We start from the raw sequence: 71,878 nt of genomic DNA on the forward strand, positions 1-71,878 counted from the left end.
CAGTCCGAATTGTATGTTTCAATAAGATCCCCTTTTCCTCTTCTAGTGAATACAGGCCTTATCGACCCAATCTCTCGTCCTACGACAATCCTTCCGTCCCAGGAATCAGTCTGGTGAGCCTTTGCTGTGCTCTCTCTTGGTTAAGGAGACCCGAAACTGCACACAATACTCCAGCTGTGGTTTCACCAAGGCCCTGTATAACTGTAATAAGACATCCTTGCTCCTGTACTAGGGGAAAAATTGGAAATATTACATTTTGGTTTCCTCCTCCAAATCTATTTATAGAGGTGATTAGCTGGGGCCTAAGCATTGATCCCTGTGGTATCTCACTAGTCACTGCCCACCACCCAGGAAAAGACCTGTTTATTCCTACTGTTTCCTATCAATTAACCAATTTTCAATCCATGCAAGTATATTACCCCCAATTCTATGTGCTTTAATTTTGCACACTAAAGTCTGTGGGACTTTATTAAAGGCCTTCTGAAAATCCAAATAGTTTACATCCACTAGTTCTCCCTTATCTAATATCAGTTATAGCCTTAAAAAAAAAAAAAAATACTCCAATGCATCCACTATTTCATGGCTGCCACTTTTAGTACCCTGGGATGCAGATTATCAGGCCTTGGATTTATCAGCTTTCAGTCCCAATAGTTTCTGCAGCACTATTTTCTTACTAATTTCCTTTAATTCCTCTTGCTCATTAGACCCTTGATTCCCTAGCATTTGTGGGATGTTATTTGTGTTCTCTTAGACAAAATTGAAGTATTCAATTGTTATGCCATCTCTTTGTTCTCCATTATAAATTATCCCAATTCTAACTGTAAAGGACCTACATTTGTCTTCACTAATCTTTTTCTTTTTACGTACTTGGAGAAACTTTTACAATCGTTTTTATGTTCCTTGCAAGTTTAGTCTCATACTCTATTTTCCCCCTCTGAATCAATCTCTTGGTCCTTTTTTTGCTGAATTCTAAACTGCTCCCAATCCTCAGGCTTGCTACTTTTTCTGGCAACATTGTATGACTGTTACACTCATTATAAATGGGGAGACTGAGTACTGTGTGTAAAGAGCGAGTGTGATCTTAGCTCCTTTAAGATTCCAGAGTGCAGATACCTCATGGGTGGCCTGCTTATATACTGTGCTCCCAAGGGATGCTGGGATGCCTTGGGACTCCAACAGGTGGGTCCTCTGGTGGTCAGGTGCAATGCAGGTTACAAAGGGTTAAATACATAACGGACAGCTCTTTGGATCTAATACTATCCTTAATTTCTTTTGTAAACCATGGTTGGGTCACTCTTCCTTTTGTATTTTTGAGTCAGAAAGGAATGTATAATTATTGCTATTCATACATTCGTTCCTTAAATGTTAGCCATTGACTGTCCACCGTCATGCCTTTTAATCACACTTCCCAATCTATTATAGCCATTCCTCATATCTTTGTCGTTTCCTTTGTTTAGATTTAGGACCCTAGATTATGATTGGACTACTTCACTTTCCATCTTCATGAAAATTCATTCATGTTATCGCCACTCTTCCCTAAAGGACCCCACCCAACAAGACTGTTAATTAACCCCTTCTCATTGCACAGTACCCAATCTACGATAGCTATTCAGACATGTTGAAGACCTAATTTCAATTCTACATATACATAATGACTCAAAAGTCTGGTTACTGTAAACGCACTCAGGTGCAACCTGATCCATCTTTATTCCAACCCAAGAGTGCCAGCGTGAAAAAGACATCCAGCTTATATTCAGTTGACCAAACACACATGCATACAGCCCGATGGCATCCGACCGTGGTGTGCTCTGGTGTCTGGTGACCCCCAAGCATTAATACATAAGAGTATATCTTGCAAATTCTATTCATGCATTTCAATCAAGCATTGCAATACTGTAATACAACAGCTGAAAATGTTCACGTTTGTTCAGTCACAGAAGGCAGTGGGATGACAGGTAAATTTTAGTGTCTTAAAGGAGGCAGAGAGGTTTACATAATAACATGCATAGGCAATCCATAAGATCATGGCTGGTCTGATCTTGGTATCAACACTTTCCTGCATGTTCCCCATAGCCCTTGACTCCCCTATTGTTCAAAAATCTATCTATCTATCTATCTTAAATGTATTCAATGACCCTGCCTCCACACACACACACACATTACTGACAGGGTTCTGCACTGTCTGAGGGGCAATACTGAGGGATTGCTGCACTGTCTGAGGGGCAGTACTGAGGGATTGCTGCACTGTCTGAGGGCAGTACTGAGGGATTGCTGCAATGTCGGAGCTGCCGTCTTTCAGATGAGATGCTAGACCATCTGTCTCAAGATGCTATTTCGAAGAAGCGCAGGGGGCGTTCTCTTCGGTATCCTTAACAATATTTATCCCTCAACCAAAACAGATTATCTGGTCATTAACACATTGCTGAACTTGATTGGCTGTAAAAAGCTTTGAGACATCCTGAGGCCATGAAAGGGCTATATAAATGGAATTATTTCTTCTTTCTAAGAGGATAAGCATTCCCAAGGCTGCCACAATGAAGTCCAGATGCAAGTCTTTCTTTCTCTTTGGACTGCAGTCCATTTCATTGCTTGTAAAATGTCATGGTAACATAACAAGAACTCAAAATCCCACGGTCCTCGCCACATTCTAGCTCCTGTGTGTACAGGTGCTCACTAAACTTGGAAGTGATGGAGTATCTGAGCACTTGAGCTTGTCACATTCCTCACATGCACTGTCCATTCACCTGACCCGCTGTCGGTTGCTTTGCAGACTCACTGGTCTGTCTTTGGATGCTGCATCCACAGATACCTGAAAATGACCAACCCACTGAACCGCGCAGAATATTAAAAAGACACTGACTCGCAAACAACGGAAGATTCAATTAACCTGGACAAGGTGGCCGTCAGCAGGGCAGCGGGCGTTCGAGGTGGTCGTTCGGCCCGACTGTCCACCTCTCGTCCACGGCTACATTCGTGCCCGGGCGTCCCTGGAGACGGAGCATGTGGTGTCCATCGACATGCTCGCGATCTTCCGTGAGAGGAGGGACTGGAGTGCATCATCACCCCTGGCAAACAAATTTTAATTTGATTACTATTGTTTAAAGTTTAATTTGTTTACTGTGATGGTTTTAGTGCCTCTCCCCCCTTTTAGCCAGGGATCACTTGTATAACTTGTGTTTCAATGCCTTAAAAAAAAAGGGGGCACTTGAAAAGTTTTTGGAGTGTGCCCCCACTCCCCCCCTTTAATCAGGAGGCATTTGATTATTAGTTTACAACAAAAATAGTTGTGTGCCTTTAAACAGGGGAGCCATGTTTGACTTTAAATTGTCAATTGCCGGCAAAAAGAAGGGTCAAACAATGATGTTCATTCTTCAAAGTTCATGACTGGCTCTGGGAGTCATGGCCCCGCCTCCCTTTATTTGATTGGTGCTCTGACAAAGGCTGCAACTTGTGATTGGGTATGATGAATGACACTCACAGCTAGGTTGTCCCACCCTGGATTATCCAGCAGTATAAAGACAGGAGTTTGAAATTAGTTAACTCTTAGCTTCTTGCTTCAACAAGGCTTAGATTTTTGGAAAAGCAAATTAGGATGGAATCTCAAGTGCATCAGAACTACCCCAAGGACTGTGAAGCTGCTGTCAACCAGCAGGTCAACATGGAGCTCTGTTCCTCCTATGTTTATCTCTCCATGGTGAGTCTTATATTTCTGAGCACTTCACAATGGAACCTGTGCAATGTGAATTTACTACATTCTGTGCTGTATCTGGCTCACCCCTCACTTGATGCAGTGAATTCATTTGTTAAAGCTATACTATAGAAATTATCACCTTGTGTATTCTTTAACAAACTACCTCTGTTCCATGCAGTACCTGAGCCATATTCGGTGAATCTTAATGATTCTTTTTCCTGGGCTCTTGTGAGCTTGTAGTTGAAGTTTGTTTGTAATACACTCTGCTTTCAATGCATGGAATTCAGAATTTATATCCTCATTTCCAAATCACTCCATGGCCTTTCCCTACCTTGCTGTTTGCAATGAGGGGATTCAGTCTTCAAATTAGAACCAGACAATTTAGGAGGGAAATCAAGAAGCAATGGTGGAAGTTTGGACCGTATTCTCTCCCTGCTTCCCATATTCCACCCACCCAAATCTGTGGGTGCCTGGGCAAGGTTTTTGTTGGGTAAGGGTATCAAGGGATTAGAACATAAGCAATAGGAGTAGGCCATTTGGTTCATCTCTTCCCTCAATTCCACCTTCCCGCACTATCCCCTTGGTCCATAATTTCTTCAGTTTCCCAAAAATAAATTGACCTCCTGTCTTGAATATACTCAATAACTGAGCATCCACAGCCCTCTGGGGTAGAGAATTCCATAAATCATCACCCTCTGAGTATTGAAATTTTAACCTTTCTCAGACTTTAATGGCCAACCCCTTATTCTCCAACTATGACCCCCTGGTTCTAGATATATCCAGTTAGGATAAGCTTTAACCCTGTCAAGCCCCTTAAGAATTTTGTTCAATTAGATTTGCACCTCATTCTACTAAACTCTAGAACATTGGCCTAGTCTACTCAATCTCCACATAAGGTAATCTCCTCATTCCAGGAACCAGTCTCGTGAACTTTTGTTCCATCTCTAAGGCAGGTATGTCCTTTGTTTGGTAAGGCGACCAGAATTATACAAAATACTCCAGATGTGTCCATACCAATGCCCTATATTATTGTAGAAAGAGTTCTTTACTCTTGAAATCTAATCCCTTTGTAACAAATGCTAACACCATTTGCTGTCCTAATTACTTGCTGGATAAATGGTGGTAAGCTGCAGATCTGACCATTGAATGGTCGAACAGGTTTGAGGGGCTGAATGGCCTACTCCTGTTCCTTACGTTCTTGACGACCTCGATTTTAGCTACCAGTTTTTGCCTTTGTCTTTTCTCTAACTCCCTTTTTGATTTATTGGTGGTAAAGCCTTCAGCCATTTCCCCCCCTACTCGGTGGAACTCTCCCTTAATCCCTCTGCTTTCCTACCTTGACCTCAAACTCTGAGGGGTGGTATCTGGTTGTCTGTTGGAATACCTTGATGTTTAGTGCTGAAGGTGTGAAATGAATGCTGCTTAGTTTTGGTTCCACGGGATGAATGTAGCCAGTAACAATTGGGCCTGATGTACTGTATGAATTGTGCACTGTGACTAGATCTCTACTTTTCCAGTAGTGCCCCATGTATAGCCTGAACAAAATAGATTGGGGTCAGTAAGCCATCATTGGTGTGGTACTGTGTATTATTAATAAATAATAAATAATAAATAATAAATAATAAATAAATAAAAAATCTCACTTCTAAAGCTACACATGAGCATTAGGTGCCAAGATTAAGGTTTAGATTGGAGCATGTTCTATCAAAGCTGAATTGGTAACCATGGGATGATACTGCACTGAAGGAGGTCATTTGGCCCATCATGCCTGTGCTGACTTGAGTGGAGCTATCCAACTAGTCTCTCTCCCCTGCTTGATCTCAGCCTTACAGATTTGTCTGTATTAAGTCTTTTTTTTTAATGTTGCCATTTAATTTACTTCCACCATCCTTTCAAATTGCCCATGCAGTTAAAAATAACCAAGTTTCCTCTAGTCCTTGTCCTTTTGCCAATCACTTGATTTTTCCATTAGCCAGTTTCCCTATTGCTAGGGGATTATCCACTCTCTCTACCACATTAGTGAAGTCAATGGGCTGGTGCTCGCCTGTGTAACATTGTACATGGAAATTCAGGGAGACTTTAAATCCTTTTGCCGGAAGCAAAATTGAGTTTGGCTTTATGTACAATACCCACAATAATAGGTCTGCCATGTGATGCCCAAAAATTCTGATCTCTCCATAGTCCTTCTACTTTGACCGGGATGATGTTGCCCTGCGTCACTTTGCTGAGTTCTTCAAGGAGCAGTCACATGAGCAATGTGAGCATGCTGAGAAACTGATGGAATTCCAGAATCAGCGTGGAGGCCGAATCATCTTGGCGGACATCAAGGTTTGGTTCAATCAAGGAGTGGCCTCCTATCTGGATCCCCTAAGATTGCTTGTTTCAAATACCTCCTAAAGGAATTGGCTCCATGGTTGTGGTATTGGAATGCAGTAATTCTATATTCCTGTGACATTGTTTATGGTAACATTGATGTCTGGTTGCTTTTTCACCCCTATTTTCCTTGTACTGTCTCTTGTTTAGTTTGTTCCATTGTAAGTGAACTGCCTGTGACTTTCTGCTTCAGAAACCAGAGCAGGATGAGTGGAGCAATGGTCTGGAGGCGATGCAGAGAGCTCTGCAGATGGAGAAGAATGTCAACCAGAGTCTGCTGGATCTGCACAAACTCTCCACTGGGAGCACCGACCCTCATGTAAGTTCCTCATGGGGTTCTAGTTAAGTTGGAGGTGGTGGATTGTTGCTGTCCTTGAGCTGTTTCAAAAGTGCTCCATGCCCAATAGCTTTGTTTTTGGCGGTCTCTCCTGGGTTTGTCAGTGGAGAGGACTGGGAAGTTGGCCTACTGTGGACATTGAGAAGTAACTATGTCCCAGTGTTTCCAGGATCTAAGCTCTCATTGTGCATGAGTTACTGGATCTTAGAGCAAATTTACATCAATCTCAATTGCCCTACTTTATTATTCTCCAGTCCAAGATGATTAAAATTCCAACTCCAGGGGATGCTCTGATGATCCTTTATATCTGCTACTAGCCATAACTTGTTTCCCTCTTCTCCTTCAGTTGTGTGACTTCCTGAAGACCCACTACTTGGATGAACAAGTGAAGATGATCAAGAAGCTTGGAGATCACATCACCAACCTGAAGAGATTGGGAGCCCCTGAGAATGGCCTGGGGGAGTACATGTTTGATAAGCACACGTTAGGGGAGAGTGATTGAAGCTTATGTTCAGTACGTGAGACTCTGTCCTGAAGCGAATGATGGCTTGTGGCTTTGTACAGGCTGAGACCTGGTCTTGTGATGTGAAATGTAATTGACTGTAAATAAACTGTCCAATATGGAACTGGGTTGTCTTTTTGTAAATTTGAGTGTTTGCTTATCTTCAGATTAACAGCATTTGGTTTCCATCAGACAAGAATTATACTGGGCTGTGTAACAGCTTTATTTTCCTCTCTCCTTCAGGTCTAAGTCTAATTTATTGAGCTACAAATTTAAGCTTGTATGTTGAGCTAATTTTAATTCTGTTTATACCTTGGGAGCAATTTGTCTTCATGTATTTCAATTATTGTGTTCCAGCATTTCTCTTCACCTCGGATTGTAACACAACTTGCTGCTGATATAACCTTTAACATAGTAAAATGTACCCAGGCATTTGGCAGGAGTGTCACCAAACAAAAATGAGTGACAGGAAAGATGACTAAACTCTTGCTCAAACAGGAAGGTCTAAAGGGAGTAAGAAAGAATTTTCAGGGTATGAACTCTAGAGCTTGGGCCAAAGTAACTGCTTCCACTGGTGGTAAATATTCTTTCTGCTCTGTGTCAATGGCAGCTCTTTTAATCCCTCAATACAACAAACTCTCAGCTGCTGTAATTTTGATAAAAATGCATTTAATTTAAAGTAAGCTTTTACCAATCCCACTGAGTAGTTCCTGTGGCATACACTGGAGGTCCCTCACGGAACCCAACTTGGTGCTGCTGCTGACTTTCTGGTCAGTTTTGTGGGCAAAGTAACACAACTGTGGAGACCAGCAATGTCTGAGCTCATGGTGGGAGTACCCTGAACTCATGGTACTGTAAGTGGTTTGAGTTAGTTATTTTACATTTCTGTACACCCCCCCCCCCCCCCACCCAAAAGCCATTTTAGTTCTAGACCTGGGAATTATAGTAGTGAACAGAATATTCAGTTTCAGATAGATCTCTCTGTCATAATGCTTTCATGTTAAAGCACCTGCTTGCTTCCAGTAAAACACACCCCGGTGGCGTAAAACAAACACAATCCAACACACAAGACGGGCCCATCCGAATGCAAAGTATCCACGACTAAAACACCCCTGCTTGGATCAATAGTGCACCATTGAATATGTACCAAAGACTGTGCGTACACCTATGATCCGTGCAGAACCTCCCCACTAAACCCCTAAGGCTTGGTTGGTATGCACAACACCGCTCCACATGATGTGCTGGTCTAAAGGATATGTGGGCTGGGATACTGCTCACCAGTTACCCCCTCTGGCTTATTCGCTGCTTCTCCCGATAAGGCCTATCTTCTGGTTTCGTATCAGTCGTTTACAAGTTCCAGTCTCAAGGTCAGCTTCGCAGTCAAAGTCACGAGGCTGTCTTTTCTTGTTGATGGTTTCTTCTCTCTGTCCCAGATGGAGTGCTCGATCCTTGAAGGTGTTGAATAAAGCAAGCAACTGTAGAAGATAGAGAGAAAGATGGCAGTAAACTGCTTTTCTTATACCTGAAAAATGCTTGCTGAATCCTTGCCCCATAAACCAGTCCTTTGCCTGAGGCAGTCCAACTAAAGAGCATGATTCACATCTCCGGCCTGTGCCTTTGTTACCAGGCTCCTCCTGGGGATAAAGGCTCCAACGAGTCTGGGTGGCCAATAGCTTCCTTTGTCCTGAGGTTCCTGTGCTCCAGGGCTATCTCATTCCAGTTTGATGGCTTGAGCACTGACCAGTTTATCTGATCTCTCACTGATGGAGGACCCTTTTGTCATGCAATGGGAACCCATCAGCCATCTACCTGTGATGAGGTTCCTGCATTCAGCCATTGACCCATCCCAGACTATCCCCACCCACCTGATGTGTATTCCTGTGGAAAATGCCTGGGTCTGTCCCAGTCATGCTGTCAGCTCTGTAAATGAAATATGGAAAAGCAATGTCCAAACTTAAAGTCCAAAATCCTGAAGTTTGTGTCGATGTTTACGCCGATGCTTACAGTACAAAAGGCAACTACAATTGGGTGATTGGGAAATGCATCTCAAATGTTGGCCTCTTGGGGCAGAAAGTGTGAATTCTTTTTGGGGATAGGATGAACTTGGTTCCTAATATTTTTTCTGTTTTGTCTTTCGGATGTTGATTGAATAAACTGTCTACCTCGGCTCCCACGTGAATAAGAAGTTGTATAAGGCATTAAAGAGAGAGATAATCATGAACTGTACTCAAATAAAATGTATTCCTTCTGCAAGGAGTAAAAGAATTTCATTAAACGCAAAAAGCAATAAATTAAACCACCAAGGAAGAACAATAAATATTTCTCCTGCCCCCACACCCTTCAACACTTCAATTGTATTTATCCAACGTTTATAAATTAATTAGTTGAGAACTGCAATGAGTGAAATGGAATTGCCATCTTCAATCATTCCTCGTTAATGTCTTTGCATCTCTCAAAGTTTCCAGTCACCTTATTCAATCTTTGCTATTGTATGAAAATTCATCAATGGCAAAGGAAGCTTCTCACCACCTTGTGCTTTCTTTGCCTACCGCCATCCCGATTCCCCACAGGGAGTGACACTGAATGAAAGAGATCCTGTGGAAGGATCAAAGCTTCCCTCAGTCCCAGTAACCACAGGCCTGAATCGAAGTCTCTGCTGCCCACTGGGCTGGCATTGAGTGTGACCATGTGATGTCCATCAGTTTGCTCAAAGCCCTTTGTGACTGCATCTTGGATCCTTCGACCAATACAGGTGTAAATACCCAGATAGATGTTCGGTTCAGGTGGGTCAACATTCTCTCTCTATCCACTCTATCAAACTTTTCATAATTATAAGGACCTGTGTGTGATTGGTGGCTCTGGATCTGAATCACTGCCACCCTCTCTGACCTATCTAAAACAGAGTTTTAATCCAAGGGAACACCTCTCATCAGCTAATCCATGACTGAACCACTTCTGCACTGAAACCAGACGTCACGGCGTTGGATCTCAGAGAAACACCAACATGAAAGGCAAAGGACCAGAGAGGAGAGATGAGAATTGTTTTTGCGCAGAGAGTTGTTGTGATCTGGAACACGCTGCCTGAAAGGGCGGTGGAAGCAGATTCAACAGTAACTTTGAAAAGGTGAATTGGATATATAGGAGGAAAGAAAAACATTGCAGGGCTATGGGGAAGGAGCTGAGGAGTGGGATTAATTCGATCACTCCTTCAAAGAGCCTGCACAGGCACAATGGGCTGAATGGCCTCTTTCTGTGCTGCATTAATCTATGATGAGACACAGTTACAGAACAACTGAAGAGGGTGTAAAAAAAGATTTACAAGGATGATACCAGAAATGTGAGGGTATACCTATCTTGAAAGAACAGGCTCTTTACTCTTGAAAAGAGAATGCTGAGGGTGACCTAATAAAGGTCCTTACAATTATGAAAGCTTTGATAGAGTGGATACAGAGAGAATGTTTCCACTTGTGGAGAAGAGCAAAACTAGAGGCCATCAATATAAGATAGTCACCAAGAAATCCAATAGGGAATTCAGGAGAAACATCTTTATGCAGATAGTTGCTACCACAGGAAGTGCTTTAATTGAATAGTATAGAAGCATTTAAGGGGAGGATAGACAAGCATATGAGGGAGAAGGAAATAGAGAGTTTTGCTGATAAATTTAGAGGAGGAAAGACGGGAGGCTCGAGTGGAACATAAACGCCGGCATGGACTGATTGGGCCGAATGCCATGTTTTCCAAAGCTCTGATTGGCTCTGGGCCACAAACCACCCCAAAAGAGCTAGAATATGGTGTTGAGATAGAGGATCAGCCAAGATCATATTGAATGGCGATGCAGATTCGAAGGGCTGCATGGCCTACTACTGCTACTAATTTTCTATGTCTCTTTTGTGAATTGGAGCCTGGATTCAAGGAAGATTCCTGATTGACAAATCCTGAGAGCCAATCATCATTGGTGATAGAAACATAGAAAATAGGTGCAGGAGTAGGCCATTCGGCCCTTCTAGCCTGCACCGCCATTCAATGAGTTCATGGCTGAATATTCAACTTCAGTACCCCATTCCTGCTTTCTCGCCATACCCCTTGATCCCCCTAGTAGTAAGGACCTCATCTAACTCCTTTTTGAATATATTTAGTGAATTGGCCTCAACAACTTTCTGTGGTAGAGAATTCCACAGGTTCACCACTCTCTGGGTGAAGAAGTTCCTCCGCATCTCGGTCCTAAATGGCTTACCCCTTATCCTTAGAATGTGACCTCTGGTTCTGGACTTCCCCAACATTGGGAACATTCTTCCTGCATCTAACCTGTCTAAACCCGTCAGAATTTTAAATGTTTCTATGAGGTCCCCTCTCATTCTTCTGAACTCCAGTGAATACAAGCCCAGTTGATCCAGTCTTTCTTGATAGGTCAGTCCCGCCATCCCGGGAATCAGTCTGGATGTTATTCCTTCTTTGAATGCAGCTGGCCCAGTAGTATAAATAAAGGTGCTTCTGTAAGAAAAGGTTAATACTAGAACTGTGCAGGTGATAGTGTAATATAGGTCGTGAGGATGGCCTTCAAGTGTGTCAGAACTATAAAAAAGACTGTGAGGCTGCTGTCAACAAGCAGATCAACATGGAGCTCTGTTCCTTCTATGTTTACCTCTCCATGGTGAGTCTTGTATTCCTTGTTGCTACATTCTGAAAAGTTGGAAATTCTCCAGTTCCATGAACTGGCTTTAAGCTGTATTTCTCTGGATTCCTTCCCTGGGGGAGAAGAGTCTTTGGGCAGTGAGGGCTTCAGGTGTGTAATACAGGGGGATCTTGTTGAGTTAATGGACTGCTCCCTGTAGCAGCTGCCCTCTGTTCAAGTTTAAAATCTGAAACCAGCTCAGCTGCTGCCTGAGTGTGTTACGGAAGAGCACAAACCTGGTCAGGGCCTTGTTGACCTGAGACAATGTTCAGTTTCAGTGGGGGATCTGTAGTGAGTGAAATGTGGGCAGGTCCTAACTAGTGATCTCATTAATTGGAGGTGAAATATTGAGAATCCTGGCTTTGGAGCCCTGCTCACTGCTGAGATCTCTTGTAGGCATTAGGCACCTGCTGAATATATCTAAACACTAAGCATTAGGCACCTGCTGAATACACGAATATGTTTAAAGTGGCCAAATATAAAATGGCTGCCTGGAGGGCTCCTCCAAGCATGATGGGAAATCAGGTAGTCAAGCTGTGAACTATTGACTGAGACTGACCGAGCAATAACCCTGTGAGGCCCACTGCCAGGAATGCCTTGGATACAAGATAACTATAACAAACCATTATAACTCCACACAGCAGAGCCCCGAGAAATAGAGATAAGGGGGGCCTACATCACATAACGAGGGCATGAATCAGCCCGAGATGACAAGAACCGAATATGTAATTCTAATAAGGAGGCTACCCAAAGACAGCACCCAAGGATAGTAAGATAAAGGGGGCCTGGACCATGTTACAAGATGCATGAGTAATTCCTAGCAACACACACCTTAGCAACACATCTCTTGGCAACACATGAGCCACTTCACATTTAGAGACTAACTCTATCTATTGGTCTAATTGAATCTATAATCAGTATGATTGGATAGTATCCAACCGAAATGGGCTGATGTAACTGTCGTAAACTGTTGTAAAACATATAAAAATCCATGAAACTATTTGTTCGGTGGAGAGTGGAATACCTGGAGTTAACCAGAGGCTCTCTCCCCACCGGTGAAATAAAGACCGCTTTGGTGTTGGAACCGATTCTGAGTGTCGAGTGATTCTTCCGAGAAAACACTAACACTAACACACTATTGCTGCGAAAACTACTGGAGTGGAGGATTTTTTTCACTCCGTGCCCAATCTTGGATTAGAAAGGAAGAATAATCATTTCTATAGTGCCTTTCACTACCTTGGAATGTCCCAAAGTGCTTTGTAGCCAATGAAGGAGTTAAGTGTAGTTACCTATTGTAAAGTGGGAAATGCAGCCAGCCAAATAGTGCACAGTAAGCTCCCACAAACTGCAATGAGATAATGATCAGATCATCTGTTTTAGTGGTGAGGGTTGAGGGATAAATATTGGCTGGCACACTGCAGCGATCTCCCCTGTTCTCTGAAGTATTAACTAGAACAAAGGAGTAGGCCATTGGTCCCTCAGCCTGATCCATCATTCAACAAAATCACTGCTGATCTTCTACCTCAACTCTAGTTTCCTGCACTGTCCCCATATCCCTTTGTTCCCTAAATATCCAATCTATTGATCTGTCTTGAATATACGCTTCTGGGGTAGTGAATTCCAAAGATTCACCACCCTCTGAGGGAAGAAATTTCTCCTCCCCTGACTCCTAAATGGCTGACCCCTTATTCTGAGACTGACCCCTGGTTCCTGACTCCCCAGCCAGGGGAAACCTCCTCCCTGCATCTACCCTGTCCAGCACTGTAAGAATTCTGTATGTTTCGATGACATCACCTCTGATTCTTCCAAACTCTAGAGAATATAGGCTAGTGTAAATGTCTCTTCCTTGAGATCTTTCACATCCACCTGAGGACAGACAGGGTTTCTGTTTAACGTCTTGTGTGAATGACCAGAAGTATTACTTATCCAGGAGTAGAATTGAGTTTGACTAGACCTCTTTCTTCCTGTTACAGGGAGGAGTGGCTATCCAACTCAGGTTAGTGAAGCAAATTGCACTTTAGCTAGTTAACAAATGGTATTTATTTTTGAAAGACTCAGAATTAGCTAACTAGGGGGAAAAATAATATTCTTGCATTGTAGATGAAGATCTATGTCTGAAGAAGCTGTTTAAAATTCTCTCCGCAGTCCTTCTACTTTGACCGGGATGATGTTGCCCTGCGTCACTTTGCTGAGTTCTTCAAGGAGCAGTCACATGAGGAACGTGAGCATGCTGAGAAACTGATGGAATTCTAGAATCAGCGTGCGGGCTGAATCATCTTGGCGGACATCAAGGTTTGGTTCAATAAATGAGTGGCCTTCTTTCAGAATCCCCTTGGCATAATTTGTTTTAAATACTTTCCAAAGCAATTTGTTCCAATTTGATTCCATGGTTCTGGTGGTGGAATGCAATAATTGCATATTCCTGTGATGCATTGTTTATGGTAACCTGGACGTCTGGTTGCTTTTTCACCTGTCTTCCTTCTACTTTCTCATGTATGTTGTTTAATTGATTGTAAGTGAACTGCCTGTGACTTTCCTCTTCAGAAACCAGAGCAGGATGAGTGGAGCAATGGTCTGGAGGCGATGTGGAGAGCTCTGCAGATGGAGAAGAATGTCAACCAGAGTCTGCTGGATCTGCACAAACACTCCACTGGGAGCACCGGCACTTATGTAAGTTCCTTCATGTGGGTTTTTGGGTACATTCGGGACATTGGAACATTGCTGTCCTGGAGCCTATTCCAAAGATCTCTGCCCAATAGTGTTGTGTTGGGGTATCTCTCCTGGGTTCTTCAGTTACTTGGGGAGAGGACTGGGAGGTTGGCCTGCTGTAGACATAAATGTGTTTCCAGCATCTGAGCACCCATTGTATAGGAGTTACTGAGTGAGTGGAGAAAATTTACATCAGTCTTAATAACCCCACTTGTCTATGCTCCAGTCCAAGAGGATTAAAATACCCAACTTTCGAGGGATAAGTTTGGATGTTGCTTGATCTGTTCCGGCCATAACTAGATTCCCTCTTTCAGTCGTGTGAGTTCCTGGAGACCCACTACTTGGATGAACAAGTGAAGATGATCAAGAAACTTGGAGATCAAATCACCAACCTGAAGAGATGGGGAACCCCTGAGAATGGAGTACCTGTTTGACAAGCACATTCTGGGGGAGTGTGACTGAACTGACTGATGGGATCAAACTATTTGTGTTTTGTACTTGTATTTACATAATCAGACCCCTGTCTTGTAGGGAATGATGGATTGTGACTTTGCATAAAGGGCTGAGACCCATCACACTAAATATACTGTTCAACATTGGATTGGGTTTTGTCTCCTTGTAAATTTGAGTGGTTGCTTATTTTTCATTTAACATGACTTGGTTTACATCAAACAAGAATTCCACTGAGCTGTGCAACAGTGTGATGGGATGCAGTCCTATGAAATGTGTTCTTCTAGTGTAATGTTGATGTATTGACTGGGATAATCAAGCACCTGTTGTAAGATCTAAAATGTTCAACTGTGCGTTCGGACAATTGACAGCCCCATGGGATATTGGCCCAGTGACCAAAAGCCTGGTCAGATGTATGTATCAAGGAGATATTTTGGGAGGGATCTCCAGAGCTTGGAACTTAAAAGCTGTATAAAATTAACTGTTCCATCTATCTGCCATTATATTTTGTTGGAGTGAATTGTCATCAATGCAACATCTGTTAAAGACAGGGCCAACTTGCAAGTAAATCAGTGTTGCACCATTTCAGTCCAGTGAAGAAAAAGTCCTGGATTAGCTTCCTATTTAGTGTACCAGCCCTGTGAAGGGCAGTTTGTATTCAGTAGCTTATATAGATCTTGTTCAGTTATCCAGGCAATTCAGTAATGAGATTCACTACTGCTGCTATAGTCTTTCTGTTAAGCTTTATAGGCAGACAAGCACTGTCTCAGTACACTGAACTCTGGGCACTACAATTGGGTGAGGCAGAAAAGCAACCGGTGGCATCAGCTTGCTGTCATGGCTTCATTGGTTAGTGTGGGATACCCTAGTGGGTGTGGTTCTGGCACAGCTTCTCTTCTGCCTCCTCCCATCATGGTTGAATAACTTGCCAACATAACCTCGATTCACCTGAATAAGGTATTGAATGACTCACTATACTCCGACAAAATATAATCCTTCGTGAAGGAGTAAATGTATTTAATTAATTCCACGAAGCAAGAGGCACAAGATGTTAAACCCATTTCTCCCCTGCCCTGGCAGCAATGCCTAAACCCTCAATTTATAAGCCCACTTATACAATTATGTATTTAGTACCATTGCAAATTTCATAACTATCACCCTGGATTAGATCTCCATTTCTCTCCTTCGCTGCCTTGAATGGATTCAAATGTTACTGGAATTTATTGGGTCGAATTAAATTGCCATGAACACGCATTCCTGTTTAATGTCTTAGCAACTCTCAAGCACCTTTGGGGTATCAATGTTACAATATTTCATATATTGATGAGCCCCAGTTCCACGAGTCAGCCGTTTGCGTGCTGATGGGTTTGATGGCTTCATGTATTCAACAAAGTTTCCAGCTCACTCGATGTGAAACTTTACAGGGGTGCTCGTGTTTTAAGAATTACTTACAATTTACAGCACAGAAAAAGACCATTCGGGCCAACTGGGCCATGCTGTGGTTTATGCTCCATGTGAACCTTCTCCCACCCCACTTCATCTAGACCTATTAGCATAGCCTTCTATTCCTTTCTCCCTTGTGTTGATCTAGCTTTCCCTTAAATACATCTATATTCTTTGCATTCAGAGTTATTACTGCGGGTAGCTCAGTAAACGTACCGCTGCTGCTGTGGATTTTCTGTTAAGCTGTGTGGGCAAAGAAGCAAGTAACAGCTATAGAGACCCGCAATGTCTGGGCTCAAGGCCAGTATTTATTGCCCGTCCTTAATTGCCCTTGATAAGGTGCTGGTCAGCCATCTTCTTGAACTGCTGCAGTCTTGTGTTGAAGGTACTCCCACAGTGCTGTTAGGAGGGAGTTCCTGGATTTTGCCGCAGTGCCGAAAAAGGAATGGTGATATATTTCCATGTCAGGTTGGTGTGTAACTTGGAGGGGAACTTGCAGGTGATAGTGTTCCCAAACTTCTGCTGCTCTTATCCTTCTAATTGCTAGAGCTCATGAGTTGGCAAGTGCTGCTGAAAAAGCCTTGGCGAGTTGCTGCAGTGCATCTTGTCGATGGTACACACTGCAGCCATGGTGCACCGATGGTGGAAGCAGTGAATGTGGAAGGTGGTGGATGGGGAGCCAATCAAGCGGGCTGCTTTGTCCGAGATGGTGTCGAGCTTCTTGATGAGAGTTGAAGCTGCACTCATCTGGGCAAGTGGAGAGTATGCCACCATACTCCTGACTTGCACCTTGTAGATGGTGGAAAGGCTTTAGGGTGTCAGGAGGTGAGACACTCAGCGCAGAATACTCAGACTCTGGCCCACTCTTATTACCACAGTATTTTATGCGGCTGAGCTAGTTAAGTTTCTGATCAGCGTTGAGCCCCAGGGGTTAATGCTGGGGAATTCAACGACAGTGATTGTTAAGGACAGGTGTTAGACTTTCACTTGTTGCAGATAGCCATTGCCTGTCACTTGTGTGGTGCCATTGTTACTTGCCCATTATCAGCCCCACACTGAATGTCATCCAGGTCTTGCTGCATGTGGGCATGGACTGCTTCATTTTCTGATGTGTTGCAAATGGAACTGACCACTGTGTAATCATCAGCAAACATCCCCACTTCTGGCCTTTATGATGGAGGGAAGGTCATTCATGAAGCAGCTTAAGATAGTTGGGCCAAGGACACTGCCTTGAGGAATTCTTGCAGCGATGTCTTGGGGTTGAGATTATTGACCTCCAACAACCATCTTCCTTTCTGCTAGATATGAGTCCAGCTAGTGGAGAGTTTTCTATACTCGCATTGACTTCAATTTTACTAGGGCTACTTGATGCCGCACTCAGTCAGATGCTGCCTTGCTGTCAAAGGCAGTCACTCTCACCTCACCTGGAATTCAGATCCTTTGTACATGTTTTGACCAAGGCTGCAATGAGATCAGGAGCCGAGTGGTCCTGGCGCAACCCAAACTGGACATCAGTGAGCAGATTATTGTCGACAACATCTTCCATTACTTTGCTGATGATTGAGAGTAGACTGATGGGGTGGTAATTGGCCGGAATGGATTTGTCCTGCTTTTCCTGGCAGGACATACCTGGGCAGTTTTTCACATTGTCGGGTAGATGCCAGTGTCTCTGTACTGGAACAGCTGGGCTAGAGACGCAGCTAGTTCTGGAGCATAAGACAGCTAGGATGATGTTGGGGCCAATTGCCTTTACAGTATCCAGTGCACTCAGCTGTTTCTTGATATCATGTGAAGTGAATTGAATTGGATGAAGACTGGCTTATGTGGTGGTGGGCACTTCAGGAGGAGGCCAAGAATTTCATCCATGAGACACTACTGGTTGAAGATGGTTGTAAATACTTCGGCCTTGTCTTTTCCACTCGCGTGCTGGGCTCCGCCATCATTGAGGATGGGGTTATTCAAGGAGCCTCCACCTTCTATTTGTTTTTTAATTGTCCACCACCATTCATGACTGGATGTGGCCGGACTGCAGAGATTTGATCTGATCCGTTGATTGTGGAATTGCTTAGATCTGATTGTAGCACGTTAGCTCCACTGTTTAGCTTACATGTAGTCCTGAGTTGCAGCTTCCCCAATTGACAGCTCATTTTTAGTTGTGCCTGGTATTGTGCCAGACATTCTCTTTGCACTCTTCATTGAACCAGGTTTGGTCCCTTGGCTTGATGGTAATGAGTGAACGATACGCCGGACCATGAGGTTACAGATTGTGGTTCAATACAATTCTGCGGCTGCTGATGGCCCACAGTGTCTCATGGATGCCCAGTTTTGAGCTGCTAGATCTGTTTTGAATCTATTGCATTTAACACTCTGCTCGACCTACTCACCACAAAGGAGGGTGTCCTCAGTGTGAAGACAGGACTTCGCCTCAAAAGGATTGTATGGTGGTCACTGCTATCAATGCTGTTATGGACAGATGAATCTATGGCTCGTAGATTGGTAAGGATGTGGTCAAGCAGGATTTTCCCTTATGTTGGTTCTCTCACCATCAGTCACAAGCCCAATCTGGTAGCTATTTTCTTCAGGACTCAGCCCGCTTGGTCAGTGCTACCGAACCACCCTTGGTCATTGACATTGAAGTCCATTGCTACTATGAGTGCTTCTTCCAAGTGGCCTTCGACATGGAGGAGTACTGATTCATCAGCTGAGGGAGGGCGGTAAGTGGTTATCAGCAGGAGGTTTCCATGCCCAAGCTTGACCTGAACCCATGGGACTTGATCGGGTCCATAATTAATGTTGAGGACACCAACCTCTACTCCCTCCCGACTGTATACCACTGTGTCACCACCTCTGGTGGGTCTGCCATTCCGGTGGGACAGGACATACGCAGGGATGGTGATGGAGGAGTCTGGGATATTGGCTGGAAGGTATGATTCTGTGATTATGACTATGTCGGGTTTTGCTTGACTAACCTGTGGGGCAGCTCTCCCCAGTTTGCCACAAGATTCCAGATGTTAGTGAGGAGGACTTTGCATTATTGACTGGGCTGGGTGTACCATTGTCATGTCAGAGGTCGGTGCCGAGGTCGATGCCGGGTGGTCCTCCTGTTTTGTTCTTAATGTTTCTCGTAGCGGTTTGTTATAACTGACTGACTTGCTAGGCCATTTCGGAGGGCAGTTAAGACTCAACCACATTGCTGTGGGTTTGAAGTCGCATACAGGCCAGACCAGGTAAGGACGGCATATTTCCTTCCCTCAGGACATTAGTGAAGCAGATGGTTTTTTACGACAATCCGATAGCTCCCTGGGCAACATTACTGATACTAGCTTTTTATTCCAGATTTTAATTTAATTTACTGAAATTAAATTCCCCAGCTGCCGTGGTGGGACTTTGGATCATTCGTCCAGGTCTATGAATTACTCATCCAGTAACATAACCACTATGTTACCGTACTCTTTGCATCTCTCAATGGCACTTTTGGAGTATCGATGTCACCACAATTCATACGTTGATGACTCACAATTCTGCAAGTCAGGTTCGGTTTGCGTGCTGATGAATTTGACGGCTTCATGTTTCAGACAAAACAAATTCTTCAGGTCAATCGACGTGAAAAACTTTACAGGTGCCCATGTTTTAAGAACTACATAGAATTTACAGCACAGAAAAAGGCCATTCAGCCTGGCAAATTGCAGTGGTGAGCGGTCCTTCTCGAACGTAAAACGAATCAAGGATGGGACAAGATCGACTTAATATTCTTTCAATTGAGAGCGAAGTACAGAGAGGACTTGACTTCACACACTGAGCCTCTTCCCAACTTCATTTAATCGTATCAGCATATCCTTCCAATCCGTGCTCCCTCACGTGTTTATCCAGTTTCCCCTTAAACGCATCTGTGCGTTTGGCCTCATCTATTCCTTTCGATGACGAGTTAAACATTCTAAACACTGAGTAAGGAAATTTCATTTGAAGTCTCTTAGATTATTAATTCTATGGAGATCAGAACTGTGCACAATACTCCAAGTGTTGTCTAGCCAAGGTACTATATAAATTTAACATGCTGCCCAGGGATGTGTTTCAGCTGCAGGCATTCCTCGCTCTGAGCTCAGAACTGAGCTAATAGTTGACCCTCATCTGTGCCTTTTTATCTCTAGAATTGACTACTTCAATGCTCTCCTACGAGCCTTACTTGCTCCATAAATTTAAGCTTGTCCAAAACTCTGCTGCCCGTATCCTAACACACACCTAGCCCCATTCACCCATAACCCCTGTGCTTGTGGACCACCATTGGCTCCCGGTCTGACAGCGCCTCAAATTCAAGATTCTTATCCTTGTATTAAAATTCCACCATGGCCCGTCCCTCACCTCTTTTCCCAGCACATGAATAACATCGGTGCTGTTTCCTGCTCTAACAACAAACTGGAAAATTTAATTCACTATGTTTACAATTTCTACCGTTCACTCACCTTCACATGGTCCATCTCTGTCACTTCACTTCCCTTCCTCGACTTCTCTGTCTCTATTTCTAAACATAGTCTATCGACAAATATCCAATGAGTTGTTTGGATGTTGCTTCAAATCCGCAGATACCTGCAAATGACCAAACCACTGAACAATCCAGAACTATTAAAAAGACACTCACTCGCAAACAACAGAGGATTCAATGAATGTTTCAAGGTGGCCATTAACTGGTCCAGGCAGAGCACGGTCGATGGGGTTTTCTCTCCGTCTGCCTGCCTCTCTTCTGCGGCTATATCCGTATCAGTGTGTCCCTGGAGAGGGAGCACGCGGTGTCTGCCGGTATGCTTGAGGCTTTCCGTGACCGGTGGGCACCAGAGGGACTGGAGTGCAGCGTGGATACAAGGAAATAATGTAACATTGAAAAGTTTTTATGTTAGTTTTGACATAATGTGGATCTTACAGTTTATTCCCCCTTATAAAGGGGCACTTATGGTTTAAGTGTTTCCGATAGCTGATTTAATAATTCCAATTAATTAGCTCAAAGAGTAGAGAATCCAATTAAACCTGTGACTCTGGATATTTGAACTGTGTTTGTGGAAAGTTCGGACAATTGAGATACTCATTAAGTTGTCAGCCAATGGTGCTCATTCTTCCAAGATGTGACTGGCCCTGGGAGTCCATCTTACCTCCTTCTTTACTTGATTGGTGCTCTGAGAGGCTGCAACTTCTGATTGGGTATTGATGACTGTCACACATCAGCATGACTGCCACACCCTGGATTATCCCTCAGTATTAATACAGGAGTTTGAGATTGAATAAATGTTATCTTCTTACATCTACAAAGTTTCTACTTCAGAAAATAAAATAGTCAGATGGCTTCTCAACTGCGTCAGAACTACCATCAGGACTGTGAGGATGCTGTTAACAAGCAGATCAACATGGAGCTCTATTCCTCCTATGTTTATCTCTCTATGGTGAGTTTTGTGTTTTTTGCTACTTCACAATGGTGACTATGTAATGTGAATTTATGAAATCCTGTGCTGTACACAGCCCACCTATTTCTTTCTGCTGCCCCTCCTCCTCCACTCCTCCTCCCCCCCCCCTCCCCCCTTGTTGCAATCTATGCAGTGAATTAATTTTTAAAGCTACAATATGATATAATTTATCTTCCTGTGTACTCATTAACAAATTGTTTGTTTCTTGCAGCAGCTGTACCATATTCTGATATTGAATCTTAATGACTCTCTTTCCTGCGCTCTTGAGCTTGAAGTTTATTTGTAATGCATTCTACACTCAATGTGAGGAATTCAGAATTCAGAATTTGTCTCCTCATTCTAAATCACTGCATGGACTTTTCTTACATTGCTGGTTCAATGGGTGATGTCATAAAAATACAGCTCCTCTATTTAGGAGGGAAGTCAGGAAGTTTTTTTTTCCCACCAGTGTGATGGAAATCTGAAACACTTTCTTTCCAGCCATCCCTCACCTCCACAGGGGGAGGTTGGGAAGCAAGTGTTACAAATGTTTCTGCTTCCCAAGTGTTTTGAACCTCTTAATTTTAAATACAAGTTTGTATCTTTCTGTCTTTCCTCTAACTTTCTTTGCTTTATTGGTGGTAAAGACTTCATAAATTGTCTGTACTCTGTGGCCTCTCCCTTAACCCCTCTGCTTTCCTACCCTGTGAACTTCACCAAGCTCCTCAAATTCTGAGGGGTTCTCATAGCTTTTATTCTGTGCCATCTGATTCTCAAATGTTTTGATGGTGCTAAATTCATGCTGCTTGTGGTAGTTTTAATTCTTTGGCATAACTGTAGCTAGTAAAACTCAGCTAGTTTTTTCTCTTTTGTATGACATGAATTCTGCACTGTGACTAGATCTTTACTTTTAAGGGGGTTGTTTGGAGTTCCAATACTGCCCCTCAACTAGCCTGCACACACTAGATCTGTGTCAATAAACAATGATTATTAGTGTGCTACTGGTAACCAGGGTATAAATCTTGATAGAATTCCTTCACTAATTTTGAGTGCTACAAAGAATATTGGGTGTTAAGATTAAGATTCTAATTTATCAAAGCTGAATTGGTGACCATGGAATGATGCAGCACAGGAGGTCATTCAGTCCATCGTTGGTGGACTGACATGTTTGGTGGAGCGATACAACTCATCCACTCTCTGTTCCCATAGCCCTGCAAATCTTTGCAAATCACTCAGTTTCCATTTGCCAGTTTCCCTTTTGCTGGAGGTAAGATTATCCACTATCTTTACCAGGTTAGTTGTATAGGGGCTAGTTTCCATAACTATATAAAAGTTCAATGAAACTGAGCCCTTAAAAGCAAGAGCAATGGGCTTGGCTTTATGTAAAATGCTCATGATGGTTCTGCTATGCAATAAACAACTACTCCTCTGATCGCTCTGCAGTCCTTCTACTTTGACCGGGATGATGTCGCCCTGCGTCACTTTGCTGAGTTCTTCAAGAAGCAGTCACATGAGGAACGTGAGCATGCTGAGAAACTGATGGAATTCCAGAATCGACGTGGAGGCCGGATTATCTTGGCAGACATCAAGGTTTGGCTCCATAAACGAGTGGCTTTCTGTCTGGCTCCCCTTAGACTGATTGTTCCCAATACATTCTAAAGCAGTTGGTTCCAATTTACAGCACAGAAACCAGCCATTTGGACAAACTAGTCTATGCTGGTGATCAGGCTCCAGACATCGTCCTCCCACCTTGCTTTATCCAGAAACATAACCACCTATTCCTTTTTCCCTCATGTACTTATTTAGCTTCCCCTTAAATACATCTGTTCTTCAACTGATCAATTTGACTCCAGTGGTTAATTGCTTAATGCAGTAATTCTATATTCAAACACATTGGGTCACAGTATCTTGGATTTCAGATTGCATTTTTTCATCCCTAACTCCTTCACTACTGTCATTTATCCAAACCTGTTTACTGCTTGTACTATTGCATATGTGCCACCAGATGGCACTACTATGGGAAATGTGTGCACCAGCTGTATGGTCACGAAGGTGTGCCACCAGATTGCACTGCAGTGGGAGATATGTACAGGTGTTCCAGGCCCAGTATAAAAGGCAGGCCACCATGTGTGATCCTCACTCTGGAGTTTCATTAAATGGACGAAGGTCACTACATTTGAAGTACAATATGTTGCCTTGTAGTCGTTATCAGAGCATCTAAACTGTAATAAATACTTGTTCACTTACAAAATGGATTAAATAAACACATCAGAATTTCCTCTTCAGAAACCAGAGCAGGATGAGTGGAGCAATGGTCTGGAGGCAATGCAGAGAGCTCTGCAGATGGAGAAGAATGTGAACCAGAGTCTGCTGGATCTACACAAGCTTGCCACTGAGTGTACTGACCCTCATGTAAGCTCCTAATGCTTTTAATGTGGGCCTTTGGCAAGTTACTGTCCTTGGACATAATTTAAGATCTCCATGCCCAATAACTTTGTTGGGTCTATTTTTATGGGGGTAGATATTTTAAATGTGTCTGATCCTGCACCTTTTTGTACAGCAAGTTTTCATCTAAATAATGCAGTAATTCCATTGATTTCAATTGCATCACTTAACTATCTTCCAGTCCAAGAGGATTAAAATCCAAACTTGAGGATAAGCTGTAATGCTCCTTGATATCTGCTACTGTACATAACTAGTTTCCCTCTTTCAGTTGTGTGACTTCCTGGAGACCCACTACTTGGATGAACAAGTGAAGATGATCAAGAAGCTTGGAGATCACATCACCAACCTGAAGAGACTGGGAGCCCCTGAGAATGGCCTGGGAGAGTACTTGTTTGACAAGCACACCCTGGTGGATAGTGATTAAAGTTTGCGTTTATATAATTGTCTGTGTGTGTGAGACTCATTCCTACAGAGAATGATGGCTTGTGACTTTGTACAGGCTGAGACCTGGGCTCTGTGAAATGTAATGAACTGTAAATAAACTGTTCAATACTGGACTGGGTTTTGTCTCCTTGCAAGTTTGTGGTTGCTGCTTTTTCAGTTACCATAACTTGGTTACAGCAAGTATTGCACTAAGATTTGGTCATAGAATGATTGGCCTCCTGGGCAGTTGAGCACCTGACTGCTCTCCAAGAGCACTTCAGCCTGCTCCCCTAGCCCTGCAAAATATTTTCCCTCGGGTACTTATCCAATTCCCTTTTTGAAAGCCATGATTGAACCTGCCTCCACCCCCCGCCCCCCCTTCTCAGGCAGTGCAGTCCAGATTATAACCACTCACTGCATAAAAGTGTTTCCTCAAGTCAGCTGTGGTTCTTCTGTCAGTAGGAGCAGTCCTATAATTTTTTTTTTGCTGGGATAATTTCAATATTGTGACATGTGTATTCATGGGTGCAGTAGCAGGCCATTTGGCTTTTTTGAGCCTGCACTCATTCAATATCACAGCTGATCTATTTCAACACTGTATTCTTGCTTTCTCCCCCTACCTCTCGATGTCTTTTATCCCAAGAAATCTATCTATCTCCTTTTTTTAAAATATATTCAGTGACTTGGGTTCCACTGCTGTCTGTGGTCACACATTCAACAGCTTCACCACCCTCTGAACAACTTTCTCATCAGTCCTAAATTTCCTACACTGTATCCTAAGCCTGTGCCTACTTGTTCTAAAATTTCCAGCCAAGGGAAACATGCTTTCCCCACATCCAGGCTATCCAGCCCAGTCAGAATTTTGTACATTTCAATTAGATCCGATCTCCTCTCTTCTTCTTAAACGCTAGTGAATACAGGTCTAATCGACCCAATCTTTCTTCATACGACAGTCCTGCCAGCCCAGGAAGCAGTCTGGTGAACACTTGCTGCATGTCTGCTAATTCAAGTGTACCCTTTTCTAATTAAGTAGACCAACTGCATGCAATACTCTCAGGTCTGGTCTCCCCAAGGCCCTGCATAACTGTAGTAAGACTTCCTTGCTCCTGAACTTGGAAATATTACACTGTTTCCTCAACCAAGCCATCTATTTATATAGAATAGCTGGGGCCCAAGCACTGATCCTTGTTCTATCACACGAGTCACTGCCAGCCTCCCAGAAAAAGACCTGTTTATTCTTGCTCTGTTTCCTATCAATTAACCAATTTTCAATCCATGCCAGTATATTGGCCACAATTCTGTGTGCTTCAATTATGCACACTAACCTCTTATGTGGGACTTTATCAAAGGCCTTCTGAAAATCCAAATACACTCCCTCCACTGGTTCTCCCTTATCTATTCTATCAGTTACATCCTCAAAAAACTGCAGTAGCATTGTCAAACACTATTTTCCTTTCATAAATCCATGCTGACTTTGTCTAAGTCCGTTGATATTTTCTGTGTCCCGTTATAACATCCTTTATAATAGATTCTAGCATTTTCCCTACTACTGATATTAGGTTAACCAGTCTGTAGTTCCCTGTTTTCTCTCTTCCTTTTTTAAATAGTGGGGTTACAATTGCTTTCCTCCAATCTGCAGGAACTGTTCCATAATCTATATATTTGGAAGATGATAACCAATGCATCCACTATTTCCATGGCTACTGCTTTTATACTATGGGATGCAGATTATCAGGCCTTGGGGATTTATTGGCTTTCAGTCCCATTAGTTTCACCAGCACTTTTTTAAAAAATTAATAATTTCCTTTAGTTTCTCTTGCTTACTAGACCCTTGGTTCGCGAGCATTTCTTGGACGTTATTTGTGTCCTCTTCCGTGAATTGAAAACAGAACCAAAGTCTTTATTTAATTGTTATGCCATTTCCTTGTTCCCCTTTATAAATTCTCACATTTGTGACTGTAAAGGACCTATATTTGTCTTCACTAATCTTTTTCTTTTTACGTACTTGTCGAAACTTTTGCCGTCGGATTTTATGTCCCTTGCAAGTTTACTCTCGTACTCTATTTTCTTCCTCTTAATCAATCTCTTGGTCCTTTTTTGCTGAATTATAAACTGCTCCGAATCCTTAGGCTTGCGACTTTTTCTGGCAACTTTGTATGACTCGTCTTTCAATCTAATACTATCCTTAATTTCTTTTGTAAGCCATAGTTGGGCCACTTTTCCTTTTGTGTATTTGCGCCAGAAAGGAATGTATAACTGTTGCAATTCATGCATTCGTTCCTTAACTGTTAACCATTGACTATCCACCATCATGACTTCTAATTAATCTTACTAATCTATCATCACCAATTCATTCCTCATACCTTCAGAGTTTCCTTTGTTTAGATATAGGACCCTCATTTTGTATTGGACTACTTCACTTTCCATCTTCATGAAGATTTCAATCATGTTATGGTCACTCTTCCCTAAAGGACCCCGCACAACCTCTTCTCATTGCACAATATCAATCTAGATAAAAATTCAGACATGTTGAAGATTTAATTTCAATTTAAAGTTTATCTTGAAAATTCTATTCATGCATTTCAAACTTGCATTGCAATGCGGAAATGTTGAAAATGTTCATGTGTGTTCAGCCAAATGAGGCAGTGGGACTACAGGTACATTTTAGTGTCTTAAAGGAGGCAGAGAGGTTTACATAATAACATGAGTAGGCCATTTGGCCCTTTTGAGCCTGCTCCACCATTCAATAAGATCTTAGCTGATCTGATCTTGGCCTCAACTCCACTTTCCTGCCTGTTCCCCATAACCCTTGCCTCCACTGTCGTTCAAAAATCTGTCTATCTCCACCTTAAATGTATTCAATGGCCCAGCATTCAACGCTCTCTGGGGTAGAGAATTCCAAAGATTCACCACCCTCTGAGTGAAAAAGTTTCTCCTTATCTCAGTTCTAAATGGCTGACTGCTTATTCTGAAACTGTGACCCGTTGTTCTGGACTCCCAGCCAGGGGAAACATCCTCCCTGTGTCTATCCTCTCAAGCCCTGTAAGAATGTACTGCACAATTACCGTAGTACATGTAAAGTAGACAGAATACACTCATGCAAAAGGTGTCTCCTCAGATATTTAAAACATTAAAAAAAACACATACACAGTTACCCATCATTCAAAGCTTGCATGGATCTAATAATAGGGGAGAGGAAGACCTACAAAAACAAAGGTATCGAGATACATGGGCTGCTGGGTGGGAAAATTCCATTTAATTTGGGAAATGCAAGAGAATGAGACAAGGGAAGTGAATTCGACAGTGGGAATAGAAACTAAATGGCTCTAGGCCACAAGGCATCAACATGGGGGTTGAGTCTGGGGATCATGGAGGAAGATAACGTGGAGAATTTACAAATGATTGAGATAGATATTGATGGACAAGGTGACTGAGAGCTTTTAGTTTTATCGATCAGTCAGATTGACTCGGTGGGTCGCACTCTCTCGTTTCGGAGTCCGAAGGTCGTGGGTTCAATTCCCACTCCAGAGATTTGAGCACAACTCCAGGCTGACACTCCCAGTGCAGTACTGAGGGAGTGCTCCATTGTCGGAGAGACAGTACTGAGGTAGTGCTGAGGGAGCGCCACACTGTCGGAGGGACAGTACTGAGGGAGCGCCGCGCTATCGGAGGGGCAGTACTGAGAGAGTGCTACACTGTCGGTGGGGCAGTAATGGGGGATAAACTGCACTGTCGGAGAGGGAGTACTGAGGGTGGGCTGCACTGTCGGTGGGCAGCACTGAGGGAGTGCTGCTCTGTCGGCGGGGCTGTACTGAGGGTGGGCTGCACTGTCGGAGGGCAGTACTGAGGGTGTCAGGTTGGTGGAGGATCTTTGTCTTACATGTGTTTAGTATAAGGCCCATGCTTTCAAACGCCTCGGTGAAGATGTTGACGATGACTTGGAGTTCATCCTCTGAATTTGCGCGGACGCAAGCGTCATCCGCGTACTGTCGTTCGACGACAGAGGATGGGATGGTCTTGGATCTGGTCTGGAGGCGATGAAGGTTGAACAGCTTTCCAATGGTTCGATAGTTTAGTTCCACTCCTGCAGGGAGCTTATTGAATGTGAGGTGCAGCATTGCAGCGAGGAAGATCGAGAAGAGGGTTGGCGCAATGACGCAGCCCTGATTGACCCCGGTCTGGAAGTGGATTGGGTCTAAGATGGATCCATTGGTCAGGATCACGGCTTGCATGTTGTCGTGGAGCAGGCGGAGTATGGCAACAAACTTTTGGGGGCAGCCGAAACGGAGGAGGATGCTCCAAAGTCCCTCAAGGTTAACAGTGTCAAAGGACTTTCTAAGGTCTCCATGTACAAGGGTTGGTGCTGTTCCCTGTATTTCTCTTGCAGTTGTCGCGCCATAAAGATCATGTCCATTGTACCCCATAGTGGATGGAATCTGCACTGTGAATCTGGGAGGAACTCCTCAGCCACAGCGAGAAGATGGTTGAGGAGGATTCTAGCGCTGACTTTCCCGGTGGTTGATAACAGGGAGATTCCTCTGTAGTTGCCGCAGTCGGACTTGTCCCCTTTTTTAAAGATGGTCATGATTACTGCGTGTCTGAGATCTCCCAGCATGCTTTCCTCCTTCCAGATGAGAGAGATGAGAAAGGTCCTCCACCAACCTGACCCCACCAGACAGCACTGCCCCCCAGGCATCAAGATCCACGGTGTGGCCCTGGACAACGTGGACCAATTTCCATACCTCGGGAACCTATTATCGGCAAGGGCAAAAATTGATGATGAGGTTCAACACCGCCAGTGCAGCCTTCAGCGGCCTGAGGAAGAGAGTGTTCGAAGATCATGCCCTCAAATCCGGCATCAAGCTTATAGTCTACAGGACTGTAGTGATACCCGCCCTCCTGTATGGCTCAGAGACGTGGACCATATACAGTAGACAACTCAAATCGCTGGAGAAATACCACCAACGATGTCTGTGCAAGATCTTGCAAATTCCCTGGGAGGACAGTTCGCGATCAGGCCAACATACTCAGCATTGAAGCACTGACCACAGTCAACCAGCTCTGTTCTGCGGGCCACATTGTTCGCATGCCCGACACAAGACTTCCAAAGGAAGCGCTCTACTTGGAACTCCTACATGGCAAGCGAGCCGAAGGTGGGCAGAGGAAATGTTTCAAGGACACCCTCAAAGCCACTTTGATAAAGTGCAACATTCCCACCGACACCTGGGAGTCCCTGGGCAAAGACTGCCCTAAGTGGAAGATGAGCATCCAGGGTGGGTGCTGAGCACCTCGAGTGTCATCGCCCAGAGCATGCAGAAAACAAGCGCAGGCAGCGGAAGGAGTGTGCGGCAAACCAGTCCCACCCACCCTTTCCTCCAACGACTGTCTGTCCTACCTGTGACAGAGACTGTAATTCCTGTATTGGACAGTTCAGTCATCTGAGAACTCACTTTTAGATTGGAAGCAAGTCTTCCTTGATTTTGAGGGACTGCCTATGATGATGATGACTGAGGGAGTGTTGCACTGTCAGAGGAGCAGTACTGAGGGAGTGCTGTACTGTTGGAGGTGCCGTCATGCCGATGAAACAGCAAACTGTCTGCTCGCTTCGGTAGAAGTAAAAGATCTCAGGTTTCTATTTCTCAAGATCTCAAGGTAATTCACTCCGCTGTCCTTGACAATATTTATCCCTCAACTAAAACAGCTTACCTGGTCATTATCACATTGCTGTTTGCGGGAGTTTGCTGTGCACAAATTGTCTGCCGCACAGAGTGTTGTAATTTCCTACATTACAACACTGACTACACTTCAAAAAGTACTTCATTAGCTGTAAATAGCTTTGGGGCATCCTGAGGCTGTGAAAAGAGCTGTACAAATGTAATTCTTTCTTCTTCCTGAGAGGATAAGCGTTCCCAAGGCTGCCACAATGAAGTCCAGGTGCAAGGAGATATTTGGATAGAAGCCTTTCTTTCTTTTTGGACTGCAGTCCATTCCATTGCTTGTAAAATGTCATGGTAACATAACAAGAACTCAAAATCCCACAGTCCGCACCACATTCTAGCTCCTGTGTGTACAGGTGCTCACTAAACTTGGAAGTGATGGAGTATCTGAGCACTTGCACTTGTCACATTCCTCACACTCACTGTCCAGTCACCTGATCCGCTGTCGGTTGCTTTGCAGACTCACTGGTCTGCCTTTGAATGTTGCATCCACACATACCTGAAAATGACCAACCCACTGAACCGAACAGAACTATTAAAAAGGCACTGACTCGCAAACAATGGAAGATTCAATTAACCTGGGCAAGGGGGCCGGCAACAGGGCCGGGCAGCAGGCGTTCGAGGTAGTCGTTCGGGCCGACTGCCCGCCTCTCTTCCGTGGCTAAGTTCGTGCCCGGGTGTCCCTGGAGACGGAGCATACGGTGTCCATCGTCACGCTTGCGGCCTTCCGTGAGAGGAGGAGCTGGAGTGCATCATCATCCCGGGTATAGAATTTTAAGTTAATTTGTTAAGTTTCCTTTCACATCTTTTGTTGCAGTCTTTATTGGTTGTGCCCCTTTAAAAAGGGGGCCCATACTTGAAGTTAAATTGACAATTGCCACCGGCAAAAAGAAGAGTCAGCCAATGATGTTCATTCTTCAAAGTTCATGACTGGCTCTGGGAGTCATGGCCCCGCCTCCCTTTCCTTGATTGGTGCTCTGACAGAGGCTGCAACTTGTGATTGCGTATTGAGGAATGTCATTCACAGCTAGGCTGTCGCGCCCTGCATTATCCAGCAGTTTGGTGTTAACCAACTTTTAGCTTTGTGCTACAACAAGTCTTAGATTTTTGGAAAAGCAAATTAGAATGGCTTCTCAAGTGTGTCAGAACTATCACAAGGACTGTGAGGCTGCTGTCAACCAGCAGGTCAACATGGAGCTCTGTTCCTCCTATGTTTATCTCTCCATGGTGAGTCATGTATTTCTGAGCACTTCACAATGGGACCTGTGCAATGTGAAGTTACTAGATTCTGTGCTGTATCCGGCCCACCCCTCACTTGATGCACAGTGAATTAATTTGTTAAAGTTATACTATAATAGAAGTAATCACCTTGTGTATTCTTTAACAAACTGCCTTTATGTTCCTGAGCCATAGTTGGTGAATCTTAATTACTCTTTCCTGGGCCTTTGTGAGCTTGTTGTTGAAGTTTGTTTGGAATACACTTTGCATTCAATGCATGGCATTCAGGATTCCTAACCTCCATTTCTAAATCACTCCATGGCCTTTCCTTACCTTGCTTTTTGCAATGAGGGGATTCAGTCTTCAAATTAGAAATAGACCATTTATGAGAGAAGTTGAGAAGCAATTTTTCATGTGTGGTGGAAGTCTGGAACATATTCTCTCTCCCTGCTTCCCACATTCTAACCACCTAAGGCTGTGGTTGCTTGGGCAAGTTTTTTGTTGGGTAAGGGTATCAAGGGATTAGAACATAAGCAATAGGAGTAGGCCATTTGGCTGAACTTCTCCCTCAATTCCACCTTCTGCACTCTCCCCATATCCTATAATTTCTTTATTTCCCCAAAGTATATCAATCTGTCTTGAATATACTCAACAACTGGGCATCCTCAGCTCTCTGGGGTAGAGAATTCCATAAATTCATCACCCTCTGAGTGAATAAATTTCAACTCCTCTCAGTCTTTAATGGCCAACCCCTTATTCTCAGACTGTAACCCCCTTGTACTAGATTTCCCCAGTTCCGGTTAAGATTTTCTCTGCATTATTCCTGTAAAGCCCCTTAAGAATGCTGTTTCAATTGGATTTGCACCTCATTTTACTAAAGTCTGTGGCATACTAGCCTAGTCTACTGAATCTCTCGACATAGTGAAATCCCCTCATTCCAGGAACCAGTCTAGTAAACCTTTGTTCCACTTCCTAAGGCAAGTATCTCCTTCGTTTGGTGAGGAGACCAGAATTGTATACAATACTCCAGGTAATCCTCACCAATGCCCTGTATAATTGTAGCAAGACTTCTTTACTCTTAGCTTCTGTTATGAAGGAATTAGAGTCCAATGTAACATTTGCTTTCCTAATTACTTACTGGATAAATGGAGTTGAGCTGCAGATCTGACCATATTGAATGGTGGAACAGGCTTGCGGGGCTGAATGGCCTACTCCTGTTCCTAATGTTCTTGAACTCCAGCTTTACATACCAGTTTTTGCCCTTCTGTCTTTAATCTAACTCCCTTTGCTTTATTGGTGATAAAACCTTCAGCCATTTCTCCCCTCCCTACTCTGGAACTCTCCCCTAACCCCTCTGCTTCCCCACCTTGACCTTCACCGATGACCTCAAACTCTGAGGGGTGGTATCTGGTTGTCTGCTGAAATGCCTTGATTAGTGTTGAAGGTGCCAAATGAATGCTGCTTAGTTTTGGTTCCATGGGATGAATGTAGCCAGTAACATTTGGGCCAGATGTACTATGTGAATTGTGCACTGTGACTAGATCTCCTACTTTAAGGGATTTGCTTCTCGTTCCAGTAGTGTCCCTTGGCTAGCCTGTACAGAATAGATCTGGGTCAATAAACCATGATTGAAGTGGTACTGTGAGTAGTAATCTTTCTAATTTCTAAACTTAAAATTGATTAAGGTTGTAGTTTTGAGCATGTTCTATCCAAGCTGAATTGGTAACCATGGGATGAGACAGCACTGAAGGTAGCCATTGGGCCAGTGCTGGCTGTTAGGTGGAGCTATCCAACTAGTCCTTCTCCCCTGCTCCATTTCATAGCCCTGCAAAAGGTCTGTATTATGTCTCTGACTGTTGCCATTTAATTTACTTCCACCATCCTTTCAAGTAGGCCATGCACTTATTTAAAAAAAAAATGTCCTTCTTGCCTATGGCAAGAGGATGCGGTCCAATAACCTGTGATTTTCCATTAGCCAGCTTCTCTATTGCTAGGGGGTTTTCCACTCTACCACATTAGTGAAGCCAGTAGGCTGGTGCTAGCATGTGTTACATTATACATGGAAATACAGGGAGACTGTGACCCCTTTAGCAGGAAGCAAAATTGAGTTTGGTTCTGGTACATTCAAAATAAAGGATGAATCTGAGTACAATGAGCAAGTGTGACGTCAACTCCTTTATAAGACTCCAGAGTGCAGGTACCTCATGGTAGGCCTGCTTATATACACCATGCTCCCAAAGGATGTTGGATCTCTTGGGATTCCAACAGGTAGGTGTGATGGTGGTGGTGGTCTAATACAGGTTAGAAGGGGTTAAATACATAACAGGCTTTATGCACAATAACCACAATAGTGGATCTGTCATGTGATGCCCAATACTCTTCTGATCCCTCCGCAGTCCTTCTACTTTGACCTGGATGATGTTGCCCTGCGTCACTTTGCTGAGTTCTTCAAGGAGCAGTCACATGAGGAACGTGAGCCTGCTGAGAAACTGATGGAATTCCAGAATCGGCGTGGAGGCTGAATCATCTTGGCGGACATCAAGGTTTGGCTTAAACAGGTGTTCTGTATGGCTCCCAATACATTCAAAAGCAGTTGGTTCCAATTTACACCATAAACCAACCATTTGGACACTGGTCTATGCTGGTGATCAGGCTGCAGACATCTACTCCCAACTTGCTTTATCCAGCAACATATCCTCCTTCTATCCCTTTTTCACTCGTGTACTTATTTAGCTTCCCCTTAAATACATCGATGCTATTCATCTCATCAAATTTAACTCCAGTGGTTGATGGCTTAATGCATTAATTCTATATTCTAACACATTGGTTCATGGCATCCTAGATTCTGATTTTCATTTTTGCATTTTTCATCCCTAATTCCTTCAATTATTTTTAATTAATCCATTGTGAAGGAACTGTGACTTTCCTCTTCAGAAACCTGAGCAGGACAAGTGGAGCAATGGTCTGGAGGTGATGCAGAGAGCTCTGCAGATGGAGAAGAATGTCAACCAGAGTCTGCTGGATCTGCACAAACTCTCCACTGGGAGCACTGACCCTCAAGTAAGTTCCTCATATGGGGTTCTGGGTAAGTTGTATTCACTGGAGTTCAGAAGAATGAGAGGGGACCTCATAGAAACATTTAAAATTCTGACTGGGTTAGACAGGTTAGATGCAGGAAGAATGTTCCCAATGTTGGGGAAGTCCAGAACCAGAGGTCACAGTCTAAGGATAAGGGGTAAGCCATTTAGGACCGAGATGCGGAGGAACTTCTTCACCCAGAGAGTGGTGAACCTGTGGAATTCTCTACCACAGAAAGTTGTTGAGGCCAATTCACTAAATATATTCAAAAAGGAGTTAGATGAGGTCCTTACTACTAGGGGGATCAAGGGGTATGGTGAGAAAGCAGGAATGGGGTACTGAAGTTGAATATTCAGCCATGAACTCATTGAATGGCGGTGCAGGCTAGAAGGGTCGAATGGCCTACTCCTGCACCTATTTTCTATGTTTCTATGTTAGCTGAGAAGCAAATAAGTGTTGGACAGACCAGCAATGTCTGAGCTAACTGAACTGATGCAGGGGGCAGGGTCGAGGAGAATCAACAATTGTCAGTGGCTTGCTCTCCATGTAAGATTCAGGAGCAGGATACAGCCCCTCGAACCAGCTCTGACATGCAATAAGATCATAATTGATCTTCAATCTTGACTCCACTTTCCTGCCTGATCTTCATATCCATTGTTTCCTTAAGACTACAAAATGCTAACAATCCCAGCCTTAATTATAATCAAAGGTTCAGGGTCAAGAATTCAAAAGATCTCTTATTGGGGAAGTGTGGATACCCTATTGAGATTGGTTTTGACACCCCTCCCTGTCCCTCTAATTCATGGTTGTCTATCCTGCCCTCATTCTCTATCTAGACACTTGCATGAGTAAGGAATGTGTGTGGAACTGTACTCCAACAAAATATCTATCTGGCCGGAGTAAATGTACTTTATTAAATGCACTACTCCAAACACCCAAATTAAATATACTCGTCCCAAAAATATCTTTTTCTCCCTGTGTTCCCCCCTACTCCGCCCCACCACCCCCACCGGCCTGTTCCATTAGTGTATGAACCCAACACCAGCAGTTCCTCCAGAACTGTATTGATTGGTATTCAGGCCCATTGTGCTTTTCATACCAAATAGCAATTGTCCTTCACAAATCCTACTGGATTCCCATTTGTCTCCTTCTCACGAATGGATTCAAATGTTGATAATGCTGCCGCTAGCAATAATCCAGTATTTACAGGTTAATTTATGGAACTTAGCTGAGAACTGCAGTGCGTGCAATTAAATTGCTGTCTTCAGGTATTCTACGTTAATGTCTTTGCATCTTTCCAAGGCATTTGTGGGGTTTCCATGTCACCACATTTCACACGTTGATGAGCTGCAATTTTACCAGTCGGGTTGGGTTTACTGCTGATGTGTTCGACAGCTTCACGTTGCGCACAAGAGTCTTCAGCACACTCGTTGTGAAAGAATTTGCAGGCGTCCATGATTTAAGAATTACATAGAATTTACAGCATAAAAAAAAGGCCATTTGGCCCAATGGGTCCGTGCCGGTGTTTATGCTCCGCACGAGCTCCTCCCACCCCTCCTCATCTCAACCCATCCGAATATCCTTCTATTCCTTTCTCCCTCATGTGTTTCCTAACTTCTCCTTAAATGCATCTATGATAGATAGATATAACCTCTCAGATCTGCTATGATCTTGGTAAATCATTTTTGCAGCTTTTCCAGTGCCTCTATATCCCTTTTGAGGAGCTCCTCCCGGAGTCACAGTGTGGATTTCGTCCCCGAATGAGGCACAACGGAAATGATTTTTAGAGCGTGACAGCTGCAGGAAAAATGCAGGGAACAGCACCAGCCCTTATACATGGCCTTCTTCGACCTTGCAAAGGCTTTTGACACTGTCAACCACGAGGGTCGATGGAGCATCCTCCTCCATTTCGGATGCCCCCAAAAAATCGTCACCATCCTCCGCCTGCTCCGCGACGACATGCAGGCCATGATCCTTACCAATGGCATCATTACAGACATGATCCATGTCTGGACTGGGGTCAAACAGGGCTGTGCCATTGCCCCAACCGTCTTCTCAATCTTCCTCGCTGCCATGCTCCACCTCACAATCAACAAGCTCCCCGCTGGAGTGGTACGAAACTACAGAACCAGTAGGAACCTGTTCAACCTTATTCGACTCCAGGCCAGGTCCAAGACCATCCCAACGTCTCTTGTCGAGCTACAATACACGGACGACACCTGCATCTGCACACATACAGAGGCTGAACTCCAAGTCATAGTCAATGTATTTACTGAGGCGTACGAAAGCATAAGCCTTACGCTAAACATCCGTAAGACAAAGGTCCTCCATCAGCCTGTCCTCACCGCACAGTGCACCCTCCTCGTCCCCAATCATCAAGATCCATGGCGTGGCCCTGGACAACGTGGACCATTTCCCATACCTCTGGAGCCTCTTATCAACAAGAGCAGACATTAATGACGAGATTCAACACCGCCTCCAGTGCGCCAGCACAGCCTTGGCTGCTTGAGGAAAAGAGTGTTTGAAGACTAGGCCCTCAAATCCACCAACAAGCTCATGGTCTACAGGGCTGTAGTATTACCCACCCTTCTGCATGGCTCAGAGACATTGACCATGTACAGTAGAAACCTCAAGTCGCTGGAGAAGTACTACCAACGATGTCTCCACAAGATCCTACAAATCTCCTGGGAGGACAGAAGCACCAACATTAGGGTCCTCAACCAGGCCAACATCCCCAGCATTGAAGCACTGACCACACTTGATCAGCTCCGGTGGGCCGGCCACATCGTTTGCATGCAAGACACGAGGCTCCCAAAGCAAGCGCTCTACTCGGAACTCCTTCACGGCAAGCAAGCCAAAGGTGGGCAAAGGAAACATTACAAGGACACCCTCAAAGCCTCCCTGATAAACTGCAACATCCACACCAACACCTGGGACAGCCTGACCAAAGACTGCCTTGTGGAGAAAATGCATCTGGGAGGGCGCTGAGCACCTCGAGTCTCATCGCTGAGAGCATGCAGAAATCACGTCAGGCAGCGGAAAAAGCATGCAGCAAACTTGTCTCACCATCCCTTTCCTTTAACGACTGTCTGTCCCACCTGTGACAGGGACTGTGGTTCTCGTATTGAATTGTTCAGCCACCTAAGGACTCATTTTTAGAATGGAAGCAAGTCTTCCTCACTTCTGAGGGACTACCTATGATGATGATGATCGTTTTTGTGATATTCTCCTGAGAGCAGAGAAGGCTAAGAGGAGATTTGATAGAGGTGTTTAAAATCATGAAGGATTGAGATAGAGAAACTGTTCCAATGGTCGAAGGGTCGATAACCAGAGTGTGCAGATTTAAGGTGATTGGCAAAAGAACCAGAGGTGACATGAGGGAAAACCTTTTTGCATAACAAATGTTTATGATCTGGAATGCACGGCCTGATAGGATGGTGGATACAGATTCAATAATAGCCTTCAGTGTGGATATGGATAAATACTAAAGGAGAAAAAAAATCAGTGATATGGGAAAAGCGCGGGGGAGTGGGACTAACCGGATTGCTCTTCGAAAGAACCAGTGCAGACTCGATGGGCCAAATTGTCTCCTATGCTGTACTATTCTAAGCTTTTATCTGGAAGAACAAATGAAAATGATCAAGAAACTTGGAGATCACATCACCAACTTGAAGAGATTGGGAGCCCCTGAGAATGGGATGGGCGAGTACCTGTTTGACAAACACATCCTGGGCGAGAGTGACTAAACTGACTGGATCAAGCTTAGTGTTTCGTACTTGTATTTATATAATTGGGGGACCCTCCGCCAGGCATGTAGGGAATGATGGCTTGTGACTTTGTATAAATAAACTGTTCAACATTGGACTGGGTTTTGTCTCCTTGTAAGTTTGAGTGGTTGCTTATTTTTCAATTAACATAACTTAGAAACATAGAAACATAGAAAATAGGTGCAGGGGTAGGCCATTTGGCCCTTCTAGCCTGCACCGCCATTCAATGAGTTCATGGCTGAACATGCAACTTCAGTACCCCATTCCTGCTTCTCACCATACCCCTTGATTCCCCTAGTAGTAAGGGCTTCATCTAACTCCTTTTTGAATATATTTAGTGAATTGGCCTCAACAACTTTCTGTGGTAGAGAATTCCACAGGTTCACCACTCTCGGTGAAGAAATTCCTCCTCATCTCAGTCCTAAATGGCTTCCCCCTTATCCTTAGACTGTGTCCCCTGGTTCTGGACTTCCCCAACATTGGGAACATTCTTCCTGCATCTAACCTGTCTAACCCTGTCAGAATTTTAAACGTTTCTATGAGGTCCCCTCTCATTCTTCTGAACTCCAGTGAATACAAACCCAGTTGATCCAGTCTTTCTTGATAGGTCAGTCCCGCCATCCCAGGAATCAGTCTGGTGAACCTTCGCTGCACTCCCTCAATAGCAAGAATGTCCTTCCTCAGGTTAGGAGACCAAAACTGTACACAATACTCCAGGTGTGGCCTCACCAAGGCCCTGTACAATTGTAGCAACACCTCCCTGCCCTTGTACTCAAATCACCTCGCTATGAAGGCCAACATGCCATTTGCTTTCTTAACCGCCTGCTGTACCTGCATGCCAACCTTCAATGACTGATGTACCATGACACCCAGGTCTCTTTGCACCTGCCCTTTTCCTAATCTGTCACCATTCAGATAATAGTCTGTCTCTCTGTTTTTACCACCAAAGTGGATAACCTCATTTATCCACATTGTACTTCATCTGCCATGCATTTGCCCACTCACCTAACCTATCCAAGTCGCTCTGCAGCCTCATAGAATCCTCCTTGCAGCTCACACTGCCACCCAACTTAGTGTCATCCGCAAATTTGGAGATACTACATTTAATCCCCTCGTCTAAATCATTAATGTACAGTGTAAACAGCTGGGGCCCCAGCACAGAACCTTGCGGTACCCCACTAGTCACTGCCTGCCATTCTGAAAAGTCCCCATTTACTCCTACTCTTTGCTTCCTGTCTGACAACCAGTTCTCAATCCATGTCAGCACACTACCCACAATCCCATGTGCTTTAACTTTGCACATTAATCTCTTGTGTGGGACCTTGTCGAAAGCCTTCTGAAAGTCCAAATATACCACATCAACTGGTTCTCCCTTGTCCACTCTACTGGAAACATCCTCAAAAGTTTCCAGAAGATTTGTCAAGCATGATTTCCCTTTCACAAATCCATGCTGACTTGGACCTATCATATTACCTCTTTCCAAATGCACTGCTATGACATCCTTAATAATTGATTCCATCATTTTACCCACGACCGATGTCAGGCTGACCGGTCTGTAATTCCCTGTTTTCTCTCTCCCTCCTTTTTTAAAAAGTGGGATTACATTGGCTACCCTCCACTCCATAGGAACTGATCCAGAGTCAATGGAATGTTGGAAAATGACTGTCAATGCATCCACTATTTCCAAGGCCGCCTCCTTAAGTACTCTGGGATGCAGTCCATCAGACCCTGGGGATTTATCGGCCTTCAATTCCATCAATTTCCCCAACACAATTTCCCGACTAATAAGGATTTCCCTCAGTTCCTCTTTCTTACTAGACCCTCCGACCCCTTTTTATATCCGGAAGGTTGTTTGTGTCCTCCTCAGTGAATACCGAACCAAAGTACTTGTTCAATTGGTCCGCCATTTCTTTGTTCCCCGTTATGACTTCCCCTGATTCTGACTGCAGGGGACCTACGTTTGTCTTTACTAACCTTTTTCTCTTTACATATCTATAGAAACTTTTGCAATCCGTCTTCATGTTCCCTGCAAGCTTCTTCTCGTACTCTATTTTCCCTGCCCTAATCAAACCCTTTGTCCTCCTCTGCTGAGTTCTAAATTTCTCCCAGTCCCTGGGTTCTCTGCTATTTCTGGCCAATTTGTATGCCACTTCCTTGGCTTTAATGCTATCCCTGATTTCCCTTGATAGCCACGGTTGAGCCACCTTCCCTTTTTTATTTTTACGACAGACAGGAATGTACAATTGTTGTAGTTCATCCATGCGGTCTCTAAATGTCTGCCATTGCCCATCCACACTCAACCCCTTCAGTATCATTCGCCAATCTATCCTAGCCAATTCACGCCTCATACCTTCAAAGTTACCCTTCTTTAAGTTCTGGACCATGGTCTCTGAATTAACAGTTTCATTCTCCATCCTAATGCAGAATTCCACCATATTATGGTCACTCTTCCCCAAGGGGCCTCGCACAACGAGATTGCTAATTAATCCTCTCTCATTACACAACACCCAGTCTAAGATGGCCTCCCCCCTAGTTGGTTCCTCGACATATTGGTCTAAAAAACCATCCCTTATGCACTCCAGGAAATCCTCCTCTACAGTATTGCTTCCAGTTTCGTTAACCCAATCTATGTGCATATTAAAGTCACCCATTATAACTGCTGCACCTTTATTGCACGCACCCCTAATTTCATGTTTGATGCCCTCCCCAACATCACTACTACTGTTTGGAGGTCTGTACACAACTCCCACTAACGTTTTTTGTCCTTTGGTATTCTGCAGCTCTACCCATATAGATTCCACATCATCCAAGCTAATGTCCTTCCGAACTATTGCCTTAATTTGCTCCTTAACCAGCAATGCTACCCCACCTCCTTTTCCTTTTATTCTATCTTTCCTGAATGTTGAATACCCCTGGATGTTGAGTTCCCAGCCCTGATCATCCTGGAGCCACATCTCCGTAATCCCAATCACATCATATTTGTTAACATCTATTTGCACAGTTAATTCATCCACTTTATTGCGGATACTCCTTGCATTAAGACACAAAGCCTTCAGGCTTGTTCTTTTAACACCCTTTGTCCTTTTAGAATTTTGCTGTTCAGTGGCCCTTTTTGTTCTTTGCCTTGGGTTTCTCTGCCCTCCACTTTTCCTCATCTCCTTTCTGTCTTTTGCTTTTGCCTCCTTTTTGTTTCCCTCTGTCTCCCTGCATTGGTTCCCATCCCCCTGCCATATCAGTTTAAATCCTCCCCAACAGCACTAGCAAACACTCCCCCTAGGACATTGGTTCCGGTCCTGCCCAGGTGCAGACCGTCCGGTTTGTACTGGTCCCACCTCCCCCAGAACCGGTTCCAATGCCCCAGGAATTTGAATCCCTCCCTGTTGCACCACTGCTCAAGCCACGTATTCATCTGTGCTATCCTGCGATTCCTACTCTGACTATCACGTGGCACTGGTAGCAATCCCGACATTACTACTTTTGAGGTCCTACTTTTTAATTTAGCTCCTAGCTCCTTAAATTCGTTTCGTAGGACCTCATCCCTATTTTTACCTATGTCGTTGGTACCAATGTGCACCACGACAACTGGCTGTTCTCCCTCCCTTTTTAGAATGTCCTGCACCCGCTCCGAGACATCCTTGACCCTTGCACCAGGGAGGCAACATACCATCCTGGAGTCTCGGTTTACATCAAACAAGAATTACACAGTGCTGTGCAACAGTGTTATGGGATTTGGCCCAATGACCAAAAGCACAGTCAGAGGTATGTTTTAAGGAGGTACAGAGATGTTTAGGGAGGGATCTCCAGAGCTTGGGACTTGGACATCTGTATAAAATTACCTCTTCCAAATATCTGCACTTGCATAAATGACAATTCAATCGAATTAAAATACAAGTTGATGTAACATGTGTTTAACACAGGGAAATTTGCCAGTAAATCTGTGTTGCACCATTTCAGTCAAGTGAAGAAAGTCCTGGATTAGCTTCCTCTTAAGTGTATCAGCCCTGTGAAGAGCAGTTTGTTTGCAGTAGCTACTACAGATCCTGTTCAGTTATCCAGGCACTTCAGTATCAGGACTCACCACTGCTGCTGTTGCCTTTCTGTTAAGCTTTGTAGGCAGACAAGCAATGTCTCAGCACATTGAACTCTGGGCACTAAAATTGGGTGAGAAGGGAAAGCAACAGGTGGCATCAGCTTGCTGTCACAGCTTCATTGGTCAGTGTGGATACCCTAGTCGGTGTGGTTCTAGGACAGCTTCTCTTCCACCCGCTCCCATCATGGTTGAATAACGCACCAACACAACCTAGATTCACATGAATAAGGAATTGGGTAAGGTATTGAAAGACTAACTGTACTCCAACAAAATATAATCCTTCTGGAAGGAATAAATGTATTTCATTGCACAAAGCAAATGGCCCAAGAAATTAAACACATTTCTCCCCTGCCCTGGCCCTAATGCCTTAAACTCTATCAATTTGTATTTAATACCACTGTGCATTACTCAACCATCACCCTGGATTGGATCTTCATTTCTCTCCTTCACGGCTATGGATGGATTCAAATGTTAATTCCTCAGCTCCAATAATCCAGTGTTTACAAGTTATTTTTAGGTATTTAGCCGAGGACTGTAGTGGGTGCAATTAATTTGCCATGGACACATTCCAGGTTAATGTCTTCACAACTCTCAAAAGCACCTTTGGGGTAGCGATGTTACAAAATGTCATATATTGATGAGCCACAGTTCCACGAGTCAGCCTGGCTTTGCGTGCTGATGGGTTTGATGACTTCATGTATTCACCAAAGTCACCAGCTGACTCGATGTGAAACTACAGGTGCTCGTGTTTTAACAATTACTTACAATTTACATCTCAGAAAAAGACCATTCGGGCCAACTGGGCCATGCTGTGGTTTATGCTCCATGTGAGTCATCTCCCACCCCACTTCATCTAGACTTATTAGCATATCATTCTATTCCTTTCTCCCTCAAATTTATCTAGCTTCCCCTTGAATGCATCTATGCTCTTTGCATTCAGAGTTATTACTGCGGGTAGCTCAGTAAACGAACCGCTGCTGCTGTGGATTTTCTGTTCAGCTGTGTGGGCAAAGAAGTGAGTAACAGCTATAGAGACCAGCAATGTTTGAGCTCAAGGACAACATTTATTGTCCATCCCTAAATGCCTTTGAGAAGGTGCTGGTCAGCCATCTTCTTGAAATGCTGCAGTCTTGTGATGAAGATACTCCCACAGTGCTGTTCGGGAGGGAGTGCCAGGATTTTGCCCCAGTGACGAAGAAGGAACGCCGATATATTTACAAATCAGAATGGCGTGTAACTTGGAGGGGAACTTGCAGGTGAGGGTGGTCTATTTAAGTTTCTGGTCAACGGTGACCCACAGGGGTTGATGCTGGAGAATTCAGTGACAGTGAATGCTAAGGGCAGATGGTTAGACTCTTGCTTGTTGCAGACAGTCATGGCGTGGCACTAGTGTGGCGCCATTGTTACTTGTCCCTTATCAGCCCAAGCCTGAATATCATCCAAGTCTTGCTTCATGCGGGCTTGGACTGCTTCATTTTCTGAGGTTTTGCAAATTGAACTGAACACTGTGTAATCTTCAACATACATCCCCACTTCTGACCTTATGATGGAGGGAACATCATTGATGAATCAGTTGAAGATTGCTGGGCCGAGGACACTGCCCTGTGGACCTCCTGCAACAATGTCCTGGGGCTTTGGTGATTGACCTCCAAAAGTGACAGCCATCTTCATTTGTGCTCGGTATGACTCCAGCCAGTGGAGAGTTTTCTATATTCACATTGACTTTAATTTTACTGAGGCTCCTTGAGGCTGCACTCAGTTAGATGCTGCCTTGATGTCAAAGGCAGTCACTCTCGCCTCACCTCTGGAATTCAGTTCCGTTGTACATGTTTGGACCAAGGCTGTAATGAGGTCAGGAGCCAAGTGGTCCTGACGCAACCCAAACTGGGCATCGGTGAGCAGGTATTGACGAGTAGAACTCTTGACCACATCTTCCATTACTTTGCTGATGATTGAGAGTAGATTGATGGGGCGGTAATTGGCCGGAATGGATTTGTCCTGCTTTTTGTGGACAGTATGTATCTGGGCAGTTTTTCACATTGTCGCGTAGATGCCAGTATCTCTGTACTGGAACATATGGGCTGAGGGGTGGCTAATTCTGGAGCATAAGACAGCTAGGATGATGTCGGGGACTATTGCCTTTGCAGTATCCAGTGCGCTCAGCTGTTTTTTTAGTATCATGTGAAGTTAATTGAATTGGATGAAGACTGGCTTCTGTGGTGGTGGGCACTTCAGGAGAAGGCCGAGAAAAATCATCCATGAGACATTACTGGCTGAAAATGGTTGCAAATACTTCAGCCTTGTCTTTTGCACTCGCATGCTGGGCTCCGCCATCATTTGAGGATGGGGTTATTCATGGAGCCTCCTCCCTCCATTTGTTGTTTAATCATCCACCACCATTCATGACTAGATGTGACAGGACTGCAGAGCTTTGATCTGATCCGTTGATTGTGGGATCGCTTAGCTCTGTCTGTAGCATGTTGCTTCTGTTTTTTTAGCATGCATGTAGTCGAGTTGCAGTTTCGATAATTGACATTTCATTTTTAGGTGCACCTGGTGTTGCTCCTGTTATCCTCGTCTGCACTCCTCATTGAACTAGGATTGGTCACTTGGTTTGTTTGTAAAGCTAGAGTGAGGGATATGCCGGGCCATGAATTTACAGATTGTGGTGGAATACAATTCTGCAGTTATTGATGTCCCACAGTGCCTCCTGGATGCCCAATTTTGAGCTGCTACATGTGTTTTGAATCTATTCCATTTAACACTGTGGTCGAGCCAATCGAAGGAGGGTGTCCTCAGTGTGAAGACAGGATTTTATCTCCACAATGACTGTGTGGTGGTCACTGCTACCAATGCTGTCATGGACAGATCAGTCTGTGACAGGTAGATTGGTGAGGTTGAGGACAAGTAGGTTTCTCCCTTGTGTTGGTTCTCTCTCCATCTGTCGCAAACCCAATCTGGCAGCTATATCCTTCAGGGCACATCCCGCTTGGTCAGTGCTACCGAGCCAGTCTTGGTGATGGACATTGAAGTCCATTGCTACTATCAGTGCTTCTTCCAAGTGGCCTTCAACATGGAGGAGTACTGATTCATCAGCTGAGGGAGGGCGGTAGGTTTCCATGCCCATACTTGACCTGAACCCATGGGACTTGATCGGGTCCAAAGTAAATATTGAGGACTGCTACTCCCTCCCAACTGTATACCACTGTGTCACCACCTCTGGTGGGTCTGCCCTTCCGGTGGGACAGGACATGCGCAAGGATGGTAATGAACGAATCTGGGACATTGGCTGAAAGGTATGATTCTGTGATTATCACTGTCAGGCTGTTGCTTGACTATAATCATCATAGGCAATCCCTCGGAATTGAGGAAGACTTGCTTCCACTCCTGAAGTGAGTTCTTTGGTGGCTGAACAGTCCAATACGGGAGTCACAGATAGTCGTTGAGGGAAGGGCTGGATGGGACTGGTTTGCCGCACACTCTTTCTGCTGCTTGTGCTTGAGTTCTGCATGCTCATGGCGATGAGACTCGAGATGCTCAGCGCCATCTCGGATGCACTCCCTCCATTTAGGGTGGTCGTGCGCTCGAGACTCCAAGGTGTCAGTGAGGATGTCGCACTTTATCAGAGAGGCTTAGAGGGTGTCCTTTTTGCGTTTCCGCTGCCCACCTTTGGCTCATTTGCCATGAAGGAGCTCAGAGTAGAGTAGAACTCTTGCTTTGGGAGTCTCGTGTCTAGCATGCGAACTATGTGGCCTGCCCAGCGGAGCTGATCGAGTGTGGTCAGTGCTTCAATGCTGGGGATGTTAGCCTGGACGAGGATGCTGATGTTGGTGCACCTGTCCTCCCCGGGGATTTGTAGGATCTTGCGGAGGCATCGTTGGTGATATTTCTCCAGCAACTTGAGGTGTCTGCTGTACATGGTCCATGTCTTTGAGCTATATAGGAGGGCAGGTATTACTACAGCCCTGTAGACCATGAGCTTGGTAACAGTTTTGAGGGCCTGGTCTTGACTAGCTTGTGGGACAGTTCTCCCCATTTTGGCACAACATTCCAGATGAGTGAGGAGGACTTTGCAGGGTCGACTGGGCTGGGTGTACCATTGTCATGTCAGAAGCCGGTGCCAAGGTCGATGCCGGGTATCCGTCATGTTTTATTCTTATTAATGTTTCCCGTAGTGGTTTGTTACAACTGAGTGGCTTGATAGGCCATTTCAGAGGGCAGTTAAAACTCAACCACATTTCTGTGGGTTTGGAGTCGCATATAGGCCAGACCGGGTAAGGATGGCAGATTTCCTTCCCGAAGGACATTAGTGAAGCAGATGGGTTGTTACGACAATCCGATAGCTCCCTGGGCAACATTTATGATACCAGCTTTTTATTCCAGATTTAAATTTAATTAACTGAATTTAAATTCCCCAGCTGCCGTGGTGGGACTTTGGATCATTAGTCTAGGCCTCTGGATTACTCATCCAGTACCATAATCACGATGTTACCGTACTCTTTGCATCTCTCAATGGCACTTTTGGAGTATCGATGTCACCACAATTCATACGTTGATGAGTCACAATTCTACAAGTCATGTTGGGTTTTGCGTGCTGATGAGTTTCATGGCTTCATGTTTCAGATAAAACAAATTCTTCAGCTCACTCGATGTGAAAAACTTTACAGGTGCCCTTGTTTTAAGAATTACATAGAATTTACAGCACAGAAAAAGGCCATTCAGCCTGGCAAATTGCAGTGGTGAGCAGTCCTTCTTGAACGTAAAACGCATCAAGGATGAGGTGAGAAAACGAATTAGACAAGATCGATTTAATCGTCTTTCAATCATGAGCATGGAGAGCGAAGTACTGAGAGGACTTGACTTCACACACTGAGCCTCCTCCCAACTTCATTTAACCCGATCAGCATATCCTTCCAATAATTCCTCCCTCATGTGTTTATCCAGCTTCCCCTTAAACACTGTCTATGCTTTTTGCCTCAACTATTCCTTTTAATAGCGAGTTAAAGATTCTAAACACTCTGAGTAAAAAAGTTTCTCTTGAAGTCTCTCTTAGATTACGAATTCTATGGTGATCAGAACTCTGCACAATACTCCAAGTGTTGTCTAGCCAAGGTTCTAGATAAATTTAACATGCTGAACAGGGATGTGGTTCAGCTGCAGGCGTTCCTCGCTCTTAGCTCAGAACTGAGCGAATGGTTAACCCTCATCTGTGCCTTTTTATCTCTAGAATTGACTATTTCAATGCTCTCCTGCTCGCCTTACATGCTCCATAAACTTAAGCTTATCCAAAACTCTGCTGCCTGTAACAGACACCTAGTCCATTCACCCATAACCCCTGTGATTGTGGACCATCTGTTATATATGTTAACTGGGTTTTACCTGTCAATGGAGGGCGTGACTATCGGAGTCCTAATGGTCACTGGCAGACACGAGCAAGCCGTGTATATAATGTTGGCAGCCATGTTGAATCCTCACTTTGAGAATAAATAAACTGGAGTGAGGTGATGCCTGAACTAGCTCACCATACTTAGCCTCGTGGAGTTATTCGATACATAACAATTGGTGACGAGTTAAAAAATACGAGCTTTCACCCAACCATGTCTGTTGGAATTTTGGAGTGATTCATGGAAGGGGAAGACTGGGAGGATTTCACTGATTGCCTCGGCTGGTACTTCATAGCCAATGGATTGGAAGGAACCGATAACGCAATTAAGCGCAGGTTCTCCTCACAGTTTGTGGGTAAAAAATTTATGGCCTTATCAAGAATCTCCTCTCACTGACTGACTCGACAACGGATAAGACTTACAATGAATTGTGTACGCTGGTTTGGAACCACTTTGAACTGAAGGAAAGCATCATCATGTCGAGGTATCATTTCTTTACTCACAATCGCTCCGAGGGCCAGGACGTGGCGGAATTTGTCGCCGACCTGAGACGTCTCGCTGAGCCGTGCAACTTCAGAGCTGCGTTGCAGGAAATGCTGTGGGACATTTTCGTGCTTGTCATTGGCCACAAGGTCATCATTCGAAAGCTGCTGGCTGCTGAATCTCTCGACTTGAGCAGTGCCATCATGATCGTCCAGGCATGCATGTCTTCGGACGAAAACTCGAAACAGATATCTTCCCAGCATCGAAGCTCACCGGCAAGTACTGTGCATAAAATAATATCGTCGGCAGACAGAGCTGCACATGGCAGGGCCTACTCGTCCGCATTCGTACGACCTGTAACTGCTCAAAGTGTGCCATTGGGGGCGAAACAAATCTCGCCTGGTTGGCATTGCGGGGGCTATCATTGGGCCCATCAATATCGATTCAAGAATAAGTGTGCAAAGGCGGTGGGGCACCTTCAGTGAATGTGTCCGCAACCGAGCAAGCATGCTGCGACACACCACGTGGCCGAGGATGATCGATCCAGTGTGGATCAAGCGGCTAAGGCAACTCAACCTGAGGTACAGGATGGAGAAGTGTATGGGGTACATTCTTTTACCAAATTCCTCCGATAATGCTGGAAGTTAAATTAAATGAGGTTCCAGTATCCATGGAATTGGACACGGGTGCGAGTCAGTCAATAATAAGCCAGAGGGCTTTCGAAAAGCTGTGGGACACGAAGGCAAAAAGACCCAAACTGAGCCCAATCAACACGAAGTTGTGTACCTACTCCAAAGAGCTCATACCAGTCATTGGCAGCGCGGCAGTAAAGGTATCGTATGATGGAGCTGTGCATGATTTATCGTTGTGTATTGTTCCAGACAATAGCCCAGTGCTGTTCGGCAGGGGTTGGCTTGAGAAAATTAAATGGAACTGGAACGATATTAAAGCCTTATCCTCAGTGGATGACGCTTTGTGTGCTCAAGTGCTGAGCAAGTTTCCCTCGTTGTTCGAATCAGGCATTGGCAACTTCACAGGAGCCAAGGTGCAGATCCACCTTGGCCCTGATGCAAGACCCGTTCATCACAAGGCTCGGGTTGTTCCGTACATGATGTGGGAGAAGGTCGAGATCGAACTGGACAGACTTCAACGAGAAGGAATCATATCACCAGTCGAGTTCAGCGAATGGCCCAGTCCAATTATCCCGATGTTGAAAAGTGATAGCACGGTCAGGGTCTGTGGCGACTACAAGGTAACAATCAACCGAGTCTCGATACAGTATCCATTACCCAAGGCTGACGACCTGTTTGCAATGTTAGCGGCGGGGAAGTCGTTCACCAAATTGGACCTGAATGCTGCTTACATGACACAGGAGCTGGTCAAATCTTCAAAAAAAATTATTTGTATCAACACGCACAAAGGACTGTTTATATACCACAGATGCCTTTTTGGAATTTGCTCGATGGGAGCCATATTTCAGAGAAATAAGGAGAGTTTGCTGAAGTCCTTCCCGATAACTGTCATCTTCCAAGATGGCATCCTGATCGCCGGTCGCGATGCCACCGAATACCTGCAAAACCTGGAAGAGGTTCTACGTCATCTGGACAGAGTGGGACTCAGGCTAAAACACTCCAAGTCTGTTTTCATGGCACCAGATGTTGAATTCCTGGGGAGAAAGATTGTGGCAGATGACATCAGGCCTAGGGACTCGAAGGCAGAGGCCATTAAGAATGCACCCACACTCCAGAGTGTGACGGAGCTGCATTCGTTCCTGGGTCTTCTCAACTATTTCGGTAACTTTCTACCTAGTTTGAGCACATTGCTAGAGCCTTTGCACATGTTGCTAAGAAAGGGTAACAACTCAAATCTCAAGACAGAGCCTTTGAGAGGGCCAGGAACCTGCCATGTTCCAATAAATTACTGGTACACTATGACCCATATAAGCGATTAGTGCGGGCCTGCGACGCCTCTTCATATAGGGTCGGTTGTGTGCTCCAGCAAGCCAATGTATCAGGCAAACTCCAATCAGTTGCCTACACATCCAGAAGTCTGTCTAAAGCCGGATAGAGCCTATAGTTTAGTAGAGAAAGAGGCTTTAGCATGCATATATGGGGTTAGGAAAATGCACCAATACATATTAGGGCTTCGGTTTGAACTTGAAACAGACCACAAGCCGCTCATTTCATTGTTTTCTGAGAACAAAGGTATAAACACCAGTGTCTTGGGCACTGACATTATCCGCTTATGATTATGTCACCCGCCACAGACCAGGCTCTGAAAACTGTGCTGATGCGCTCAGCCGGCTACCATTTCCCACAACCGGGGTGGTAATGCCGCAGCCCGCAGACTTGTTGTTGGTCATGGATGCGTTCGAGAGCGAGGGATCACCCTTCACGGCTCGCCAAATTAGGACCTGGACCAGCCATGATCCTGTGCTGTCAAACGTAAAAAGGTGTGTCTGAAATGGAAATTGGTCTGCCATTCCCAGGGAAATGCAGGATGAAATTAAGCCTTATAGCCACCACAAAGATGAATTGTCTGTTCAGTCTGATTGTCTGTTATAGGGTAATCGTGTCGTTAGGCCAAAAAAAGGCAAGGAAACTTTTGTGCAAGATTTACACAGCAGCCATCCAGGCATTGTCATAATGAAGACCATTGTCAGGTCTCACGTTTGGTGGCACGGCATTGACTCGGACTTGGAGTCATGCGTGCATCAGTGCAACATTTGCATGTAACTGAGTAATGTACCTGTGGAGGCTCCGCTGAATCTATGGTCATGGCCGTCCAAACCGTGGTCAAGGATCCACATAGACTTTGCCGGCCCATTTCTCGGCAACATATTTTTAGTGGATTGTATGCGTAATTATATCATCCAGCACGTCACAGCCACTATTGAAAGCATCCGGGCAATGATCACCGCTCATGGACTACCCGACGTCCTTGTCAGCGACAACAGACCGTGTTTCACCAGTTCGTAGTTCCAGGAGTTTATGACTCATAATGGCATCAAGCAAATCAGGTTGCCCCTTTCAAACCCATGTCTAGTGGTCAAGCGGAGCGGGCTGTCCAAACCATTAAGCAGAGCCAAAAACGCGTGACTCATGGCTCCCCACTTGACCTGCATTCTGCTCATTTGCCAGACGAGACTCCACTCGCTCACCGGGATCCCCCCTGCCAAGCTGTTAACGGAGAAACATAGAAAATAGATGCAGGAGTAGGCCATTCGGCCCTTCGAGGCTGCACCACCATTCAATAAGATCATGGCTGATCATTCACCTCAGTACCCCTTTCCTGCTTGCTCTCCATACCCCTTGATCCCTTTAGCTGTAAGGGCCATATCTAACTCCCTCTTGAATATATCCAATGAACTGGCATCAACAACTCTCTGCGGAAGGGAATTCCACAAGTTAACAACCCTCCGAGTGAAGAAGTTTCTCCTCATCTCAGTCCTAAATGGCTTACCCATTATCCTTAGACTGTGTCCCCTGGTTCTGGACTTCCCCAACTTCGAGAACATTCTTCCTGCATCTGACCTGTCCAGTCCCGTCAAAATGTTATATATTTCTATGAGATCCCCTCTCGTCCTTCTAAACTCCATTGAATAAAGGCCCAGTCGATCCAGTCTCTCCTCATATGTCAGTCCAGCCATCCCTGGAATCAGTCTGATGAACCTTCGTTGCACTCCATCAATAGCAAGAACGTCCTTCCTCAGATTTGGACACCAAAGCTGAACACAATATTCCAGGTGAGGCCTCACCAAGGCTCTGTACAACTGCAGTACGACCTCCCTGCTCCTATACTCAAAATCCCTAGCTATGAAGGCCAACATACCATTTGCCTACTTCACCGCCTGCTGTATCTCCATACCAACTTTCAATAACTGATGTACCATGACACCCAGGTCTCGTTGCACCTCCCCTTTTCCTAATCTGCCGCCATTCAGATAAAATTCTGCCTTTGTGCTTTTGCCCCGAAAGTGGATAACCTCACATTTATCCACATTATAATTCATCTGCCATGCATTTGCCCACTCACCTAACCTGTCCAAATCACCCTGAAGCCTCTTAGCATCCTCCTCACAGCTCACACCACCTTCCAGCTTAGTGTCACCTGCAAACTTGGAGATATTACACTCAATTTCTTCATCCAAATCATTAATGTATATTGTAAAGAGCTGAGGTCCCAGCACTGAGCCTTGCGGCACCCCAGTAATCACTGCCTTTCATTCTGAAAAGGACAAATTTATGCCGACTCTCTGCTTCCTGTCTTCTCTCCCCTCAATACCATGTGCTTTAATTTTTCACACCAATCTCTTGTGTGGGACCTTGTCAAAAGCCTGTTGAAAGTCCAAATACACCACATCTATTGGGTCTTCCTTGTCCACTCTATTAGTTACATCCTCAAAAAATTTCAGAAGATTTGTCAAGCGTGATTTCCCTTTCATAAATCCATGTTGACTTGGACCGATCCTGTCACTGCTTTCCAAATGCGCTGTTATTTCATCTTTAAAAATTGATTCCAACATTTTCCACACTACTGATGTCAGGCTAACTGGTCTCTAATTACCCATTTTCTCTCTCCCTCATTTTTTAAAAAGTGGTGTTACATTAGCTACCCTCCAGTCCATAGAAACTAATCCAGAGTCGATGGACTGTTGGAAAATTATCACCAATGCATCCACTATTTCTAGGGCCACTTCCTTAAGTACTCTCGGATGCAGACTATCAGGCCCTGGGGATTTTTCGGCCTTCAATCCCATCAATTTCCCTCAAACAATTTCCCGCCTATTAAGGATATCCTTCAGTTCCTCCTTCTCACTTGACCCGCGGTCCCCTAGTCCTTCCGGAAGGTTATTTGTGTCTTCCTTAGTGAACACAGAACCAAAGTGTTTCTTCAACTGGTCTGCCATTTCTTTGTTCCCCATTATAAATTCACCTGAATCTGACTGCAAGGGACCTACGTTTGTTTTCACTAATCTTTTTCATTTAACTATAGAAGCTTTTGCAGTCAGTTTTCATGTTCCCGGCAAGCTTCCTCTCATACTCTATTTTCCCCCTCCTAATTAAACCCTTTGTCCTCTTCTGCTGAAGTCTAAATTTCTCCCCATCTTCAGATTTGCTGTTTTTACTGGCCAATTTATATGCCTCTTCCTTGAATTTAACACTATCCTTAATTTCCCTTGTTAGCCACGGTTGAGCCACCTTCCCTGTTTTATTTTTTATTCCAGACAGGGATTTACAATTGTTGAAGTTCATCCATGTGATCATTAAATATTTGCCATTGCCTATCCACCGTCAACCCTTCAAGTGTCATTTGCCAGTCTATTCTAGCCAATTCACTTCTCATACCATCAAAGTTACCTTTCCTTAAGCTCAGGACCATAGTTTCTGAATTAACTGTGTCACTCTCCATCTTAATAAAGAATTCTATCATATTATGGTCACTCTTCCCCAAGGGACCTCGCACAACAAGATTGCAAATTAGTCCTTTCTCATTACACATCACCCAGTCTAGGATGGCCAGCCCTCTAGTTGGTTCCTTGACATATTGCTCCAGAAAACCATCTCTAATACACTCCAGGAAATCCTCCTCCACCGTATTGCTACCAGTGCGGTTAGTCCAATCTATATGTAGATTAAAGTCGCCCATGATAACTGCTGTACCTTTATTGCAAGCATCCCTAATTTCTTGTTTGATGCTGTCCCCAGCCTCACTACTACTGTTTGGTGGTCTGTACACAACTCCCACTTGCGTTTTCTGCCCTTTGGTATTCCGCAGCTCTATCCATACAGATTCCACATCATCCAAGCTAATGTCCTTCCTTACTATTGCGTTAATTTTCTCTTTAACCAGCAATTCTACCCCACCTCCTTTTCCTTTCTGTCTATCCTTCCTGAATGTTGAAAACCCTGGATGTTGATTTCCCAGCCTTAGTCATCCTGGAGCCGTGCCTCCGTGATGCCAATTATATCATATTCATTAATTGCTGTCTGTGCAGTTAATTCATCCACCTTATTATGAATACTCCACGCATTGAGGCACGAGCCTTCAGGCTTGTCTTTTTAACACACTTTGCCCTTTTAAATTTTTTACGGAATGTGGCCCTTTTTGGTTTTTGCCTTGGGTTTCTCTGCCCTCCACTTTTACTTTGCTTCTTTCTATCTTTTGCTTTTGCTCCCATTCTACTTCCCTCTGTCTCCCTGCATAGGTTCCCATCCCACTGCCATATTAGTTTATCCTCTCCCCAACAGCACTAGCAAACACTCCCCCAAGGACATTGGTTCCGGTCCTGCCCAGGTGCAGACCATCTAGCTTGTACTGGTTCCACGTCCCCCAGAACCGGTTCCAATGACCCAGGAATTTGAATCCCTCCCTTTTGCAACACTCCTCAAGCCAGGTATTCATCTGAGCTATCCTGCGACTCCTACTCTGACTAGCACGTGGCACTGGTAGCAATCCTGAGATTACTACCTTTGAGGTCCTATTTTTAATTCAACTCCTAGCTCCCTAAATTCAGCTTATAGGACCTCATCCTGTTGTTTTCCTATATCGTTGGTACCTATATGCACCATGACAAATGGCTGTTCACCCACCCCCTTCAAAATGTCCTGCAACCGCTCAGAGACATCCTTGACCCTTACACCAGGGAAGCAACATACCTTCCTGGAGTCTCGATTGCGGCCGTAGAACCGTCTATCTATTCCTCTTACAAATAGAATCCCCTATCATTATAACTCCTCCACTCTTTTTCTTGCACTCTTGTGCAGCAGAGCCACCCACAGTGCCATGGACTTGGCTGCTGCTGCCCTGTCCTGATGAGTCATCTTCCCCAACAGTAGCCAAAGCGGTGTATCTGTTTTGGAGAGGGATGATGGCAGGGGACCTCTGCACTTCCATCCTTCCACTGCTCTTCCTGTTGGTCATCCATTTCCGATCTGTCTGTGTAACCTTTACCTGCGGCAAGACCAACTCACTGAATGTGCTATTCATGGCATCCTCAGCATCGCGCATGCTCCAAAGTGAATCCATCCGCAGCACCAGTGCCGCAATGCAGTCTGTCAGAAGCTGCAGCAGGGTACACTTCCCACACATGTAGTCGTCAGGGACACTGGAAGCGACCCTGAGTTCCCACATAGCACAGGAGGAGCATGACACGTGTCCGAGCTCTCCTGCCATGATTTAACCCGAAGATTAACTTAATTTGGCAACAACAATGATAAAGGTTACCTACTGACAGGGAAAAGAAAAAGAAAAATTACTCACCAATCACCAGCCAATCACTTACCCCCTTGGCTTTCGATTTCTTTCTACTTCTTTGTTTACCATCAGCCCCTGCAGCTGCACCAGCTAATCTTTTATAGGCCTCCGTCCCTGGCCTCTCCTCAACTCACCGATGCTCCTCACTCACGGGTATTTTATAGGCCTCTGAACCCGGATTCCCGCCTCTCCTCGACTCACCGACAATCCTCACTCGCTGGCCTTTTATAGGCCTCCGACCCCGGACTTCTGCCTCTCCTTAATGAAGAGAGGCCTCAAAAACAGGCTTTCCCTTGTACACCTGGATCTCAATGATCATGTCAAAATCAGAAGGCAACAGCAGCAATGGTACCACGATCGCGCGGCTGTATCATGTGACATTGCTGTTCATGACCCTGTGTTTGTCCTGAATTATGGTCATGGTCCAAAGTGGGTTGCTGGCACGGTTTTGGCCAAGGAGGGGAACAAGGTGTTTGTAGTCAAACGGTTAAATGGCCAAACGTGCAAGAAGCACATTAACCAAACCAAACTGCGATTCACAGACAATCCCGGAATAAATTGAAGATGACATCATCATTGACCAACCAACACACATCCAACCATCAGTTGAGCCTTGTGTGATTCATGAAGACATACCTACCATCCCTGATAGCCCTGTCAGACCGACTGTTCCGCAATGCAACAATGGTCCTACTAACTCACCCAAGTTTGGTTTCAAACTGAGAAGATCAACCAGGGAGCGAAAGGCCCCAGACCGTCTCAACTTGTAAATGCAACCTATACCAAGGACTTTAAGGGTGAATGATGTTATGTATGTTAACTGGGTTTTACCTGGCGTGACTGTCGGAGTCCTAATGGTCACTGGCAGACAATGCAAGCTGTGTATATAATGTTGGCAGCCATGTCGAATCCTCACTTTGAGAATAAATAAACTGGAGTAAGGTCATGCCTGAACTAGCTCACCGTACTTAGCCTCGTGGAGTTATTTGATACATAACAGCAGCATTGGCTCCCAGTCTGACAGCGCCTCAAATTCAAGATTCTTATCCTTGTATTTAAATACCACCATGTCCCCTCCCTCACCTCTTTTCCTGGCACATTGATAACATCGGTGCTGTTTCCTGCTCTCGGAATAAACTGGAAAATTTAATTCACTATGTTTCCAATTTGCACCCTTCTCTCACCTTCACATGGTCCATCTCTGTCTCTTCCCTTCCCTTTCTCAACTTCTCTGTTTCTATTTCTAGACATAGTCTATTGATAAATATCCAATGAGTTATTTGGATGTTGCTTCAAACCTGCAGATACCTGAAAATGACCAACCCACTGAACAAACCAGTACTAGTAAAAATACACTGACTCGCAAACAACAGAGGATTTAATGACCCTTTCAAGGTGGCCATTAACTGGTCCAGACAGAGCACAGTCGATGGGGTGTTCTCTCCGTCTGCCTGCCTCTCTTCTGCGGCTATGTCCGTGCCTGGTTATCCCTGGAGAGGGAGCACGCAGTGTCTGTTGGTATGCTGGAGCCTTTCCGTGACCTGTGGGCACCAGAGGGGCAGCGTGGATACAGGGAACTAACATAAAATTTGAAAGATTTTTATGTTAGTTTTGCCATAATGTCGATCTTTCAGTCTATTCCCCTTTATAAAGGGGGCACTTATGGTTTAAGTGTTTCCGATAGCTGATTTAATCATCCCAATTAATTAGCCCAAAGAGTAGAGGATCCAATTAAACCTGTGACTTTGGATATTTGAACTGTGTTTGAGGAAAGTTAGGACAATTGAGATCCTCATTGAGTTGTCAGCCAATGATGTTCATTCTTCAAAGATCTGACTGGCTCTGGGAAGCCATCTAACCTCCTTCCTTTACTTGATTGGTGCTCTGAGAGGCTGACACTTCTGATTGAGTGTTGATGACTGTCACTCATCATCAAGAATGCCACACCCTGGATTATCCCTCAGTATTAATGCAGGAGTTTGAGATTGATTCAATGTTACCTTTGTACTTCGACAATGTTTTTACTTCAGAAAATAAAACAGTAAGATGGTTTTGCAAGATGGTCACCAGGACTGTGAGGATGCTGTCAACAAGCAGATCAACATGGAGTTTTATTCCTTCTATGTTTATCTCTCTATTGTGAGGTTTGTGTTTTTGCCACTCCACAATGGAGACTATGTAATGTGAATTTATGAAATCCTGTGCTGTACCCAGTCCACCTAAAGCTTTCATCAATTGTCTGTACTCAGTGGCTTCTCCCTCAATCTCTTTTCTTCCCTACCCTGTGACCTTCACTAAGCACCTCCACTTCTGAGGGGTTCTCAACTTTTATTCTGTCGTATCTGGTTCTCTTCTGAAATGCTTTTTTGTGTTGATGGCGCCAAATTCATGCTGCTTGTGGTAGTTTTAATTCCTTGACATGAATGTAGTCAGTTAAGCTGAAATAGTTCAAAATTGAAAAACTAGATGAATTCTGCACTGTGACGAGGGGCCCAAATTTCCCCATGAGTTGCACTTTTTTTTGGTGTAACCTGGTTTTTTTTCTGGTATCTTTTAGTTGCAAATGTGGCCATTTAATTGTTAGGTCAGTTTTTTTTTTCAAAAGGGGGCGTTCCCAGCCACTTACACCATTTATGCCAATTTGGCCAGAAAAAAGTTGTACAAACTAATGTATGGTTCCGCACAGAAAGACCTTACTTAGTTAAAGAATCGGTGCAAGTAACTACATTTAAAGCACAAAGTAATAAGCGATTAGTTAACAAATAAAATAGAAGGAACCCTGCCCCTAAAGCACCAAGACCAAAGTAATAATCAATAAACAAATAAAAAAAAACTCGTAACTTGGGGAATGCAGCGAGCTGCCGATGAGGGAACCTATTTGGCCAGGGATGGTGTACTTTGGCCCCTTGCACAGCTGCAGCGCTTGTTTGCTGAAACGGCCTGCCAGGAGCTACAGAACATGTGTGCAGACTCTAGCACGCATGTGCAGAGGTCGCCGCAATGTTCTCAGTACTGGGACCTAGCTCCGCCCCCCCCCTCTTTGTTCTGCACCACGCCAGCTCCACAGATGGTCTGAGAATCGGCCACGATCGCAGGGAAATTTTTCGGCGCTGCTTGAGGTAAAATGTTGGTGGGGGGGGGGGTGCTTGGAGGTGCATGGGAAAACACCATAAGGTCAAATTTGCCCCCATTATCTCTACTTTTAAGGGGGTTGCTCTGAGTTCCAATACTGCCCCTCAACTAGCCTGTACAAAGGAGATCTGTCAATAAACCATGATTTATTAGTGTGTGACTGGTGACCAGGGTATAAATCTTTACAATTCTTTCTCTAATTTCCAGAGCTAAACAATGAATATTGGGTGCCAAGATTAAGGGTCTAGTTTTGAGCATGTTCAATCAAAACTGAATTGGTGATCATGAATGATGCAGCACAGGAGGCCATTCAGTCCATTGTGCCTCACTGACTGTTTGGTGGAGCGATACAACTCGTCCACTCCATGTTCCCATAGCCTTCAAATTTTTGCAAATCACTAAGTTTCCATTTGTCAGTTTTCTTGCAACTGGAGGTGAGATTATCCACCATCTTTACCAGGTTAGTTGAGTAGGTGCTAGTTTCCATAACTATGTACATACAAGTTCAGTGAGACTGAGCCCTTGAAAGCAAGAAGAGTTTGGCTTCATGTACAGTGCCCATGATAAAGGGTCTGCCATGCAATAAACAACTACTCTTCTGATCCTTCTGCAGTTCTTCTACTTTGACCGGGATGATGTTTCCCTGCGTCACTTTGCTGCGTTCTTCAAGGAGCAGTCACATGAGGAATGAGAGCATGCTAAGAAACTGATGGAATTCCAGAATTGGCATGGAGACCGAATCATCTTGGCAGACATCAAGGTTTGGCTCCATAAACGAGGCGCCTTCTGTCTGGCTCCCCTTAGACTGATTGTTCACAATACATTCTAAAGCAGTTGGTTCCAGTTTACAGCACAGAAACCAGTCATTCGGACAAACTGGTCTATGCCAGTGATTAGGCTCCAGATGTCTCCTCCCACCTTGCTTTATCTAGCAACATATCCTTTTATTCCTTTTTCCCTTGTGTACTTAATTAGCTTCCCCTTCAATATATCAATGCTATTCATGTCATTAATTTGACACCAGTGATTGATGGCTTAATGCAGTAATTCTATATTCTTACACATTGGTTCATGTTAACCTAGACTTCTGATTGCATTTTTTTCATCCTGAATTCCTTAATACTTGTTTGTTTAATCCATTGTAAAGGACTTACCTCTTCAGAAACTGGAGCAATGGTCTGGAGGCGATGCAGAGAGCTCTGCAGATGGAGAAGAATGTGAACCAGAGTCTGCGGGATCTGCACAAACTCTCCACTGGGAGCACTGACCCTCATGCAAGTTCCTGATGTGGGTTTCTGGGTAAGTTGGAGGTGGTGGAACCTTGCTGTCCTTGAGCCTATTGCAAAGATCCCTGCTCAATAGCTTCATGTTGGGATGTCTTTTGTGGTGGGTAGGTGGTAGGAAGGGACAGGAGGCTGGCCTACTGTGGACATTGACGAGTAAATGTGCCCCAGCAACTATCGTGCAGCAAGTTTAATCTAAATGGTGCAGTAATTCCATTGATTTTTAATCGCACCACTTAACTATCCTCCAGTTCAAGAGGATTACAATCCAAATTCTCGAGGGGTACGTTCCAATGTTCCTTGAGATCTGCTCCTGGCCCTAACTTGTTTCCCTCTTTCAGTTGTGTGACTTCCTGGAGACCCACTACTTGGATGAACAAGTGAAGATGATCAAGAAGCTTGGAGATCACATCACCAACCTGAAGAGACTGGGAGCCCCTGAGAATGGCATGGGGGAGTACCTGTTTGACAAGCACACCTTGGGGGAGAGCGATTGAACTGACTGCCAGGAACAAGCTTGTTGTGTTCTGTACCAGTCTTTCGAGAATTGTCTGAGATTCTCTCCTGCATGGAATAACTGCCTGTGACTTTGTACAGGCTGTGAGACCTGGCCTCATGGTGAATAAACTGTTTGGTATTGAACTGGGTTTTGTCATTTTATATTTGAGTGAGTGGTTGCTTATTTTCAGATTAATGTCTGCCCAGAATTACACTGGGCTGTGTAACTGCTTTATTGTTCCTCTTTTCTTCTGGTGTAAGTCTGATTTGTTGAACTGCATCTTCAGGGTCTCGTGTGGAAGATCTAATTCTAAATCTGTGTATCCATTGAGAGTATATTATTTGGTGTATTTCAGTGATTGTTCCAATGCTGTAATCCAACAACTTGCATTGATGTAGCACTTGTAAAATGTCCTGAGCAACATAAGGGAATGGGACAAGTACCCAGAGGTAAGCCCTTTAGGAGTCAAGTGTTATGGTGAGCATGCAGGAAAGTGGAGTTGAGGCCAAGATCTTACTGAATGGTGGAGCAGGTTGAAGGAACCAAATGGCCAAATCCTGGTCCTCTACCTTATGTAGGGAGGGGACTCTAGAGCCATGGCCCCAGGCAACCGAATGGTCTGCACCTGGGCAGGATTGGAACCAATGTCCTAGGGGGAGTGTTTGCTAGTGCTGTTGGAGAGGAGTTAAACTAATATGGCAGGGGGATGGGAACCTATGCAGGGAGACAGAGGGAAATAGAAGGGGTGGGGGCAGAAGCAAAAGATAGAAAGGAGAATAGTAAAAGTAGAGGGCAGAGAAACCCAAGGTAAAAAGGGCCACAATACAGCAAGATTCAAAAGGGGCACAGTGTGTTTAAAAAGACAAGCCTCAAGCCTCTCTGCCTCAAATGTGAGGAGTAGTTGGAATAAGTTGTATGAATTAACTGCACAGATAGCAGTTAATGGATATGATGCGATTGGCATCACGGAGACATGCTCCATGGTGACCAAGGCTGGGAACTCAAACCAAGGCTATTCAGCATTTAGGAAGGATAGACAGAAAGGAAAATAAGGCGGGGTGGCTTTGCTGGTTTATAGAGGAAATCAATGCAATTATAATGAAGGACATTAACCTGGATGATGTGGAATCGGTATGGGTGGAGCTGGGGAATTCCAAAGGGCAGAAAACGCTAGTGGGAGTTGTGTATAGACCACCAAATAGTAGTAGTGAGGTTGGGGACAACATCAAACAAGAAATAAAGGATGTGTGCAATAAAGGTACAGCAGTAATCATGGGCGAATTTAATCTACATACAGATTGGGCTAACCTAACTGGTAGCAATGCGGTGGAGGAGGATTTCCTGGAGTGTATGCGGGATGGTTTTCTAGACCAATGTGTCGAGGAACCAAACAGGGAGCTGGCCATCCTCGACGAGGTGATGTGCAATGAGAAGGGATTAATTAGCAATCTTGTTGTGCGAGGCCCTTTGGGGAAAAGTGACCATAATATGGTAGAATTCCTTTTATTAAGATGGAGAGTGACAAAGTTAATTCGGAAACTAGGGTCCTAAACTTAAGGAAAGGTAACTTTGACGGTATGAGGTGGCAATTGGCTAGATTAGACTGGCAGAGGATACTTAAAGGGTTGACGGTGGATAAGCAATGGCAAACATTTAAAGATCACATGGATGTACATCCCTGTCTGGAGTAAAAATAAAACTGGGAAGGTGGCTCAACAATGGCTAACAAGGGAAATTAAGGATAGTGTTAAAACCAAGGAAGAGGAATATAAATTATCTAGAAAAAGCAACAAACCTCCGGACTGGGAGAAATTTAGAATTCGACAGAGGAGGACTAAGGGTTTAATTAAGAAGGGGAAAATAGAGTACGAGAGGAAGCTTGCAGGGAACATAAAAGCAGACTGCAAAAGCTTCTATAAATATGTGAAGAGAAAAAGATTAGTAGAGACAAACGTAGGTCCCTAGCATTCTGATTCAGGTGAATTTATAATGGGGAACAAAGAAATGGCAGACCAATTGAACCAATACTTTGGTTCTGTCTTCACAAAGGAAGATACAAGTAACCTTCCGAATGCACGAAGGGACAGTGGGCCTAGTGAGAATGAGGAACTGAAAGATATCCTTATTAGGTGGGAAATTGTGTTAGGGAAATTGATGGGATTAAAGGCCGATAAATCCCTGGGTCCTGATAGTCTGCATCCCAGAGTACTGAAGGAAGTGGCCCTAGAAATAGTGGATGCATTGGTGATCATTTTCCAACAATCTATCGACTCTGGATCAGTTCCTATGGACTGGAGGGTAGCTAATGTAACGCCACTTTTTAAAAAAGGAGAGAGAGAGAAAGCAGGTAATTATAGACCAGTTAGCCTGACATCAGTAGTGGGGAAAATGTTGGAATCAATCACTAAGGATGAAATAGCAGCTCATTTGGAAAGCAGTGACAGGATCAGACCGAGTCAGCATGGATTTATGAAAGGGAAATCATGCTGGACGAATCTTCTGGAATTTTTTGCGAATGTAACTACTAGAGAACCAGTGGATGTGGTGTATTTGGACTTTCAAAAGGCTTTTTACAGGTCCCGCACAAGAGATTGGTGTACAAAATCAAAGCGCATGATATTGCGGGTAATGTGCTGACGTGGATAGAGAACTGGTTGGCAGACAGGAAGCAGAGAGTCGGGATAAACGGATCCTTTTCAGAATGACAGGCAGTGACTAGTGGGGTGCCGCAGGGCTCAGTGCTGGGACCCCAGCTCTTTACAATATACATTAATGATTTGGATGAAGGAATAGAGTGTAATATCTCCAGGTTTGCGCTTGACACTAAACTGGGGGCGGTGTGAGCTGCGAGGAGGATGCTAAGAGGCTGCAGGGTGACTTGGACAGGTTAGGTGAGTGGGCAAATACATGGCAGATGCAGTATAATGTGAATAAATGTGAGGTTATCCATTTTGGGGGCAAAAACACAAAGGCAGAATATTATCTGAATGGCGGCAGACTAGAAAAAGGGGAGGTGCAAAGAGACCTGGGTGTCATGGTTCATCAGTCACTGAAAGTGGGCACGCAGGTACAGCAGGCGGTAAAGAAGGCCTTCATAGCTAGGGGATTTGAATATAGGAGCAGGGAGGTCTTACTGCAGTTGTACAGGGCCTTCATGAGGCCTCACCTGGAATATTGTATTTGGTTTTGGTTTTGGTCTCCTAGTCTGAGGAAGGATGTTCTTGCTATTGAGGGAGTGCAGCGAAGGTTCACCAGACTGATTCCAGGGGTGGCTTGGCTGTCATATGAGGAGAGACTGGATCAACTGGGCTTTATTCACTGGCGTTTAGGAGGATGAGAGGTGATCTCATCGAAACATATCAGATTCTGACGGGACTGGACAGGTTAGATGCGGGAAGAATGTTCTCGATGTTGGGAAGTCCAGAACCAGGGGACATAGTCTTAGGATAAGGGGTAGGCCATTTAGGACTGAGAGGAGGAGAAACTTCTTCACTCAGAGAGTTGTTGACCTGTGGCATTCCCTGCCGCAGAGAGTTGTTGATGTCAGTTCATTGAGTGCAGCAGCATAGAGTGGCATTCGTGAGTTTGGTAAGTGGGTGAGTTCAGGCAAGTGGGGGTGGCAGGTGCTGTTTTGTCTTGTTTTTCCTACCAGTGCTGACACTAGAGCAGCTGATAAGGATGCGAGAGTATGGGACGAAAGCCCAGAGACCAGCCCAACCAGCTGCAGACAAAGATAGAGGGGTGCGAAATCGAGAGGTCACGTATCAGCCAAGCTGGTAAGTGGTTGGCTGTTCGACTGGTAAGTATAACTCTCTTTTAGACTGACTATTAGATTGGTTTAATTGGCAGCGAACTACTAAGTAGCTGTTTGGTGTTTAAGTAAATTTTAGTAAGTAAATTAATTTCAGGGTTAAGTCATGGCAGGAGAGCTTGGACCCATGTCATGCTCCTCCTGTGCTATGTGGGAAATCAGGGACACTTCCAGTGTCCCTGACTATTATGTGTGCAGGAAGTGTGTCGAGCTGCAGCTCCTGACAGACCGCATGACGGCACTGGAGCTGCGGATGGACTCCCTCTGGAGCATGCGCGATGCTGAGAATGTTGTGGATAGCACATTTAGTGAGTTGGTACACCGCAGGTAAGGTTTAGGACAGATAGTGAACGGGTGACCAAGAAACAAGGCAAGAGCAGGAAGGTAGTGCAGGAGTCCCCTGCGGTCATCTCCCTCCAAAACAGATATACCGTTTTGGATACTGTTGGGGGAGATGACTTACCAGGGGAAGGCACCAGCAGCCAGGTTCATGGCACCATGGGTGGCTCTGCTGCACAGAATGGGGGGAAAAAGAGTGGGAGAGCTATAGTGATAGGGGACTATATTGTGAGGGGAATAAATAGGAGTTTCTGTAGCCTCAACCGAGACTTCAGGATGGTATGTTGCCTCCCTGGTGCAAGTTCAAGGATGTCTTGGTGCGGCTGCAGAGCATTCGAGAGAGGGAGGGTTAACAGCCAGTTGTCGTGGTACACGTAGGTACCAACGATATAGGTAAGAAGTGGGAAGAGGTTCTACAAGCTGAATTTAGGGAGCTAGGTGTTAAATTTAAAAGTAGGACCTCAAAGGTAGTAATCTCTGGATTGCTACCAGTGCCACGTGCTAATCAGAGTAGAGGGAGCAGGATAGTTAGAATAAATACGTGGCTGGAACAGTGGTGCAAGAGGGAGGGATTCAAATTCCTGGGACATTGGAACCAGTTTTGGGGGAAGTGGGACCTGTACAAAATGGATGGTTTGCACTTGGGCAGGACTGGAACTGATATCCTGGGGGTAACATTTGCTAATGCAGTTCGGGAGTGTTTAAACTAATATGGCAGGGGGATGGGAACCTATGCAGCGAGACAGGGCGAAGTAATATGGAGTCAGAAACAGATGGTACAAGGTAAAAAGCAATAGTGGAAGGCTGAGTAAACAAAGGCGAGAAATAAAAAGGGCCACACTGCACCACACTGCACACTAAAAGGACAAAGGGTGTTAAAAAAACAAGCCTGAAGGCTTTGTGTCTGAATGCAAGGAGTATCCGTAATAAGATGGATGAATTAACTGCGCAAATGGATGTTAACAGATATGATGTGATTGGGATTACAGAGACATGGCTCCAGGATGATCAGGGCTGCGAACTCAACATCCAAGGGTATTCAACATTCAGGAAGGATCGAGTAAAACGAAAAGGAGGTAGGGTAGCATTGCTGGTTAAAGAGGAGATTAATGCAATAGTTAGGAAGGACATTAGCTTGGATGATGTCGAATCTATATGGGTAGAGTTGCAGAACACCAAAGGGCAAAAAACGTTAGTGGGAGTTGTGTACAGACCTCCAAACAGTAGTAGTGATGTTGGGGAGGGCATCAAACAGGAAATTAGGGGTGCATGCAATAAAGGTGCAGCAGTTATCATGGGTGACTGTAATATGCATATAGATTGGGCTAACCAAACTGGAAGCAATACGGTGGAGGAGGATTTCCTGGAGTGCATAAGGGATGGTTTTCTAGACCAATATGTCGAGGAGCCAACTAGCGGGGAGGCCATCTTAGACTGGGTGTTGTGTATTGAGAGAGGATTAATTAGCAATCTCGATGTGCAAGGCCCCTTGGGGAAGAGTGACCATAATATGATGGAATTCTACATTAGGATGGAGAATGAAACAGTTAATTCAGAGACCATGGTCCAGAACTTAAAGAAGAGTAACTTTGAAGGTATGAGGCGTGAATTGGCTCGGATAGATTGGCGAATGATACTTAAGGGATTGACAGTGGATGGGTAATGGCAGACATTTAGAGACCGCATGGATGAACTACAACAATTGTACATCCCTGTCTGGTGTAAAAATAAAAAAGGGAAGGTGGCTCAACCGTGGCTATCAAGAGAAATCAGGTATAGTATTAAAGCCAAGGAAGTGGCATACAAATTGGCCAGAAATAGCAGTGAACCCAGAGACTGGAACAAATTTAGAACTCAGCAGAGGAGGACAAAGGGTTTGATTAGGGCAGGGAAAATAGAGTACTAGAGGAGCTTGCAGGGAACATTAAGATGGACTTCAAAAGCTTCTACAGATATGTAAAGAGAAAAAGGTTAGCAAAGACAAACGTAGGTCCCCTGCAGTCAGAATCAGGGGAAGTCATAACAGGGAACAAAGAAATGGCAGACCAATTGAACAAGTACTTTGGTTTGGTATTCACTAAGGAGGACACAAACAATCTTCCGGATATAAAAGGGGTCAGAGGGTCTAGTAAGAAGGAGGAACTGAGGGAAATCCTTACTAGTCGGAAAATTGTGTTGGGGAAATTGATGGGATTGAAGGCCGATAAATCCCCAGGGCCTGATGGACTGCATCCCAGAGTACTTAAGGAGATGGCCTTGGAAATAGCGGATGCATTGACAGTCATTTTCCAACATTCCATTGACTCTGGATCAGTTCCTATGGAGTGGAGGGTAGCCAATTTAACCCCACTTTTTAAAAAAGGAGGGAGAGAGATAACAGGGAATTATAAACCATCAGCCTGACATCGGTAGTGGGTAAAATGATGGAATCACTTATTAAGGATGTCATAGCAGCGCATTTGGAAAGAGGTGACATGATAGGTCCAAGTCACCATGGATTTGTGAAAGGGAAATTATGCTTGACAAATCTTCTGGAATTTTTTGAGGATGTTTCCAGTAGAGTGGACAAGGGAGAACCAGTTGATGTGGTATATTTGGACTTTCAGAAGGCTTTCGACAAGGTCCCACACAAGAGATTAATGTGCAACGTTAAAGCACATGGGATTGGGGTTAGTGTGCTGATGTGGACTGAGAACTGGTTGGCAGACAGGAAGCAAAGAGTAGGAGTAAATGGGTACTTTTCAGAATGGCAGGCAGTGACTAGTGGGGTATCGCAAGGTTCTGTGCTGGGGCCCCAGCTGTTTACATTGTACATTAATGATTTAGACGAGGGGATTAAATGTAATATCACCAAATTTGTGGATGACACTAAGTTGGGTGGCAGTGTGAGCTGCGAGGAGGATGCTCTGAGACTGCAGAGTGACTTGGATAGGTCAAATGCATGGCAGATGAAGTATAATGTGGATAAATGTGAGGTTATCCACTTTGGTGGTAAAAACAGAGAGACAGACTATTATCTGAATGGTGACAGATTAGGAAAAGGGGAGGTGCAACGAGACCTGGGTGTCATGGTACATCAGTCATTAAAGGTTGGCATGCAGGTACAGCAGGCGGTTAAGAAAGCAAATGGCATGTTGGCCTTCATAGCGAGGGGATTTGAGTACAGGGGCAGGGAGGTGTTACTACAGTTGTACAGGGCCTTGGTGAGGCCACACCTGGAGTATTGTGTACAGTTTTGGTCTCCTAACTTGAGGAACGACATTCTTGCTATTGAGGGAGTGCAGCGAAGGTTCACCAGACTGATTCCCAGGATGGCGGGACTGACATATCAAGAAAGACTGGATCAACTGGGCTTGTATTCACTGGAGTTCAGAAGAATGAGAGGGGATCTCACAGAAACATTTTATATTCTGATGGGTTTAGACAGGGTAGATGCAAGAAGAATGAGAGGGGACCTCACAGAAACATTTAATATTCTGACGGGTTTCGACAGGGTAGATGCAGGAAGAATGTTCCCAATGTTGGGCAAGTCCAGAACCAGGGGTCACAGTCTAAGGATAAGGGGTAAGCCATTTAGGACCGAAATGAGGAGAAACTTCTTCACCCAGAGAGTGGTGAACCTGTGGAATTCTCTACCATAGAAAGTCGTTGAGGCCAATTCACTAAATATATTCAAAAAGGAGTTCGATGTAGTCCTTACTACTAGGGGCATCAAGGGGTATGGCAAGAAAGCCGGAATGGGGTATTGTAGTTGCATGTTCAGCCATGAACTCATGGAATGGCGGTGCAGGCTCGAAGGGCCGAATGGCCTACTCCTGCACCTATTTTCTATGTCTATGTTTCTATATTCAAGAGGGAGTTAGATATGGCCCTTACGGTTAAGGGGATCAAGGGGTATGGAGAGAAAGCAGGAAAGGGGTACTGAAGGAATGATCAGCCATGATCTTATTGAATGGCAGTGCAGGCTCGAAGCGCCAAGTGGCCTACTCCTATTTTCTATGTTTCTATGTTTCTATACAAGTAACTGCTCCCACTGGTGATGAATATTCTCTTTGCCCTTTGCATCAATGGCAACAATTTAACCATCAATGCAACAACATGTCAGCTGCTGTAATGTTCAAGGCATGGAGAGTTTTCCAGTCTGTTAGTGTTTAACCATTTCATTCCAAATGTACACTCCCACTTTAAGTATTTATTTAAAGTAAGCTATCAATGCTGCTCTGAGTTACTCCCGTAGGATACACTGCAGGTCGCTCACTCAACCAAACTCATTCTTGCTGCAATAGACTTTTTGTTCAGCTTGGTGGGCAAAGTAGCACAGAATGCTGGACTCCACACTCAATGTCTGAGCTCATTGAGTGAGCGATGGTATTGGGGCCAAGGGAAGTACAATTGGTGATTGGGAAATCCACCCTCAACTCCATTTTTACACAAGTTAATTTTATAAAATTAGTTCAGAACTGCAGTGAGTACACTGAAATTGTTGTCATGTCATTCCATGTATATTCATCTCAAAGAAGTTACCATTCACTATATATCGAATGACAGTATTTAGTGCCCACTAGGCTGGCCATTGATTGTGACCATGTGATGTCCATCAGTTTGCTCGAAGTCCTTTGTGACTGCAGGGCATTTAATGCATCTTGGATCTTTCGACCAATATAGGTGTAAATACACAGGCACATGTTCGATTCAGGTGGGTCAACTGTGCTCATTGGTGGCATCTCCCCCGAAAGGGCAGTGCCTGTGGTGTGATTGGTGGCACTGGATCTGAACCACTGCCGCTCCCTCTGCCCCATCTAAAGCAGAGTTTTCATCCAAGGGAACACCTTTCATCAGCTAATCCAGGACTGAATACTTCTGCACTGAAATCAGATATTTCGACTTTGGTTCTCTGAGAAACACCAACATGAAAGGCAAATGACCAGAGGGGAGAGATGAGGACGATTATTTTTACGCAGCGAGTTGTTGTGATCCGGAACGTGCTGCCTGAAAGGGCGGTGGAATCAGATTCAACAGTAACTTTGAAGAGAGAATTGCATATATACTTGAAAAGGACAAAAGTTGCAGGGTGATGGGGAAGGAGCTGAGGAGTGGGACTAATTGGATCGCTCTTTCAAAGTGCCTGCACAGGCACGATGGGCCAATTGGCCTCTTTCTGTGCTGATAGAATCTATGATGAACCAGACAGTTGGAGCATATCTGAGGTTCATCATTTCAATCGAATTTAAATATTCTTTCGCCTCACTGAAAGGTGACTGAAAAAGGATGCGTCCAACACACCAAATTGAGGGGCAGGAAAAGACCAGTTGGTCCATCAGGCCTGCCCCAAAACACGCCGGAGCAAATCATAGAATCATAGAATGGTTACAGCACAGAGGGAGACCATTCAGCCCATCGAGCCTGTGCCGACTCTCTGCAACAGCACTTCAGCTAGTCCCACTCCCCCGCCCTTTCCCGCAACCCTGCTATTTTTTTTCCTTCAGGTACTTATCCAATTCCCTTTTGAAAGCCACGATTGAGTCTACCTCCATCACCCTCTCGGACATTGCATTCCAGATCCCAGCCACTCGCTGTGTAAACATGTCGCCTTTGGTTCTTTTGCCAGTCACTTTAAATCTGTGTCCTCTGGTTCTCGACCCTTCTGCCAATGGGAACTGTTCCTGTCTATCGACTCTGTCCAGACACCTCATGATTTTGAATCCCTCTATCAAATGGAGACGTGTCTGTGGGTGACAATGTGTTCAGTAATGTTCACTCCCTCTCATTCTCACTCACTATATTGAATTTTACCAGGCATCATTCCATGAGAATAAAAATGACAGATCATTGATGCCCCCATGTAGCCAATCCTCAGACACATGGCCATTCTCTATATTCGAACTGGGGGCAGTTCACACCACCCCCAGGATGGAATTCTCATTCCACTGGTCAATGGTTGGTTTGTCAATTCACCAAGACGATGTGATAGCTTTGAATATTGCCTCAATGCCACAGAAACTTGCAAGTAACAAACTTCGCCAGATTATGAAAAACCCCTTCGGCGAAAGTAAAAAATGTTCATTTCAATCAATTGAGAGTGTTAAAAAATGAGACACTTTCAGATTTGAAGACGTTCAAGGAACCCAAAGTCAGTGACATCACCGAGACTGATCTCCCAAAATGTTGTGTTTCCCAAAGCTCTAATTGGTCTGGATCTCCCCCAGCCCCGCCCCCAAACCTCCTCTCCTTTGTTAATTGGTGCCTGGATTCATGGAAGGTTCCTGATTGACAATCCCTGAGAGCCAATCATCATTGGTGATGTCATACCCTGTTTGAATGCAGCTGTTCCAATAGTATAAATACAGGAACTTGAGCACAATAGTGTGAATTTGAGAACTCCGCAGGAGATAGTGAGAAGTAATAGTGTAATATAGATAGTGAAGATGGCCTCCCAAGTGTGTCAGAACTACCACCAGGATTGTGAGGCTGCTGTCAACAAGCAGATCAACATGGAGCTCTGTTCCTCCTATGTTTACCTCTCCATGGTGAGTCTTGTATTCCTTGTTGTTGCATTCTGAAAAGTTGGAAATTCTCCAATTCCATGAATTGGCTTTAAGCTGTATTTCTCTGGAATTACTTCCCTGGGGGAGCAGAGTCTTTGGGCAGTGAGGACTTCAGGTGTGTAATACAAGGGGATCTTGTTGAGTTAATGGAGTCCTCCCTATAGCAGCTGTCCTTTTTTGAGGTTTAATATCTGAAATTAGCTCAGCTGCTGTCTGAGTGTATAACAGAAGAGCACAAACCTGGTCAGGGGCCAGTTGACCTGAGATAATGTTCAGTTTCAGTGGGGGGACTGTAGTGAGTGAAATGTGGGCAGGTCCTTACTAGCATTCTCATTAATTAGAGGTGAAGTACTGTGAATCCTGGTGTTGGAGCCTTGCTCACTGTGCTGAGATCTTTTTTTTATTTTATTTTATTTATAATATACATTAATGATTTGGATGAGGGATTTGAGTGTAATATCTAAGTTTGCAGATGATAAGCTGGATGGTGGTCTGAGCTGTGAGGAGGGTGTTAAGAGGCTGCAGGGTGATTTGGACAGGTTACATGAGTGGACAAATGCAGGGCAGCTGCAGTATAATGAGGTTATTCATTTTGGTGGGAAAAACATGAAGGTAGAATATTATCTGAATGGTGGCAGATTAGGAAAAGGAGAGATGGAGAGATAAAATGAGCCCTGGTTGACATGGTACATCAGTCATTGAAAGTTGGCATGCAGGTATAGCAGGTGCTGAAGAAGACAAATGGTATGTTTGCCTTCATAGCTAGGGGATTTGAGTAAAGGAGCAAGGAGGTTTTACCGC

At 44.5% G+C, this 71,878-nt stretch overlaps 3 protein-coding genes across 3 annotated transcripts; all 3 read left to right on the forward strand.

Annotated features, from left to right (window-relative positions):
- Positions 1–3,592: 3,592 nt before the first annotated feature.
- On the forward strand, positions 3,593–14,718 carry LOC139262551 (ferritin heavy chain B-like). The gene is made up of 7 exons (XM_070877714.1): positions 3,593–3,694; positions 5,873–6,019; positions 6,258–6,383; positions 6,748–6,895; positions 13,549–13,571; positions 14,120–14,245; positions 14,599–14,718. Exons 1-7 carry the CDS (start codon positions 3,593–3,595, stop codon positions 14,716–14,718), a joined length of 792 nt encoding a protein of 263 aa, XP_070733815.1.
- Positions 14,719–21,504: 6,786 nt separating this feature from the next.
- LOC139262552 (ferritin heavy chain-like) lies at positions 21,505–24,475 on the forward strand. Its single transcript, XM_070877715.1, has 4 exons — positions 21,505–21,606; positions 23,050–23,196; positions 23,893–24,018; positions 24,320–24,475. The coding sequence occupies exons 1-4, from the start codon at positions 21,505–21,507 to the stop codon at positions 24,473–24,475; spliced, it is 531 nt and encodes a 176-aa protein (XP_070733816.1).
- Positions 24,476–31,316: 6,841 nt separating this feature from the next.
- LOC139262553 (ferritin heavy chain, oocyte isoform-like) lies at positions 31,317–38,233 on the forward strand. Its single transcript, XM_070877716.1, has 3 exons — positions 31,317–31,418; positions 34,344–34,494; positions 38,112–38,233. The coding sequence occupies exons 1-3, from the start codon at positions 31,317–31,319 to the stop codon at positions 38,231–38,233; spliced, it is 375 nt and encodes a 124-aa protein (XP_070733817.1).
- Positions 38,234–71,878: the final 33,645 nt, after the last annotated feature.

The sequence above is a fragment of the Pristiophorus japonicus genome, chromosome 4 (assembly GCF_044704955.1).
Source record: "Pristiophorus japonicus isolate sPriJap1 chromosome 4, sPriJap1.hap1, whole genome shotgun sequence".
NCBI lineage: Eukaryota > Metazoa > Chordata > Chondrichthyes > Pristiophoridae > Pristiophorus > Pristiophorus japonicus.

Coding starts and splice junctions, on each gene's coding strand:
- LOC139262553 (XM_070877716.1), top strand. CDS start 31,317: ATGGCTTCTCAAGTGTGTCAGAACTATCACAAGGACTGTGAGGCTGCT. Junction 31,419..34,343: donor CCTATGTTTATCTCTCCATG/GTGAGTCATGTA, acceptor TTTCCTCTTCAG/AAACCTGAGCAGGACAAGTG. Junction 34,495..38,111: donor TTCCTCATATGGGGTTCTGG/GTAAGTTGTATT, acceptor TTTATCTGGAAG/AACAAATGAAAATGATCAAG.
- LOC139262552 (XM_070877715.1), top strand. CDS start 21,505: ATGGCTTCTCAACTGCGTCAGAACTACCATCAGGACTGTGAGGATGCT. Junction 23,197..23,892: donor TTATCTTGGCAGACATCAAG/GTTTGGCTCCAT, acceptor TTTCCTCTTCAG/AAACCAGAGCAGGATGAGTG. Junction 24,019..24,319: donor CTGAGTGTACTGACCCTCAT/GTAAGCTCCTAA, acceptor TCCCTCTTTCAG/TTGTGTGACTTCCTGGAGAC.
- LOC139262551 (XM_070877714.1), top strand. CDS start 3,593: ATGGAATCTCAAGTGCATCAGAACTACCCCAAGGACTGTGAAGCTGCT. Junction 3,695..5,872: donor CCTATGTTTATCTCTCCATG/GTGAGTCTTATA, acceptor ATCTCTCCATAG/TCCTTCTACTTTGACCGGGA. Junction 6,020..6,257: donor TCATCTTGGCGGACATCAAG/GTTTGGTTCAAT, acceptor TTTCTGCTTCAG/AAACCAGAGCAGGATGAGTG.